This window comes from Melospiza melodia, chromosome 5, assembly GCF_035770615.1.
Source record: "Melospiza melodia melodia isolate bMelMel2 chromosome 5, bMelMel2.pri, whole genome shotgun sequence".
Lineage (NCBI taxonomy): Eukaryota > Metazoa > Chordata > Aves > Passeriformes > Passerellidae > Melospiza > Melospiza melodia.
The window spans coordinates 80,705,722-80,777,810 of record NC_086198.1 but is presented as its reverse complement, the minus strand read 5'-3'; the positions used below and the strand labels follow the sequence as shown (position 1 = coordinate 80,777,810).

Here is a 72,089-nt window from a genome sequence, read left to right as displayed (position 1 = left end):
CTATGCTGCACTTGCAGATATTTTTCTTCAGATGGGGAAAGGGAGTGCTCGGGTTTAGTTAAATGAGCTAATTCATAAATACTAATTTTCGAGCAATCACAAAAAATATACTTCATTTTTAAGGATGTTAGAGTTTCATGGGGCACTGGACTTACAAACAAGAAGGGGCAAACACAAATTAAAAAATTAAGAACCATTTCTGAGGTACTGACAGGTTTATGTATACTTTATATAGATGTCAAACATGTAACTAGACAGCTCTCCATCCTAGCTTACCCTTGTTTTTTAAACTGTGATCCTTGTGGGTCCCTTCCAACATAGGATATTCTATGATTCCATGACTGATCAGTGGCAGGACTCACCCAGTGTGGGTCTATAATTTTGAATGCTTAACAAAATCCAAAAGAATGGTCATGTGCTAATTTACACCATGACACACATTCTGTAAATACAGAAATGTACTAATCACTGAATGAACTACTATAGTTCCTTCAGCTGGCAGCAAAACACATGGCTGTGGACCTGCCCAGTATAACTTTGGTGGAAAAATCCCATGTGTACAAAGTCACTTAGCATTTATCATATCAGAGTTACAGTCAGTAAAATAATACAAAATAAATGATGCACATGTTTTCTCTCCTGTCATAAGAAAAATAGGAAGATACTCCCAAAACCTCTCAAAACCTTGCTGCAGTCAGTCCTCTGGTACAAAAAGCAAAGACATAACCCATTATTCCTGACATTTTTAATTAAGACAACAAATGAAAATAATATCTCAAGTGAAACTCTCTTTGTACATCATAAAACAACATCAAAGAGCACAAACAACCTTTGTGGTTCACCCTTCCACATGCTCTTGCTCTTGCAGTGCCCTACAGAAATGGGGTTAACACAGGGTTTCTGGAACAGTGCACTCATCCTCCTTTCTGTTTTTTCACTTCATTTTCTCACAAAGCTGACCAGAGGGAAGGAACACAGTGCTGCGATTACTCTCTTCAAGGTCTAATAACAGCCGTGCAATATATCACTTTAAAATACATTTTTTTAAATGAACAAGTTGCCCTCGAGCCTGAAGACTGGTGAAATCTCCCATGTTAGATCAAACCAGCGCTTCTGGTGTCAGCCACAGCCCCTGCTGTGAGTGCTCCTTTGAAGTGCTCACAGGTAGGGGCAGCTCAGCAGAGAATGCCCTGCTGTGCTAAACCAAGGAGCCTGAACCCAGAGATCTTATTTTCTGCTTCTTCTGGAAAAAAATCCTGCTGAGCTGCAGGCATATGAATTCAAATAGGAGGCCTATAGGTACATTAGAAATATTGCAATTGATTAAATGACATTTTGCATGGGAAAGGAGCTCAGATTTAAGCCAGGGTCTTTTTGTCTAAGTATAACAGGGCTATAAACTCAATTTCAACCTGTTTTTAAAGCTGGTGGCTTACTTTTGCTGTGGGAGTGGGTTTTAACTACATCTGAGACTGAAGATGTGGCATCACCTGCCTCTAAAGTAGATACAGAGATGTCTCTAAAGTAGATACAGAGATGTCTCTCTGCATTGAGAAACAACTCTTCAAGTCAAGTTCCAGCTAAGCTACAGCAAATGTAAAGCCAGTGTTTTAAGACAGTGTATTTCTTTGTCTGCAGAGAGGAGCTTCAACCCCAGCTGTGAGTGCTTCAAAGGCATAGATTCCACAGCTGGTACTAGAGCTAGAATTAAGATGCCAGCTTCAACATATGCTAGATTTCATTATCTGAAGTTTTTCATCATCATTTTTATCAATGTATACATTTTAATAAATTGGAAGGCATCTATAACACTAATTTGCAATTTTAAATACAGCTAGACTCAAAAATATTATTTAGATGAAGGAGACATTTTAGAATTTGTGAATTATTTACATTTTTCAGAAGTTATCCTTTTCAAAGGATCAGACATATACCTCCTGTAGTTTGGTAAGGTGCTGAATGTAAGAAAGACTTGCCTTTATTAGCTCATCTAGCTAGAACTTTCCTATGATCAGTCAAGGCTCTGAAATATTTATGCCATATACTGAGGAATGATTCATATCCTAGCCAAGTACAATGTTCAAGCTGCAAAAAGGCCAGTGCTACTATACAGAAAGATGGCATTATTTCCCAGAATTTGTTCTGAAATAACTAAAACACTTCAAGCACACAGCTTGGCATGTGAAGGGAGAGCCAAGAGTGAGAGTGCAGCTTTTGCCACCCTGTAAGAGTGGCAAAGCAGGTGAGAACAGGCTCCTCATCACAGTCACTGTATCCAGGGGAAGCTTGGCTCACGCTGGGCTAGAGCACAGATTTCAGAATATTGCTTAATAGAAATCCCACTGATACATACTTCAATAATATCTCCTAGATTAATCCACAGACACACCCCCCCTCCCCTTATCCCTGACCCACAGATAATGTGGTTCTGTCGTTCTCCATCTCCTGAGTGTGGAGCCTAAACAAAGGATGTAGAGGTAGGCAAGGGACAGAATAGGAAAACTCCTGCTGGTCCATTGTCTACAGTGTGTATTGAGCCAATAGGACTGGAAAAATATGTTAAGAACTGGCTTTTTGGAGGCTATCAATTCCATTTTTAGTCATGGCGTTCGTTTCATCTGAATTGAAGCGTACTTCAGAGTTTGCCCTTTTATTTTTAATGAAAAATCTAAGTCAATAATTTACAGCCTTACTGGCAAAAAGATATCTTAAAAAAATCCTTAAGATTTTCTTGGTGAAATAGCTTTATTTTGCCTTGTCTGAATTATTTCATACACAAAGCATTCTTGTGCATTTGGTTTTGTTTATGTGTTTCCTGTCCTTCAAAATGAAATGAAAAGGGACAAAAATGTAGAGAATGAGATGAAATCAGGAACAAGTGTGAAATTAAACTGGAGGCAGCTCGAAGCTTCCTGAGAATCCTTTCTGCATACTCATTACACCTCCCATTTCCTCCCTCCTTCTCTAGGCAAGAGGGAACATTCCATTTTATTAGCCCACGATGAGAAGCAATACAATGTTTGCTATCTGGCCAGGCTGGAATTACTGTCAATTCTGCTGCTCTGTGCAAGAGACATTAAAGAGCATCTCTTGTTCCATACTGGGGTTTACATTTTGTCTGCAGCTATGAAGCTTTTCCAGTCTTTTTAACAAGGGCAGTACAATGTCTTTGGAGGGATTATATGGTTGCCCTTTTCTTACTGCAACTTAAAGTATAATGGAGAAGCATGGAGTAACTATAGTGCTGTAATTAACTGGAGTGGCTCTGCTGATGTTATTAACCATGAGCATATAATTCAAGTGACTTCTGAATAGCCATAAAGCCCCAGGAGTGACATACAGCTCCATATTCACTTCATAACCATCTGTTATTATCAAAATATGTTGGATTTTCCAGTTTATGGTGAAAGTTTTAAAGTAATGCTCTCTGTGAGATGTTGGAAAATGCCAGACCATTTTCTAGATGGTCAGTGACTGGGGAATTAGGCAAAAATTATAATACATTTGTACGAAATATTAGTTTTTATTTTACTCTATCAAAGCAAATACATGCTTGTAATTCTTATTATCCTTTTTTCTCTCTCCAATGCAATATTCTTTTTCATTCTAATTCTTCATTCTGGGCAATTTACGTACATCTGACATAGCTGTAGCCTGCATTAGGGAGAAGTGGAAAACATACAGTTCAAAGCCATTATGACTCTGCCTGCCCTGTGGTGCAGAGCTCAGCTTGTGAGAGTTGTCATGGCTCTATTAAGGTCAACATTCCAACAACTGGTAGAGCATCTGATGCTCCTATGGTTTTGATCTGACACATTCATTATTTCCTTCCCATCTGCTTTCCTTTACATGCTAAACATTTCTATTTCAATAACTGTGTGCCTAGAATTTTACCTTTTAATTCACACAAGCACTTAAAAGTGGGACACAATCAGATCTAGGACTGGAGTTTGAGCCTAAAGTAACCAGAACTGGTTTATTACAGGTGTCTGAAGGGTGTTTGAGGTTAAGTGAATGCTGCTGCTGCTATGGACAAAGAACCTGTGTTGGTTTGAGGCTGTATTATAATTATTACCAGAATCAGAGTTAGTGTAAAATTCTCAGAGAGTAAGCAGTAAGATGGTTGATGAATGACAGTGAGACCCATAGGGATGACAAATGTGACTCTACAAATGGATATGGTTTGTTGAGACACAGTAGTGTCTGGGGCAGAGGTAAGGAATTAAATGAGCATGAAGTGAATTAAATATCATGGTAAATTTTATTGGACTGGTAGAGCTTGGATAAAAACTGTCCCAAGGGATGCAGAATCAGGAGTCAAGGGAATTGATAGAACTGCCAGAGCAAGGGCTTTGCCAAGCAGTGACAGCCAGATTCAGGGTCCAGATCAGACAAATTCATGGCAGTGAGGCAGGGGCAGGGTTAACATGGGGGGTCAGTTTTCTGGTCAGGGTTCTGACCTTGTCTGATGGGGGTAGGAAAGGTCAGATACAGCACCGTGGTTATTGGGCAGGATCAAAATCATGCTGGGAAGTCCTTTGTAGGATGGGGTGTCAATCAACAGGGTCCATGAGCAGACATTGGCATGGCCTTGGCTGAGCTGGAGCCTGGAATTTCTGTGAATTCATTGTGCAGGGCCTGACAGCCCCCTTGGACTGAAATGGGATCCTGGGCCAGGGTGGTGGGCTGGTCAGAGCTTTAAAGGACTATCAGTGTGCTCAGGGTCCTGCAGCAAAAGATGAGTGGTGACAAGAGCCTCTGACAAGAACCACCTTTTGGCTTCAGAATTGGGGTTGAGGCTAAAGGCATAGATTTATGAGATAGCTTTAAACTGTGTCAGATAAACCCCCAGAATTAGGATGTGGGCTGACAACAGTAGCATGGTGGTTAGGTCTATGAAAGGCTTCACTCAAACACAGTTAAGGCTAAGTTTCACTCAGGGAATAAATAAATATAATAAAAGGCACAGATTATTTCTAAATCAGTATACACTAGGATGAGAGCTGTGAATTAATTTAGCTGCCTGTTGGGTTGCACAACAATGGCAAAAAAGAAAAATGAAGATAGATTTCTTGAGTTTTTTACTTCTGGGCATGAACAGGAATAAGTTGCAGATTGATCTAAAGCAAGGATGAAGGGCTTACCTAATCTTCTTCCTTCAGAAAAATAGATGGGGTTTTGTGTTTGTCAATTTAGCATGGGCAAATACTGAACGTGGATCCCCCTTCCAAAGAGGTTTTGGTTGTAATTGACATTATTGAGTGTTAGATATTAGTAATACTATGTTTGAAGCTGACACCAACGTGTCAGCTTTAGCAAATCTGTTGAACTAGATGGAAAATTATCCAGTCTTTCACAGGACTTTTCTGAAGCCACCCCTTTGGGCACACAATCACAGTAAGGCCAGCTGGGTACAGGAGCAGAGATCTTGGCCTCGAGAGTAAATCAGCTGGTTTCATTTGGAGCAGCCTCAGGGACAAGCAGCAGAGGCTGCACTTTTACTGTGCCAGTGGGTTAGCTGAAAGTAGGACAGTGACACATTACACAGACAGTGAAGAACCTCTGAGTCTGGTGTGGTAATAGGCAAGGCAGAAGAGGATAAATGGTGCCTTCCTTTTGACTCTCCCAGATGTCTTTCCCTAGGTTTGGTCCCATATTTTAATGGGAGAAAGAATACCAACAATATTAATTTTGGACGTATATTGAATGAAACTTTCAATTTTTTGTAAATGGATTAAGTTTGACTCCAAAACAGAGCATAACTCTTTTCAGCTTTCAACAAAGACACTGGTGAAGTATCTTTTTTCCTGCAGTGAAGCCTATCAGTTCTCATTTGACCAACTTTCCCAGCATAAGTTTCTATTTACAGATATTTTTCACACACTTGTTTGACATTGCATGGATGAAGTCCCAGGAAGCCAGGAGCTGGGGTAGCCAGCAGCATGAGCAGCCGTGACTGCTGCAGCATTTACACCTCCAGAGTGGGTCACAAATGTGGCCAAAAGTGAGGAGAGGCTTAGTCTGGGATTAGTCAGGAGCAGATGCCGCTTGCAATGCAGGACAGGTCAGGAACATGAGCTTTTATGACAAGATGGATAATTGAGAGGGAGGAAGGGAGAATTGTTCTGAAGAGGAGTTTTGTGGGTTTTTTATTTTCAGAGGCACCTTGCTACAGCCAGAGAAAAGCTACTCTTCTCAAACATGAGTGCTGACACTGAGTCAATAGCAGGTTAATTCAGCCATGTAATTTATATTTTAAGACCCCCAGCCTGAGTGATATGAATGTTTAAATAAGTAAATATAATCTATTCAGCAAAGTCTCTTCACTTTCTCCCCAATTAAGCCTTTCTCATATTTGATTTTTCAGTGTGAGTTCTACAGATTGCTAGATCAAGACATCAAAACACTATGAAATTTACATATAATTAATAAACACAGTTTTCCAGTCAGAAATCCCCTGCAGAAACCTCTGGCTTATGATTTGTTGTTCTCCCCAAAGAAATTTGTGTTTAGGAAATGCCAGCAGCTGTTTTCCTAAAAAAAATACAATGAGATAATTTAAAAAATGAAAAATAATAAAATTAATTATTTTTGTTTGTGTTTTGCTGATGATCCAAAAACTCCATCAATATGCTTATAAAAAAAAAATGAAACAGCTTTGAAGGTACTTTCTTGCTTTCATTTCTACTTGGAAGAATTCCCGCTATACTTACCTGTAATACAGCATGGGAGCCATTCCTGTGATAACACTTGAAGCAATCATTTTCATCCTCCCTTAAACTGGATTTCATTGGCAACCTGTAAATACAGTGTGACGCTGTTGGACACACAGATACTAAGGATGTGGATATAGGTTTAGGGGACAGTAGCTGTGCCCAGTGTACCCTGCTCTTTTCACTAGGCACATATTTCTCCCCAACCTTGGGCAGGGTAATTTTATTCTCCCTGGACACTAAGAGTCACATTCTAGGCTGTGTTCTGTGTCTGTGAGGGAGGGATCAAGGACTTACATTATTACATTTATATGCAGATTAGTCCACCTCGACTCAGAGTGAAATTAAATTAAAAGCTGCTTACCTGCTAGCTCCTTCCTGACAGCAGGTAGCAAGGAAGAACAGACATGGCATTTTCTTCAAGTTCTGCCTTGTTACTTGCCTGTCATATGCAGTAGGTAGGCTCAGGTTGTTTCATGATTTGCTGTGGTAGAGAAGCAGTAAGCCATCGACATGATGGGAACAAGGAGGGAGTGTTGATCCAGGCACTTAACTCTAAGCCAGTGTCTGCGGAAACAGTAGGTTTGCCTGGGGCTGTGGGGCAGATTGCCAGACTCTGGCCTCTGGTATGTGCTAGAAAGATCTATACATGTAATGACAGCACCCCTGAGGTTCCCTGGCACCCATCCCCTGAGACACAGTCTCATCTGCTGACTTCTTGTTTGCTCCCAGGATGTCGCTCATCCATGGAAGAGGGAGATAATAAACTCCTCTGACTACTGAGGCTGGGATTCCTGGGTATTCCTTAGGTGGGTGAAAATAGTAGAAAACTAGAAGGCTTCAACTTCTATTTTCACATGAAGCAGTCCCCAAAATGTCTGCCAGGTCGTAACTCCAAGATTTCAAGGACTAGTGAGAGATTTAAGAAGTTAAATATTTTTCCCTCTGATTTCCCCAGGTCATTTGGGGATTTGCACCCTCCATTACAAGATGCAGGGACAGGGATCAGTGATATACTCTACTGTACAAAATTCAGGAGTAAAAATAACTTGGCAGGTTAGAAACAGAAAAAGTCTGAAAACTGTATGAGAGGGACAAAACAAAAAATAATTTAAAATACATATATGACCATTCAGAAAGACATACACTGTAGGTAGAATTATCTTTAGATAGCATGTTTTCAAATTTTTTTTGTGTCTTCTGAGACTGCTTTTTTTACAAGGACCGTCATGAAAATTAAAACACATTTGTTGCCCATTCACATCTTTTCTCTTCATTCCAGAAGAAATCCTCTATGATTTAGATGTGAAATATCTCAAGGGTTTGCACAGAAGCCAGGGAAGGCAAAAATTAGTGTAGTCATAGTGATGCAACCCTGAACCTCTACAAAGTGTTAATATCATCCCAGGAACAAATTCAGATGAAGCATTGTAATTCAGTGACTTCCATCTCTATGATCATAAGCCACCAGTTCTTCAAAAGCATCTTTTTTTTTGTTTTTACTGTTATTATGTTACTATAAACCACTTTACATGCATAAAGAATTCCCTCAGTCATGTCCACTCAGTTTAGTATTTACCTGCTTGGACTGGAAAATGTGAAAACATTGTCCATATGATAGATTTGGTTCTTTTGTAGTCTTACTCATCTTCTCATAGAATACATGATTTCCAATGAGTTTAGCAAAACTTACTGAGAGGTAATTTTTATTCATTCTTAATAAACATTTTTATTTCAATCCACTGTTTGCCTAATCTCTCTGCTCTATGCTGTGCCATGGCAGAGCTGTTATTTTAGATAAGAAAGTGCTTGGCATAAGAAGCACAGTAGTACAAACAGTAATTACAGGTACCCAGGCCTCCCAGCAGCATTCTCCCAAGTGCCAAATATCTGTGGTTACCTTTCAGGTACCCACAGTCCCTGTCTTGCCTGACATCCCTTCAGCCAGCCAGTCACTGCCTGACAATCTACCAGTAGTTCAGACCTTTGCAATAAAGCAGCTGAGACTCAGTTTATTCTTGCAGAAAAGTCCCTTTCTTTATTCACAAATCTCCTATTTATAGGAAATATCAGAAAGCACTGTTAGACCCAACTGGTTAGCAATGACACTCAGTTCATTGGTTGGTGAATGGCCAGGGTGTACCTCTGTCAAATCTCTCTATATTTTGTTAGTTTGTAGGGGGATACAGTATGGGTAAATGAAGGTGGTATAGAATGTAAATCTTATCCCCCAACAAGTTGCAACTGGACCAGTTACTAAAGATTAGGAGCAGGCCTGATCTTAACAGGCCACACCTGTAGCCAATAAGAACAGTGGTATAAAAGAGTGGGTTGGTGGGATCCAGAGTCAGATGGTGGTTACTGTAAGGGCCAGGAACAGTTGGTGCTTAGAGGAGCTGACTGTGAGAAACGTTGAGGAGGTATGAAACTCTGGTGATATGGAATCCTTGTACTATAATGATAGTAGAACTCTTGATATATAAGACAACATAGTTTATGTGTTTTGTTCACTGATTCCCATGGAATAGATTTCTTGTTTATTACAGGTGCAAACAGTTTTCTTACCAGAATAGCTTGTTGTATTAACTGCTTTCATTCTTATGATTTTTCATGTGGGAAGTTAGCTAGCTGCACTTAGAAGAAGTAACAGGCCAGCTGGTAATTCAGCAGAGTAAGGCCTGATTGTATAAGACCTTTCTTTCTATTTGTATGCAACATCAGACTATAGGAACCTGGCTAAATTTGGGTTGTCCTGTGGTCCAGGAGTTTAACTGGATCATTCTTGTTAGTCTCTTCCAATATGCTGTGGATCCTTTAAAAGCAGGTTAGTCTCAAATGTATGGACTTGAGGTGAGAGATGCTGTCATTAAGCAAGTACATATTATGAATTAAGCAATAACACTGTCTTGTGCAATGCATACCATTAGGGAAACACACAGGAAGAGTAAAGCAAGGAGGGGGCAGGCTCATTGTTCTAACCACTTTATTCAGAGGCAAAGTTTTCATGACGCACCTCCCCAAGAAATCTGTGCCATGTGGTTCAGATTATATTGCAGCATTTGGCTTGAAATGACCCATACTATTCCACCACTGTGTGAATATGTTTTATCTTAATCAGTACAAAAGTCGTGGGAAGAAAACCATGCCAAACACTGAATCTTTTCCTGGCATTTCTTTGCAAGGTGTGGTGTCATGCACAACAACAAAACCAAATATCGGTTTCAGAGGAGCAATGGCCTAAAGTGACATTTTTCTGTCAGAATTTGCAATTGAGACTGAGTGAAATATTTTCCCCTCCTGGAGGATTTCAGGCTTTTGGCTTGAAGCATACCTTGTAGAGAGTCAACCTTTACTTCAGCCACGATGGCTTACCATTTGTTCTCTTTTTCTCTCATCCAGTGCAAAGTCACCTGTCTAGGATTCATTACAACACTTCCACGTGAGATGATGCTGTATTACAAAAAAAGTGTAGTCTGTGCATCCTACCTGTCAGCCTGAATACCTGTATCTGGTCAGCCTGAATACTGTCCTAACCAGTAGTAGAGAAGTGGCATTCATAACATTCACCAGGCACTTGACTCCCTGATAAAGCTAGTTTCCATGTCTTCTACAGTTGTGTATGTGGAACTAGAGTTCTGCACCCAGTTCTGGAGTCCCCAGCACAGGAAGGACATGGACCTGCTGGAGTGAGCCCAGGGGAGGCCTCCAAGATGAGCAGAAGGATGGAGAACCTCTCCCATAAGGAAAGGCTGAGAGATTGGGATTGCTCAGCCTGGAGAAGAGAAGGCTTTGGAGTGGCCTAATTGCAGCCTGATGGAGCCTACAAGGAAAATGGAGAGAGATTCTTTACAAGGGCATGTAGGAACGGGATGAGGGAAAATGAAATGGCTTCAAAGTGAAGAGAAGAGGTTTGGATCTGAGATTAGGAAGAAATTTTTTAGTGTGAGTGTAGTGAGGCACTGAAATACATTAAGTATTTGTGGATGCCCAATCCTGGAAGTGTTCAAGGTCAGGCTGGATGGGGTCCTGGGCACCCTGGTCTAGGGGAAGCTGTCCCTGCCCACAGCAGGTTGGCTGGCACTAGATAATCTTAAGATCTCTTCCAATCCAAGTGAGTCTGATTATATGATTCTTGCAAGGAGTTGCCACTTTGCAGTTTGGTACTACAGTATCTTGTTTCTACTTGACATTTCTAAAATCTAAATTTAACCATTACAACAATTAATTGCTGTTCAAAATGTTTGTGTTTCTGTGGGGTTATCTGAACTGAGGGCATGCAGATTGGTTTCTGTATTTACATATAGCATTGTAAAGGTTGCCAGGGAAACCAGAGCACTCTTTTAGGAAGAAGAGAGTAGAAATTAATTGTGCCAATCATGAATTCTAATTAGTTTTGCAAGTGGTCAGTTACATAATTTTGCTAACATAATAGAGCCTTTAATATTTATTATTGTGTTCCTAGCATTTACTTTAGGTAAAAAGAACAGCACAAGTGTCCTCCAACATGGCACACTTAGAGGTCTGTAGTAGTTTAAGTGTGGTAATCAGAAGAGCATCTGTTTTACAGAGTACTTATTGTAAGTCCCAATAGTGAGTACAATGTTGCCATGGATGATCTTATTACTGATTCATAGAACTGACCTTTAAAAATTAAAAGAACAGAAAAAGCTCCATTTTAAGGCAGTAGTTGGGATTATATAAAAGTGGTCAGGCCTTTGTCTTGTACCTGGATGATATTTTTATGCCAGTGTCAAAACTGTGATCCTGAACCCCCTGTGATCGGCTGAAAGGTCAAATGGCTCTTTCCCTTCTTTCCTGTAATCCCTACCTGCTGCTGTGCCTGCAGCAGGCTGCCCCTGGCTGGGGAAAGATGGAAAGCAAATAAGGAAGCTTGTGGGCTGAGATAGACATGGTTTAGTAAGTGAAGGAAAGAAAAAGAAAGAAAGCCTGAAACAAAACAAGCGGTGTGAAGGCAATAGCTGAGCAGTGGCTGTCTTCCAAAAAGAAAAAAAAAACACTTGTTGTTTTGTTGTTTTTTGGGGGGTTTTTGGTGGTTTTTTTTTTTTTTTTTTTTTTTCTGAGTACATGCTGTGCAGTGCGGGATATCCCTGCAGACTACAGCCAAAAGAGAGTCTGTTGTCAACACTGCTCTGGTCACAGATCCACAGTACAGCACCCAACACACTGCTCTCAGCACCATTAACTCCATCCCAGCCAGAGCTTGTACAGCAAAAAACATCTGACGTACCTGGGGAGGTAACTGTGCCTCTCCAAAACTCTCCTGTTGTCCTCCTGCATTCAGTTGCAGCATTCAGGAACAGGAATATTTGGGCTCACCTTTTGGGAGCTCCAAGCCAGAGGATGAGGACTGCAGGGTATTCTGGTGAGAAGCCTTCATCACCTGCCCAGGCACTGTGCAGGAAACCTCCCCTCCTCCATCAGCACATTAGCAAACTGTAAGGGAAGATCCAAGGGGTGCAGGAGCCCATACTGGGTTCCTGCACCTCTTTCTTTTCAGTGGAGACCAATTATCTAAGCAAGACATAGTAACAGTCACAGTACAAAAGCTAAATACCTTCTCTGACTACTAGATTATTTCATATAAAAGATGGTGGATAGCTGTCCTTCATTTTTCCTCAGAGGAAAGTGTTTCCAATGCTCCCAGCTGTGTACTGCAGGCACTGGCTGCACCTCCTCTGCAGCCTGAGCAGCCACCAAGGCTCATTTCAGGCAGCTGCTCTGTGCTGACTGGAGGCAGGTCCCTGTTCAGCAAGCTTGAGATTTCAGACCCTGCTTTGAGGTGTCCAAATTGACAGGCACCAGCCAAAGAAGTTCAATCCAAGATCTGGAAAAGACCTACAGCCCTCTTGAGCAGCATCTCAGGCCAGGCAGCATACACCAGGAGCCCAAAACAGAGAGGCACACCTGTGTTCAGCCAACTTTGAAATCCAAGCTCATCAAGAGTGACCTAGCCCAGTCAAGCCAGGTTCCTAATCTCTCTTACTTGCAGGTATAATTTTCAAAAATGAACCTTCTTCTATGCACTTCCTTAGAAGTTCTTGACTACGTTAACTGTTGTTAGATTTAAACTATGTCAAAGTTAATTCTTCCCTCCTGATTGCAGTTTTGCTTAACCTGGTCCACAGCAGAGGTGGCTAAACCTCCTCCCAACCCAAACCCTGCTATGAAGTAAAAGCATCTATAGACATAGATGCGACCAGAAGACAAAATGAACAGTACAATGCACTTTCAAACCAACTGAAGGACCTTGTGATTGCCAAGTGGCCCACAGTCCAATCACACCAACACATATGGTACACATATCACCTTCAGTAGCTGTTTCAGCAAACAGAATGGTTTCTGAATGAGAGCATCCCTTACTAGCCACCCTGGTAAAATTTATTTAGAAAATAGCTATAAGCAATGGATTGATATAATCAGAGTGCTAAATAGTATGATCCTTTTGTTGTTTTAAGTAGCCCATAAAATATAATGTTGATCTCTTTCAACAGTAGTAATGGAAATGCAAATATGAAATACAAATGTGGTTATCTCTCCACAGACCTGAGAGGTGCCCGTTTTTCAAAGTGGGGACTGACCCCCTTTAGATGTCCACAGTCAGCACAGAGATGCATACTCCTTGTTTTATTCCTTTCCTTCTAGAAAAACTCCTTTTACCTTCAGCTTGTTGTTTTATCTCCATTTTTCAGTTGCATCCACCTATTTTCCCTTGGTTTCTGCATCATTTGAACGGGGACTAATTTTACAATTGTGCCTCATCTGTCACAGTAGGACTGTTCTATGATAGGAGCACTCAAATATATCTGCAAAACCAAATAAATATGCAAATAACTGTAAAAATAAGTAACAATAAAACCAAATAACCAAAATTATGTTTAAGCAATTCTGGCTATTTTGGGCCAGATTAGGCAATTTAAAGTCTGTCATGAAGAAGGATTTGACATGAATACAGCAGAGCCTTTGCAATGTAGCAACTGATTGAACAAAACATCTGGCAATATTTCAGTGTTTCATGCAAAGTATTGCAGTCAGAGGAGAGCTAGTAAATATGATCACTACTTTTCTTCTTGTTGTTTCACTGTTGAAACAGAAGAGAGACAATCAAAATAAGAGGAAGTGGACTTTTGTCTCTTTTTATCATCTGTACTTAGCCAACTTTTATTCCTAACAAGTCAAATTTACTCTGGTAACAATCCCCTTAAATGCTGTGAAATAAGTAAACTTTCAAATTGAGTATCTTAAAATTTACCTAATAACTTAATGGTTCTTGGAAATTATAAGATCTTTGAAACAGACACTTTTATGCAATCAATTCATCATAAATTAAGCATAACATTGCAACAGAACAATAAAGATAAATTCAGTTGACTTTAATGTAAATGTTATTTCTGTTTCTCTAGGTGCTCCATAACAATTGGTCAGCATTTAAATATGAGTCAATCTTGGCCTAAAATGAAGTCTGTCCTCACTTTTTTGCTCCGATATTTCTTCTGGCCATATATAATGTAATTGAATCTTGAGAGGAATGGGTGTTGTTGCTCTGTCTATGCCTCTAGTGCGCACTATCACAAACACACAGCTTAGAATTTTGTATCTGGTCAGTCTGGTATGAGTGTCATAAATGGAAAAACTTATAGAACGTACCCAGCTAAATGAAGTTCTACATTTTAAGTAAAAAGAGAGGAAAGTGTTCTAAATTGCATTAAAGAAAATCCCACATTTTTGCAGGAGGAAACAATGTTGCTGTGGTGTTGACCAGAGAATGAAGAAAATTCCATGAAGGAAAGATGCTTTGACCCTATAATTAGGGGATTTAAAAAATGGCATAACAATATTCCAAATAAAAATGGTGAAAAATACTTCTTTGAAAGCAAGGTCAGGATTTTATTAACGTAGAACATGCAGAAGGTCCTAAATGTCCTCATGGCCTTAGCCATTGGAAGTTTTTGATAAATCCTGAGCCATTTATGTTACTGGTCACCAGTAACATGTGTGTATTTCTGATAGACTCACAGAGATATCAGTAAAATCTCAGTGCTGCATCTCACAAAAGGCAAAAACTACGAAACAGACCAAAGGAGCTCCCTGCTGCAGGCAAAGGAGAACCTGCAGAAGGTCACTCTGCAGGCTCATGTTGGGAAATTTGCCATAGGAAGGGGCAGGGAGGAATGAAGTCAATTCAAACACGCAAAAATTATGTTCACCATATGTATAATGCTCATGCAACGGCCTTTTGCAATTGTAATACAGACTGCCTTGGGGGAGCTGCAGGAAGTGTTTTGCAAGGAATGAAACTGTTCTTTTAAAAGACAAAAATTATACATGAATGATAAAGAGCACTGAGATGACAGAAATCAGTTACCTGTTCATATTCGACATGCTCCAGAGGCATATCACTGCAGTACAGATTTAACCACTAATCCAAAATTCTCTATAGCTATAGCAACTGCTCAGGCACACCTCTCCTGCTAAATCCACAGCTGAAAATAAACATATCTTGTATTTCATGTAAAATTTGCATCTTTGCATTTAAGCCCTTTAGTATTTCCATAACAAACTGTCTAACATGTCAGTTAAAAAAATTCATTAGCAATGTGTGCATTTAAATATTGATTAAATTGTGTGTGTGTGGGTGGTTTTTGTTTGGTTGTTTGTTTCAAATAGGTTTTGGAGCATGTTTGGAAAGAAAAACTGAAATCTGACTTGACAGCACTGATTATGGGATCTATGAATTTAAATGGGTTTGGGTAGGTCCAAAAGGACATGACCACCTTTTCATTTGTAGGAATAATTTGCTGGATAATCCTAACTCTTTTTGCTGAAAAGACTCAAATGTCCAGTAGTCAAAAGGTAAAAGCAGAAATCATCTCAGTTTTTGTTTCAAGGATTTATAAATCAGTATTATTTCATCTGAGTAACATGAGGAGTTCTGTTTCTAAGAGAGGCTCAAGGGCAATCAGAACCAGAGAGGCCAAGAGAACTGAGCTCTGTTGTTTTTGTATCTACACCGCTGGTGTTTAGCAACTATTTTACCAGCAATAGAGATCTTGGATAGGTGCCCCTGGGTTTTAATTCCTATTCAGTTGAATTCAATAAGTTCCCTATTCTAATGTAACAAAAACAGTGGATGCAGGAATTCAGTTTCCAGCTTTTCATTCCCTCAGCAGGAAATCATTGCTCTTTTTTCCAAATCACTGAAAAGAAAAAAAAAAATCAGGAAAATATTCAGGGAATGAAAATGTTTGAGATAGAGAAGAAGGAAATAATTTACATATGTGCATTGAAAAGTTTTGAAACTTAGTTTTGGAGCTCTGCTTGCAGTTGCATTTCTTTCCTACTTACTGTTGCTAACAGCAAACTTTGTTCAATTCTGTCAGAGTCAACAGGAAAACAGTAGAATATCACCCAGCAGATTCAAACAGCAGGAAAACAGCTTTGCCAAAAAATAAGTAAGTAAACAAATTATTTTTTAAATCACTGATAAGTAATATAAATAAAATTTTATTATTGATGTGTCCATGCTATTATCACACACTCTAGTACACTCTTGTGTGGTTTAAAGCTTGTTCACTGAGCAGGAAACCATTCAGCTTCACCCTGAGCTCAAAAGCTGCTGCTAATCTAAGTTATTTTGTAATTGTAAGAGTGGGCTAGTTGAAACTCTGAGATTTGTGGTGGTATTTCCCAAACTTTAGGCAATTCCAAGGGTGGATGCTTAGCTATAGCTAAAATGAGTGTGCATTAATGCAGTCTTAATGCGATCCCTGGCCAAATCTTCGTTGCAAAATAGCTTTTGATGTTGCTTCTGAATACTAAGTACTGCTACTGCAGTGATCCACAAATATTGCTGGGAAGGCTGATACAGAGCTACAGTCTGGGTAAATTCTAGGGGCAGTCTAGCTACAGTCCAGTGGGTAAAGAGGGTCATGGTGAGAGAACCAGCACCAGAGTAGGGCTTATGTGGTTCTTCCACACCCAGTATATCTCATATATTCTCCATAGCAGAGGAATAAGAGGATGCAAGAATACCACATCAGGTCTAGGGAAAGTGTTATACTTATTTGGCAGAATGGGAAGGGAGCCATGTGGAGTGGCACAGCTGCACATGGAAAGAGAGTTTTAGCTCCTATCTCCCTAAGGAAATTCATCCCTCCAATAATACACAGAATATGTAAAGCATCAATAAGGCTGTTACAATATTTATATCTACAATGAATGTTTGCAAAATGAGTAGATCTCTCTGCAACAAACTTGGAGCTGTAAGTGAACATAAAATGTAAGGTTTGACCCAAGATTGTTGAATTTCCAAATCTGCAAAATCATTTCTCAAATGCACTCTTTATCCTTGCAACTTTCACTCATTAATTTAAACTGGATTCTTTAGAAGTTTCATAGAACAATGGAAATTTCTAGTATTTAAGGGGATTTTTTTTTCTGTTTTTCTGTATTTAGATCTTGGCCAAACATACATGAAGTAATGAATCCAAATAGACATCGGAAAGGTAAAATTCGTTCACTGCTGAAAAAGGAAGTACTGTAGCCTGTTTCTTACTCAGAGCCAGTAAAAGTCTGTGATAGATCTGAACATTTTAATATCATAAAAATTAAAATGAATTGGTAGAAAAAATGAAAAGTAATGGATATCCACTAAGGGAATACCCACTAATGCAGACAACTAAAACATGTTTGCTTCCACTGTGCACCAAAAAATGTTTGGCTTCATGATGGTATACACTGCAAAAAACTAGGAATAAGTTATTCTCTTGATGCAGACTGAAAACATTAGCTTGGCTTCTAGAAAGAAACTGAGGGAACTTTCTCTTTTCCCTCTGCTGCTACCTTTGAAGGTCTCTCCTCATTTTGCTGTTTGCTGTTCCAAAACAACAAGACAATGACATAGGATCTCTAAACCTGTTTCCATGACAGATTATCGTCAGTAGCAAGCATGTGTTTAAACTACATTAATTTCAAAAGCAAATCACTTCATTTACTTAAATTCTTTGTAAATGATACTGCAGTTCACAACTGTAGCTGAGCTGAAACATTTAATGCAAAGCATATAATATTATCTAACTAAAAAGTTAGCACAGCTAGCCGGATAAATTTATTTGATGTACCATATCTTTATAGTGCTAGGTTGCTTAAATGCATTCAATATCCATACAATATAGAAGATTTAGGTTTATGGCTGGAAAAAGGAGTTCTTGGAAAAATAAAACCCAGCAATCAATCATCTAACTGTAAATCTTTTATTGTTGTGGATAGCTGGCCTTAGCCCAAATGCCCACCATAACTGGTATTTATTCACACGCCTTTTTCATGTCTCTGAAGTGAAACCTGCCTAATCTTTTACTTGGTACTCCAATTAAACCTGTATTATTCAAGAGGCTTGTTTGTCTAGCCCCTCTTTATGCTTTAGGAAGATGCCTGCATACCTGAGCAGGACAAGGCTTTGCATCATAATTTTGGGCAAGACAGTAAAAAAAGTCACTCTGAAAACATCTACACAGCTCTTCCTTGCAGCATTTCCAGCTTCACGGTTTTTTCTACTGAAGTGGTTAGGATACACCCTTGCAGGATCACAGAGTTTATTAAATCACAGCCCACAATTCTTTATCCCTTTCTGTCACTGACTGAAACACCACAGGGACTAAAAAAAACTGTGCACTCATAGATTCAGAGAAGCCAATGGGAACAGATTTACCTTCTGCTTTCCCACTTAAAGGGTCATATTTTTGATGTTGGATTTTTGTTTTATTCCTAACCTGCCACCCTTTTAAACAAAACTTTTTTAGGTTACCATGAAACGTTAATGTTCCCACAAAATGCACACACTGTTTTATTACATTGCAAATTAAAGGGAAGATAATTTTTTTACATTTTGTCCTTTGACTTCAGGCATTCTCTGTCAACTGGCAGAAACACACCCACATGTATGCCTCAGAAATATAACATCTTACTATTATTATAAGTGATAGTCTCTATTTATCAATTTCCCAGGCAAAGCAGCAAAGCAATGAAAAATTTCCAGACTGGATAAAAACATGAGTCCCCTATAACTTGAGGAGACTCTAGCCTGTGCCAGCTTTAAATATTTAGCTTGCAGTGAAAAAAATTATGCCAGAACGTCCAGCTGATTGCAGCTACCATCTTCATTATGAAAATTATATTCTTAAATAACAGGAAGAGTGGTTTGTCACTGGTTTGCACTCCTCAGCTAGCACACAGCAAATCTTTGGGCAGTTACCTTATGTAGAGGGCAGACCCATGGAAAAGCAGCACCAGGGCTGCTCCCTTCACTGACCCAGTGCAAAGCAGGCTTAAGAAGAAAGAAGGCGGATGGAGGTCATCCCATCTCCAGTGATTCATGCAGAACAGAAGAGATGATAAACTGACCTGGACATCAAATTGTAAACTGATATTGGATAGCAATACATCACCCCACAGGCTTGTGTTGAACAGTCCCTTTTTAGCATTAAGCCATGAAATGCATGGGCAATAGCATTGATGTTTATCACTGTAACTCATTTTTTATTGTTGAGGATAAATCAGCCACGCTTGTTTTATGAACAGAAGTACAAAGGCTACAAATTAAGACACTGCCTTTTTATTATTATACTGGTATCACCTTTAACTGGGTTTACATCTGATTAGCACCAGTATAACTGAACAGAAAATCAGACAAGTAGCTTGCATGAATAAGTCTCCTTCCCCGTCACCCAGAAATGATCCTGCAAGCAGAGATTAAAGTACTGCCTATAAATGAGCATTCAATGCCATCTGCTGGGGTACACAAAAATATGCAGTACCAGGCTCACAGGACCAGAGTGACAAATGCAAAAAGGGTGTTTAGGCAGAAACTTGCTTCTTCAAAAACACAGCTGTAAGGGAGGGTTGTGGGATGCTGGCTGTCCTTAATACCCTTCAGCTATGGGGTACAACCCCTGGACAAGAAGTAATTCTGATTTTAACTCTCTCCTTAGCATAAAAGTGTTTCAGTGCACAATTATCCCTTTTTTCCTAAGCATTACAACACGCGGTAATTATTTGTTATTGGTTGATCGTGATAGAAAGACTTTCATGCTCTGCTTTTGAAATCAGGTCATTATGTAGCCAGAGATTCAAGATTTGTGAGGTTACAGGCAGGCTAAGGATTGAAACAGTCCAGAATGAGAGCACATACTGGGCAAGGTCATACTCATGGCTGTTTTGCATTAAAGAGTCACTGGGTTAAATGTGTAAATCAGGTGAAGTGCAGAAGTTGGGAGTCTTTGTTGAGCAGCTCTTTGGCCCTGTAGCTCGTGCTCTCCTGGTTGTACCTTGGGACAGCTTCATGGGCAGACAAACACCACTGAGAACAGTTTGTAGCCTGAGAGCTGGAGCGTTCCCAGATTTGGGATTTTCTTCTGCTACGAAGAGAACAAAACACGTTTCTATTCACAGAGGGATTTCCAGACCAGGGGTCCCAGAGATCTCAAAGTTCTGCACCAAGAAGCAAAACTCAGGAGAGAGACAGGAGTTCAAGCACATCCTTTTTTGGGGGTTTTTGGGGGGGCGGGCTTAGATGTGCTCATGATTGTGAATCCCATTTCCACGCAGCTACTTCCTCATGCATTGTACAGGTCCACAAGCCCCTGGGTGGACCTGCTTCATGTCCTTTTCTCCATATCTCTAAAATATTGTAAATTAATACTCTAAAAACTGCAGTTGGCAGACTTTATTCCTTTATATAAGTTACTAGCTACTGTTATAATTTACAACAGAATGGGACCTGCTGACAGCTTTTCTCCATTTTATACAGAAAAGAGAACTATTCCTGCTAACACCTTTAATTCTGTAAGTACCACATGTTTGTCCTAAAATTTTACTTTTTTTCACTTCCTGATATATGTTAATATCATCTTGGCTATAATACTAACAAAAAATGCAATCATCACTGGTTTTTAATGCAAAATAAGGCATAAGAATTGTAAATTATAGATGAGAACTTTTACCTTTTTTTAGTGGAATCTAGACTGGTGAAGTGACTCACCAATTCTCCATTTATGGGCTGAATCTAAAATACACCTTTATCATAAGATCAGGTAAAAATAACAGGAGTCAGGCTGAACAAGGATGTAAGTCATAAATCTCAAGATTAAATATGTAAGCAATACAAATGAAAGGTGAAAAGCAAACAGAGGACATTTCAATATCTTTCCATTTGTATTTGAAATCTGGGTTTGAGTTTCAGTTCAGGCACATAAGAAAAGACTGAAAATACCTTTTAAATCACAAAAATATGAAAATAAAGCACTGTAATTTCTGTGTTTTCATAAGGAAGTTGGACAAACAAAGGATGACTAAAGAAGTTTGATGCAATCAATACTTATCTTCAGATTTCACAGAATGATTAATAACAATCAGATGCTCTATGGCATTAATTCCGAATAGAATGCAAAAACAGCACAGAGCAGAATTAGGACAGAATGGTCAGGAAATTATTTACTTATGCTAAGACACTTAAAGAATTATTTAAGAAATTTCTGAGATATTAATTTATTCTCTTTGGGAATTCTCCAGAGTCCCGAGTTTCTAAAATTATGGAAAAGAACAGTGGTAACCACAATTTCTTCCAAGAAAGAAAGCAAATGCTGAGGATTTATTTGGACCTGGAAAGATTATTAAACAAAGTCAATCTGAAAGCATATTTTGGAAATAATAGGTCTGATTATGTAAAGAATTGTCAGTGTGACATGAAGAACATCTCATCAATTCCTCAAACTAAAAGTAATTTCCTTTCCAGCAGAAATACGACTACAATAATGAGAAAGAAAACAGTAAATATTATATATATTGCTTTTTATTAGGCCTCTGAAATTTCCCAGAAGACATTCTCACAAGTACATGCCTGGTCTAGATGAAAATGATTTCATCTAGATGAAAGTGCTTGCACAACTGATTGAAAAAATAGCCACTCTCAGCCTAGCTGACAATATTGATATTGAACTGGAAAGAGTGGTGCAGAGAAGAATCTGAAAACCCAGGTACCTGCAGGGTCTGTCCAGGGTGTTGGGGACATTTTTGTGTACTGTGATAAAGACAAACCTCACCCTGCAATGTACTGTAAAGAACACTTCTGGAAGGTCTGCCTCATGTTGTAACAAAGATGTTTACAACATAGAGTGTGCTCACAGGAAAGTAACACTGGGGATATGAGATTCAAAGTCTTTTAAGTTGGTTGACAGTCCAGGAAAGATTTAAAGTATATTTGCTTAGTGAGGATAATAAAAAAGTATATAATTATAGGCATTAGTATAATAAAATTTGAAATAAAGGTGGATAGTAATCAATTTATTTCGTGTCCTTGGAGAGTAAAACAAATTGGCTTCAATTCTAGCACTCAAGAGAAAAAGCATGAGCTGAAAGGGAAGTTAACTGAAGGGTAGAAGGTACATTAGGAAGATATTGATTCTCCATTATTAATGAGAATAAAACAAACATCAGGGAATAAATTTGAGAATCAAATAAATTTGAGAATAGAAGAAACATCAAAGAAGACCCAAGTGCATGGATGGACCTACGCTGTTGGTAACAAAATGTGACTTGTAGAGGCATGGGGTACCCTCAGTTGAGATTCCTCAGCAGCAGCATTGGCTCTGTGCTGAAGGAAGGCAGCAGTTGTGTTTCAGTGAGTGAACAGTGAAGATGAAGGATGCAGCAGCACTCCATAACACAACCTTGAACAAACCTACACAAGTGTAAAGACACATCCAGAGACATCCTGAGTCACTCTCAGCACCATATTTCCATGGACTCCACTCTTCAATACATAACTCACTATCACTATCACTTGGACTGCACATTTGTTAGCACAAATTCCCCAAAACACTGAATGTTTTTATTTTGAAGTGTGACATTTATTATGAGCTAGTTAAGATATTCTTGCAAGTAACATATGTAAACAGTCAGTACAATACAAATACCACATGGATAATATTATAATAAAAGATACAGTTTCAAATGTCTGCAATGATCATAAATTAAACACTCTCATTATATTTTCAAGAGCAGAGAGGCAAAATTCAGAGAAACATTTAAGCTGTCTCCCAAATGGCTACTTCATGAATCTAAATTAAAAATTGAGGCACTCAAACCACTTCCTCAACCACTTTCCAACCTTTCAGTTTCTGTCAGAAAATTTCCCATGCACCAAAATGTCTGGTTATGGCAATCATGTATTTCCACACTGAAATCAATGTTGAACTTAGATTTATTTGTATTATCTGTATTTCTCCTCTTCTCTCCAGAGTGAATACTTAACAATGAAGGGCAAGAGTGACTTCCAGCTTTCCTCTGAGCTATCTGAGGAGGAAGACAATATGTATGAGACTGTAAATTCTTCAGTGCTGGAGGCTGTTCACTCTTTGAGAATTCTTCCTGCCAAACCTCTACAAGAATCTGAATATGCAGGTAACATTTTCTGTCCGGGGAAACTGAGCAAAACCTAGAGTTGAAGAGGAGCAGTACAGACCTGGAGTTTTCTGTCCAGATTTTTTTTTTTTAATTAAATGGTTCAACTGGAAAATAACACTGGTAGGTGGAAACATGGGAAGAGCTTTGTCTGCTTCTTCATATTCGAGTTACCCTGATCTTCATTAGATTATGCTAAATTAATAATTACACATTGCTCTTTAATTTTAATATTACCTTCACCAGATAAATTCTATTGTCCCATTCCACACAGAATGTGCAAAAAACTGGCTGATCAGACCCACAGCCATTTCACAAAATCTCACTGCTATTTAAGCCTGGAAACCTTTAAGATTGAAGGCATATTAAAGAACACACTAAATTTTCCTCCAGATGATAATGTAGTATCCTTTCTAAAGGAGTTCTCTGATGCTTTAAATAGCAGTAATAAGCAATTACTGTGAGTGTATTTCTCAAGCATTCTTAACTTTGTAAGGTAGCTGCTTTAATCACCTTCTGGTTTACTGAAGATTTTCTAAGTCACATTTAATGCCTAAACATACAGAGGCAATTTAAATCCCATTTATGGAAGTGAAATGTCATCCTAGCTGTGCATTGCTCCAATCCAATATAAACACTCTAAAGGTTTTAAACAGATTTAGAAAATGGGGGGGAGTCCTAGATGAGAAGGACTGGAAACCATAAACCAGACAGCTTGCTCCAGTTCACATCAAACTCAGCAAACACCTTTTCTACTCATTTTTGTGGGAGTTTGTTTGATGTCTAAACAAATAGATGTCTTTTAAAGTGAGTAAATTCATCAGTGTGTGAAAGGACCACAATCAGTCTGAATAACAGATATTCTACATTATGTTCCAAGACTAATTTGTCCATTTTATTTGGAAACTTGAAGTAAATTCCAAATACAGTTTTTATCTTAGTTAGTAGTAAAAACCTTCATTTAGCAGTCAGCATCTTATGTTGTTTATGTAAGATTGCCCTGAACTGGCCAAAAAGCATAGTTCTTGTTTTGTGATTTAAGGTAAAACACACTAAACAAAAAGCTACTTTTTGCCTATGTATTATGCCCAGTAACTATAATGTGGCAAGATACAGGAGCGAAGAAAGGACTGAAAATATTTTTCAAAAGGGTAAAATTCAATGGTCAAATTTTTGCCATCTTTAGATAAATACAAGTGCCCTTGAGATATAAAATTAATGACTGAAAAACACATGTTAGCATACAACCTGAGCATTTCTTTTTGATGGCCAGGGATGCAGTTTTTTATTAAAAGCTAAAGTAAAACTTGAAATACTACCTAGAGAATAAAACCCCTACAACCCTCACAAAACCAGAACATCATGACAGCATTGCCAAGAGCAAAGGTTCAAATGAAAAACAAATTCAGTAATCTAACCACAGTTAAGGTCAAATGTCTGCCTTAACTGTTTACCAGCTTATGAAGGCTTTTATTTATAACCACAGTGGGGACATTAACCATAAAGCTATTACCAGGATCACGCTCATGTTCTCAATATAGCTGCTATAATGGTTGTTAAGTTCTGAAAAAAAAAAAAAGGCTATATAAATGATGAGACCTGACCTGAAAAACACATTTTGAACATTGAAACCTCTCCTTCTTCAAACATTATATTACTGAATTACTCAGGCTTGATTTTTCTTCCTCTTTTGCAGATACACGGTGCTTAAGGCCTTCAGGTACCACTTCCCCAGCGAGTGAGAACCCATCTCAGCCCCCTCAACACTCAGCTGTAAGCAAAGATACTAAAATTTTTCCACAAACAGATTTCCCCTTTTCTGTAATACCCCCCAAAGTGCAGTCTATTTAAAGTCCTGGCCACATCACGTTCATGTGCAGCAGGCAGCCCCAGTTCCTGTGAGCTGTTCCTGTTTCGCTTTGCACAGATGCCCCTGTCTCCTCCTTTCACTCCTTGGCTGCTGGGCTAACACTCAGAGGCATCCCAGCCAGGAGCAGCACCCTTTCCACTGGCCACAGCTTCTGGAATGATGGCTAACATCACACCTTTCTTTTGGTTTATTAACAGATTCACACATCTGATCCGGAGGGGAGAACAGTGCCAAATGTAAGAGGTATAATTAAAAAAAAAATCCCACCCATTTCTGCGAACAGAAATAGTAATTTCTACTTCTATAATTAACTTTTGTGCATAGGCAGAGATTACAGGTGACAGAATGGACACGGTTTTCAGAACAGCAGCTGTTTTCCAAAATAATCATCCTGCAAATTTTGCAGTACTCTTTCAACTATCTAACACTGAAGTAATTATTTACAGAAGGAGATCTATTTTATTTCAGGAGTTGTCTGCTCCTATGAGGGGAGGAAAAAAGGCCCTTCAGTTTAAAATCAGATTTTCCTTTTTGCTATGTTGTAAGGACATAAGGGGCAGGGAGAAGCCAATGTCTCCTGAACTCTTTCACCAAAAGCCTGCAAGATGTCCGCTGGGTTTTACTTCTAATAACATAATTATTTTTCACTCCCCATCCTTCTCAGGGTTTTTCCATTAATATACTGTAAAACATAATCTAATAACCATTTTTAACCAGTAATACCAAGTTTACCAGTTCCCACTAGGGATTTACATCCTAGGGTGACTATTTACAAAGGCTTTTGGACAACGTTCTGACCTACTCAGAATATGCCAATGGTGGGGTACATCACCTAGCTTTTTTTTTTCTGTGCTGTTTAACCTTCAACCCTAAATTTGCTTCAAAATTCTTTAATTTACAGTCAAAAATGTACCTTTAATTTTTGTTCTGTTTCTTGAGGTGAAATCAGAGAAAGGCAATCTTATTCTTCAAGAACTCCATGAAGTCTCCAAATATAAAATCCTCTGATTGACAATTTCACACAATTGTAGGATTGTTTTAAAAGTAGGTTTCCATACACTTTTTTGCATTTCATTTACTTTGGCTATAGCAGTACCTCATGAAGTGAGCTACTGAAGGATTAAATATATTATTATCTTTGAAAAGAAATTGTATTTTTTATCTTGCCATTTTCAAATCTTTGAACACAAGGTAATATGGTTCAAAAATTGCAATTGCCAAGCCAAGAAAATGTGACCCTTTTGTGTTTGCTGTAACAGCTGATTTTTAGAAAGTATTATAATTTGACCAGCCAGAAAAATAACTCAATGTAAAACAGCATTTGCTTCCCCCCCCCCTTATTTCACACTGTAATGCAAAATGTAGAGAGAAGTAATTCCTACAGATGATGAGAAAGCACTTTATAGGTTGAAAATGAAAGGTTAGATTGATTCTTGTGAGCAAATCCCCATGTAGCCTGGAAAAAAGCTGAATTGAGATAAATTCAAGTAAGCAAGCTTCAAAATCTGCAGAAATCAGTAGGCAAGGACAGTTTGCCAGTTTATCTAAAGCTCTGAATTCCACCAGGATTTAGTAGGTTGGATTTACATGTCTCCATGTGATGTGTGCTGGTGTTAAGATGAGCCAAAGCCAGTACAGGAAGGTAAATTAAACTCTGGTGTTTGAGAATGCAACTGATACATATTTTTAGTACTTCTTGAGTGAACAGTGCTTATAGAGATCACTGTTATTTTTACATAATAGTTACACTGTTTTTAAATATATCCAAACATTTTTTCATATGCCCAGTGCTATTAAGTGGCCTTGCCACAAGATGGCATAAATAGCACAGAAGACTTTTTTCAACAGTATTTTCTAGAAATGTTAAACATTTAAGGTATCATTATTTTATTCAGAAAAATTTGTTATGGTTTATTTGAAGAAGAGCTCGAGATCTGTTGCATGTGCCTTGCATTATTTAGGATTTCAGCATGTAGAACTTAGAAAAATAATTTCAATATAGCAAAAATTAAGATTTTTTTTTAGTAGTAAGATGCTAATTAAATAATAAGTCATATTTTGATATATTTGAAAAAATAGAACTGATTTCATTGGTTTTCAGTATTTTTATACATTTCTATACAAAAATAAAAACAGACAAAAAATGCATCCCCAACTCAATAAGCATATATATACATATGCATATAAAGTCTCTGGAAAATATTTAAATTTACAATAACTGAATAAATATCACCCTCAAATGTTTAATTCTGAAAGCAAGAGCAGAGTTCTAGAGGTAGAGCCAGGGGAAGGCAAGGAATGGGGTTGGACTGCCCATAATAATTACAACAATACCAGAATAAAGCTGCAACTTCATTTGTGAATTATTGGGTAGCACTCTACTAAGAATTATTTGCAATTATTCTTAGGAGGAAGAATGAAACTACATGGATACCAGGTAAGCAGAATCTCTCATCAATTCAATTTTTTACTGGTTATTTTGCCATTTAATAGATTTTTAAAAGCAGGCTGCCATTTTGCTAGCACTAGGCAAAGGAAAAGAGAACTTCTGTCTACATTACCTCACTTGCATGCGCATGAGGATGTCTTTTACTCCTCAGTGATTTTAAAATGCCATGTTACAGAATGATGTTTTGTGCTGTAGAGCACATAAACCCTTTGACTCTTGACACAGGCATGCCTACTTAATCTAAATTCCCCACATTTCTCTCAGGTAAACGAAGTGGGGGTGAAAAAGCTTACAGAGATTTTTGTTTCCTCTCTTTTCCAGGAGCCAACACCTCCCCCACGGTAAGATCACATCAGAGATCACTTACCTGTGCTCCCCGGGGAACTCAGTGCTAATGAAAGCTCACATCCATCTGTGCTGCTCATGGTAATGAGGTGGCTGGAAGTGAGCCAGCATCCTTCCACTGCTGGCTGTCTTTGGACTTAATAGGTTCTGATGTGGAATTAGGGAGAACAAAACACGAGCTCTGAGCATTCATAGCAGGAGCTCAGGCCTGCATCTTCAAAACCAACCTGGCTGTGCCTGCAGACAAGTCAAAAGCCTAGAAATATTGAATCTGGTTCAACCCAGGTATAAATTGCTGCGGAAAAAAAATATTCCACCAATTGAATTCGTGCCTTAGGCTCTGTTCACTGTGATAATATTGACTTCATTCTCACTTAAATCAATTTGCCTCTTTTTTTTTGCTACACATCTAAATCATGTATGGAAAGCAACTGGAATATTTCCATTACTCCCACAGAAGACAGATCAAGCCCCATTCCACAAATATATTTTTCTATATATATTTGTGGAATATGCCCACAAATAAAAAATTAATTACTTCTTGATTTGGTCAAACTCAAATAATAACTGCTATAATTAAAAAATCCTTTCAAAAGGTCATCTAGGAATGGCAAGTTTATTCCTCCATGCCCACACTGACTGCCCTAAAACATAAAAAGAATTTTAAAACATTATTAGCATTACATATTTATATTTGACTCTAAAAAGTATGAAATAGCATAAAAGGGCAGTAATTTTTCACAAATTCAAAACCGTATTAATGCAGGAACAAGAGCATTCTCAATCTATTATTCTATAAAATTTCAAAAATTTGTTTCTGTTTGTATTACAGTGGCCAGAATGGTTCTTAATTCTCTCACTTGACTTAATTTGGGTAGGTACTGTGCAGGCACACAAGGCTCCCTCCCCAGGAGCCCACCACTGAAGGCAGCTCTGCCAGGCGCTTTGGATGCACCTCCAGTTCTGTCCAGCCAACCTCTCCATGCTGCAGCTTCCAGCTGGAGCTGGGCTGTGGCTGCCTGGTCTCAGAGCACAGACAGGGCATGTCCACATCCCTCAGAAAACACCAGGCCCATGGCACCTTTGAGTTTTCTGGGATAAGAACATTTTTTCCTCTGTGTCTGAAACTGGATTGTGTTCCGTGGACCATACACAGAGCCATACCCACCTGGAAATATCCACACTGCAGAGCTGTACTTGGCACACAAGAGCACTCTTTAGTGGCACACACACAGTGCAGTAATGTCTTGCAAATGTAGAATATTATCCAACATTACTTTTGCTGTTGAAGCGCCCTGAAGAGCTCCTGGATCTGAGCTTGGCTCAGCACAAAGACATGGAAATACTCTCAGAAAATTCCAGTCTCTTACTTCCAGAACTTGCACTTAAAACACAGTCCCTGCACCTCCTTTTTTCCCTAGTAGCTCTTCAAGGTCTCTTTTTGACTTCTCTAGGCCTCTGAAGATGCTGCCAAAGCAGTATCAGCCCCTTCCTCCAGAGCCAAGAATAAGCAGCCAGGTCTTACCCAAGAGGAACACGCTCAGCCGAGACCCCACCTTTCCAATATCAGCAGAAGTCACAAGGTACAGTGCATTCCTCACTTTGTTCCCTGAGAATCAAAACACTCTCGCTGCTCAAACCACAAAATTTTACTTCTGTCATACCTCTGCTTTGCTTAAGAAAGTTATTCTTTAGACAGCTGTGAATAATTGAGAGAAGTGGTATTTAGTGTAATGTGACACAGGCATTTTTTTTAAAAAAAAGAAATTACAAAATAATGGTAAAGGAGTAGAAAAGCAGACAGAATTTTCATGAACACTTCGTTTAAGATTTTTTTCCTTAATACTATTTAGAGGTCTTGCAACCACTTTTAAGTACAAAAATGCTATTTACTTAGCACAGTTAGTGAATCAAGTGCTGGGGAAGCACACTGACTGCTCCAGAGATACAGAAACTCACTCCACATCCCAAAGACATTACATGCAGCAAAAGAAATGACTCATCTGTAGGCAGAAGTCTGGCTTCAGCCCATGGGACCAATGAGTCCAAGCTACAAATCACTTCTTGCCCTTTGCATTTTGCACTCCTCAGCCACACAACACCCGTGGGCATCCTTGCACTTGCCTATTTTTTTATAAAGACCTGGCAGTGAGGATGAGCCACCTGAGGCACAAACACGCGTGCCCAGCTGTATGACCCAGCACATGCTCATGCCAGGCTAGGAGTCCGGTTGCTTTTTCCACACAACACACATCTGGCCAGATGAGCAGGAACACACTCTGCTCCCTGCCACACAAGCAGATGTGTGCCTGCTGTGTGACCAAAATTCACATTCATAACGGGGGACAGTGTTGGACATGCAGGGAACAGGAATGACACAAATCCAGGGGTTATGATGCTCAAATGACTCCTATAGCAGCCAGAAGCTGTGTCAATCTTGTCCATCCTCCCTTAAATGATTTCAATTTCAGCTCATCAGGATGGAATTTTGCTTCATTTTACAAAGGTCACTTCAAATCCTTTGGGGGGAAAATAAGCTTAGAAATCAAGAAAATAATCTTTGGCTTAAAGTATGTATTTAATGAGTGAGCTCTAATTATGGGTTATTGGGTTGTATTTTTTTCCTGAATGGTGCTTAAATTTTTTCATGGCTTAGGTTCCAAAATATCTTGTTTGCTAAGACATTTTATTAATATGAAGTAGCTTCATATTCAGATGCAAGACCTGACATAGAGCTGCAAAGTTCCAAATCCCACAACTGATCCCCTCCCTTGGTAGGGCAGCACAGATTGAAAGCTTTTTGAGAAATGTTATAATCCATGCTGCCAGCAGATATCAGTATGCAGAGCACTTGGATTTAAAAGGTCCTATTATAAAGCCAAATTCTGTAATATAAATACATGTCATGGCTGTTGTACTAGGGAGTTTTATTACATGAGTAAAACAGAAGTGGAACAGAATAAGACAACACAATATCTGGGGAAGGCACTTGACAAATTTCCTACAAGCACTTCACTCAAAATATTTCTCACCCATCCTCAGTCCAGTTACAGCTTTGTAAGGAGAAAACAGACCCATGAGCTGCAGAGGGAAGGACAATGGCACCAAAGCTTACAGCCCTTTGCTAGACTGAAAGCAAAGCTGTCCCACCAAATATGTGATTTAGGAGTGCAAGTCTTGTTTTCCAACAAAAATTGGAAGACTTATAAGATTTAACACATCATTATTTATACACTCTAAAAAATAGCTTTATAAAAAAATAGGCAAGTGCAAGGTCCTGGAATGTATGTTAGAAGCTCTGATGTGATTGAAACTTGGATATGCCTGTGGCAAGCAAGCCATGCAAGGGCCATGTCCCTTTGAGGTGGAGGCCAGCCCTGCAAGCACATCTTTAATGTCATGGAACTTTACCACACACCCAGAGTCCCGAATATGAGCTTTCACACACTGAGGAATGGCCCTGGAGACCACACTAACAAATTGAAGAAACTAACGCAAAAACAACTACCAAAGCAAAACAGTTCCTCTCCTTTCTCCTGCCTTCTTGAATAGTACTGATAATCTCCAAATTTCTTGCCTCAGGCCTCCATGTTGGTTGATGTTTTCAACACAGACATGAGGAAGAGAGCCCTTGTCCCTGTTGAAAAATAGCTCCCAGGGTTTCCTATACCAGATCTTCCTTTTGTCTTCTGACTGATTTAGCAAAATATCTCACTGTCATATTTTTTCAGTCCAGGAGACAGGCTAAACAGGGACTAAATCTCAGAGCCTTCCAAAAACTACTAGACGCTTATTCACACCTTATGTTGCTAAATAGCTTGTAAAATCTGGTACCCTGCCTCTTTCATTAGGAGATACAAGCTACTAAAAGCTGCCATAAGCTTTCATCATAACCAAAACATCTAACAGAATTTGTCAGACTCAATACCTCATCCATTTTTTTTTTTGAAGGAGAATATTTCCTTCCCAGGAAAGGATACTTCTGTTGATCAGGCATATCAGGAGAAGGCAGAAAAATACCTTAACACCTATTTAACCAGGGCCATGAGGAACATTCTCCACTCATCTTTCCCTGTTTTGCACCTCCTTTCCTCTACACTTTCCATTTCAGCTCTGTAAATGTTTCACTTTTTAAATTCTTCAGTCTTTAAGGAACTTACTTCCATTTATAGCTGACTCTAACATGTGTAATAAGACTTTTTGGCATGAGATGAGAAGTGCTGAAGTTGATACTCCTCTTTTTCCCTTCCTTCCAGTATAAATCCTTAACAAAGTTGTCTTTTACCATAATGAATTCAGTGGATGCTACTCTTTTTTTAGGGAGGTCCAAGATAATTCTCCTGAAAATAATTCATGTAAAAAATAACCAGCCTCTGAACTTCTCTAGCAATAGCAAAATCCTTCCCTTGTCAAGACATAATCATCACTGATGATGTACTCAAAGTGATTTTTATCATAATTAAATATTTTGTTTATTATTCTTTCTTTTCCAGACATTGTTCTGTTAGGAAATCAAATACAGTAAGTATTCATCTTTGTATGTATTAGGACCATAAAATCCAGACACATTCCATGGCTATGTATGTATATGTAATAGTATTTTAGCCTATCAGGTTAAAAAACCTGTAAGAGTCACATTAGCTTTGTGTCATAAAAGTGTCCATCTTTAATGTGTGTTGCAATTTGAATACTGCTACTTCCTGAATGGATGGGGTCAGTTTCTGAATTTGTTTGCAGAAATAAAAACAAAGGTACAGTGCAAAGCTCCCTGTCCAACTATCCACATAAAGCATCTCTTGTAACTGCCTGATGGGGATGCCTGTGAAGAGGGAGACACTCTCCTTCAGACAAACAGAATCCACATACATTTTTACAAGCAGAAAACTGAAATTATAAGGTCAATAGAGGAGTCTAATAGCATTAATGTAATATAAATACTTGAAATATAAGATGACCCATTTCAATATGAAACAAGAACAGACAAATTTTAAATCCAGTTTTAACAGTGCCTGCTATCCCCCAGCTCCCTTTGGCCTCTCCTTCCCCACTCACTTTCTACTCAGACCAATGAAGTAAAGCAGAGGTTTTTTAGCAATAAAGGAGTTTAGTTATGACAAGTGGTTTCCTATAAAACTTACTAAGAAATACAGTCCCTACAACCATGCAGAGTGTTAAAGAATGTTTGTAAAATTTGGAAAGAGGTTATCATTTATAGCATTTTGTGCTTCTTACTGAATGTTTTAGTTCCTGCACTAATGTGTTCCTACTGAATTGGTTTTATTTTTCTCTCATTAAAGGGAACAGAAGAAAAGAATCTAGGGTAGTTAATCCCAACTGTTTCCTTCTACAGCAGGTTGAAGCACAAATCTGCAGACTTGTCTAAATTTTAAATCCATTGAGTTTTCCTTCCCCACAGCTCTGACTGGGATGCTGCCCCAAACCTCACTCCTCTTGGTTAGAAGATTTAGTTTGAAAGATGGTGACAAAAACATGGTTTGATAGCAATATTGTAATCAACACTTACTGCTTAAAAAAATGATATATTGGCAAGAAAGACACCATTAAAAAAAAAAAAAAGAAAGGTTCTTCTCCTGGATACTGACTCATTACAAACCAAATACGAAAACACTCCCAAGAAAAATAAATATCTTACATCTGTAATTAATATTTCTGGCTGAACACTGTACAGCTGCACAAATACTTCAGCTCTTAACAAGACTCTTAGTTTGGTTACATCTTAAGGAGAAATGTTGTGTGTCTCGTGAAATGGAAAAGATAAAATTTAATTTTGGTCACTTCCCATTCCTATAGATATGAAGGCCTAGACAGTTTCAGTGTGACCTGGAGAAGAGAGTGTGCCCTTGTTAGGGTTTCAAACAGCAAAGAGCAGGTTTGAGAGAAGGACTGCCCCTCAGCACAACCCAGCCAGGCTGCAGGAAAGGGTACTGAGGGACCTCTTGAAATTGGAAAGAACAAAGGCAAAATGCTAAGAATGAACTAAACCTTCTGCTCAGCTCAGAAGGACCTGGGGACCAAAAGCTGAACACAAGCCCATGGTGTATCCTGGATAAAGGCCAAGAGCATACCAAGCTGTGTCAACAGAGGCACTGCCAAGAGAACAAGGGAAGGGACAATTCCCTTTTTACTTTACTCACCACTCACTGGACAGCACCTGCAGAACTGCTCAGAGAGGGTCAGCACAGGGTCTCCAGGACATGCAGTGCCTGTGAAATGAGTCTGGTGGGCCTGGGCTGCCCCTGCCTGGAGGGACAGCCCTGGGGGAGCCCAACAGCTGCCAGCCGGTGTCTGAGGGGTGTTTGTCCAAGGCAGAGCGTGGTGCACCACCGAGTGCACAGGGGAAGTACAAGCGGCAACAGTCTTGAAATGATGAAGGTTTCAATCAGAAATAGGGGAAAAAATAATTATGAGGGTATTGAAAGAGGTTTCCCAGAGAGGTTTGCAAGACCTGGTTAAAGCTCTGAGGTCCCAGGTCTCATCTCACAGTTCTCCCTGCTTTAAGCAGGTCCTTGGGCTAGGACCTGCCCAGGTCTTGTTCAGCCTGAATAAGACTTAAAATTTCTAAGTAATCAGCAAACATTATTGGGGAAGTAACTTATAAGGAAAGTTCAAAATGCAGTACCTACCAAAAAAACTTTTTTTTTCCCTTTAATATTTATGCATTATAGTCTTAGATGCATCAAATTAACAAACAAAATAATTTATATTACCATTATTTTTATCTGTGAATCAAAATAAAAAAGAAATACAGTGAAAGTTTAGGAGCCAAACTCCAATCTTTAGAAACCTATCATTCTTAATTTTAACATAATGTGTTGGATTAAGACTCTCCACACAGTGATTTTGAATGAAATATCTGCCATGACAGTAAAATAATTGTGCTGTCAGTTAAGGAGCCTAAAAAGAAGTGACTGATTTTAATCTTTGGGTCTCTCCAGTCAGCCATAATCAATCTCAATGTAATACAAGATCAAGGAAGGAAAACCATATTTTAAGTTAAATTGATACACAGTAGCCATCATGAAATGGTGATCTTTGCAGTAAACCACATGTTCACTTACACCCCTAAAAAGCATAATTCTCATTGTTGCTAGCAGACTGAGATCAGCATTCAGCCCAGGTTTTTGACAAAGTGATCAGTTATTAATGATTGAATGTCTATAAATGACTTAAAACTGGTGGATAGTTGGATCTGTAGTTGGGGTAAATTCAAGTTACAAATCCAAAGAAAAATATTTACTATGTTATCATTTTATACAGGTACCTGGAAGACAGCAAGGTCAGTATTCAATATTATTATAATAATTTGTTGTCTTTCCTTTATATTCCAAAGCTAAAATATTATATCATTAAAATTCTAACTGAAACAAGAGACATTCCCCAGATATACATTTGCTACGCATGGAGAGAGTTAGAAACCTCAACAGTTGCTGACAAGCAGCAGAAAAAAGGAAACTTAACTTGGCCTTAGCTACAGCTATTTGGGGAGCCAGGGTAACACATTTTTCCTAAGCAAATGTCTTATGGTTTTGGGGAAAATAAGAGTGTTGGTGCCTTAAAAAATCTCCAAAAGAGATCTGCACAGAGGACATCACCCTTCTGATAATCTTGCTGCTCTACCATTATTTGAGGGTGAGAATTTTGGAATAAAGTTTTTTAAAAGCTTTAGGCTTTTAAAGCTATTTTTTTCTTTTAAAATTTGAAACCTCCAATGTTTTAAAAACATGTCAATTCTTTAAATGTACATACAGGTTTGAAAAAAGGGCTCAAACCACTCACTGTGTCCACGTGCACAAAGGTCCAGGACAAATAACATTACTCCAAAATACTTTGAAGATAAATACAGGTTACATGGCTTTCATGCTGTTTATACTTTGTGTTAATTTAATAAGTTCATCATTTCCTCTGGCTTTTCCTTTTGTGGATTAAGGAACCATTTCCTGATTTTCAGCAAGAAATAGAATCGACTGCTTTAATAAATTCAATGCCTATCCTGTCCTATAAAAAGGATTTATGAACTCTCCACATACTTCTTGTTCAACATTCTACATTATTTACTATTATGTGAAGCCATATTTGGCATCAGCAAACCCTGTAATGTCCCCCATGTAACATTCAGTCCTAGTCCAAATGTGTCCCACTGAAATCATTAGCTGACTCATTCAAGCCAGACTGATTACAGCCCTTTAAGGTTTTCTATTGAACTGCCTCACCCTGATGTACCCTGAATTTACTTAATCCATTTCACAGGAGTTGCTAGATGCTCTCAGTTAGACCAAAGAGGAAATACTAAGTTCTTATCCTTTTTACTAACAGTTACAAGTTTGGGGAAGAAACCTGAAGTACCTTTTCAAGCACAACATCATCCTCCTGAAGCCAGGTAGGAATAGAAGAATTTAATGAGTTTGTACTGGATGCTTCAAAGACTAAACATTCTGCCCTAGAAAATTGCACTTCACTGTGCAACAACAGCAAAATGATACCACTTTCTGATGCCAGGCAGTGATATCTTTTGCCCTGATGTATGTCAAGAACATCTTTGGGAATTTCTTTCAAGCCTTTGTAATTGCACAGCCAATTTTTATCTTTAATAGCATGCTGCTGTATTACATTTCTGCTGCTATTTCTGTGATAGTTTGTTAAATATATTGTATAAAGAAGTTCTGCTATCTCCAGCCTCAGAATTTCCTCTCCCCCTCATTTTCTATTTTTATTTACAAAGGATACACACCTGGCTCTCCAAAGGCTGATTATTCTTCCACAGAAATCTTCCATAGTTAGACCTACTTTGTTTTTCTAACCTATACAAATCTTTCCTTTCTAAATGTCTGTAATCTCTATTCCACTGAAATATGCAACAAAACTCAAAAATATAGGAGACAGCATAGGAAGTATATGAATGATTTAACATCCTCCCTAGACAAATACAGTATCTCTCATGCAACATTGTTTACAATAAAGGCATTTCACTGGGATAAAATTACTGTATGGAGCAAACATGACCATATTTGTGACCCCTAGCATTCTCTTTCTTCTTATGCTTCTGTTGTGAGAAGTTATTTGGTCAGTATTCCTCCCGGTGTAACACAACAAAATACTACCTGGCCAGCCACTCAGGAGTGGTCTAGAAAATCAGAAGAGGCAGGGAGGAACTGCTCCCTGGGCCTTCCTATAGAGGCACTGGGAACATCACCTGAAATTAGCAGTGCTTTACTACACATGCAGTGTATCCTTTTATGAAGACTAAAAACCCCCAAAACTCTATGCAATTTGAAAAAGTGGCTCAGAAAATAAGGGAAATCTGTCAAAAGACACTAAATACAAAATTACCACCCAAAACCTGGGAAGGCCCAAAGCTGCCATCAGTAAGAGAAAGGGGTATTCTGGGGAAGCACAGCTATGCATTGCTCTCTAATTTGACTCTTACACTGCCACTATAAGAAATATTTTTCTGACATTATTTTATTCATTGCTTTTTCCTAGCCCTCAATATACACGGAGCTCTAAAAACATTTGCAGATCAGGTAAGAATCAGAGATTGCTTTGAAAGCCAAACTAAACATGGAAAAATCAGAATAAGAAAGAGATTCAGGTTGTTAAGCTTGTATGTCTGCACTGAGGATTTTCAATGCACTTCCTTACTGTCCTTGACTACACAGCATACTTTTACTCTCCTGTAACTGTCTCTGCAAATGTCCTTTTTGATCAAAAAAATAAACCCCTAAGCTGTGCCAAGAACCTATGAGCGCTTAACATGAACTTATGGTAAAAGCAAATACCACCAGGAAGAACATATGGACTGCATTATGTGTTCAGGTCAAGTAGGATTCAAATTAACTGTGGTCACTGCCAGGCAAACCAAGCCCACCTCCCCCAGCTTTGCTTCACAGGCCCCAGCTGCCACATTCTGGGGGGCTCCCTCCATTGAGCCTCTTCCTTCTTGTGCCGGGGTGCAAACACACTCTCCTCTGGACACCTACTAAAAAACCTTCTCTACAGAATCCATAAAGCTCATCTAGGTCTCTGTTTGCTGCTGCCACTGCAGACACTTCCTACCGTCCTTACCAGGGCTTTTGCTCCTTTAGGCTCTCTGGGACAGCAGAGTATCTTTTTTCCTCTGTCAATTCCTTGCCCTCCTGAAGCAACAGGGGGAGAACAAATAAGTAGCCTTTCCCCTGCTACTCTATAATTGCCTTTAAAGTCTATATTTGGCTTAAAGAATATTGTAAGAACAAATATTAATTTTATTAAATCTTATTTCTTGACAAGGCGTCGTTAGCTCCCTCTCAGCCAGACTTGGTACATAAGCATTGCAAGAGAATTTTAATTTTACCCTTCTTATCCCACACCTTAAGACACACCAGGAAAAAGATCTGCAAAAAATACACAGCACAGGTCCAAAGCAACTATGGCCCTAGCAGAGGGGTCTCTTTAAAATAAATCTGGGGATGCCAGCCACAAAAATGCAATGCAAACAAAAATGCAAAAATCGTGATCCAATAAGCTGAACAGTAAGAATATATCACATTTTGACAAGTCAAAGTGATTGCAGAAACAAAAGGTTGATGTCTGGTGCCAGGCCCTTTGAACAGTGGTTTCATTACTGAACAGACTGACTGCCTGCTAAAGATCATGGCTCTTTGTCTACTACTATCTTGTTTTAAAAGCAAAAGTAACACAGTTATAAATCAGAACAGGGAACAAATATGAACAAATATGAATGGAACGGTGAAAGGCAGTGAAAACCACTCCCCCTCTTAAAAGAAAGTCATCCTAGTAAAATTTAATATTGCTATATGCTACACACCAGCATAACAATAATAAACTGATAAAGCATGAGCAGATAAAGCACAATGAAATAGCACCCTGACAAACAGCACTGTCTCTGGTGAGAGTACCAGAAGGAAAAGATGGAAGCCATTGATAAACACATTTTTCTCATTTACTTTCAAAATAGACACTGGATCATTTCTCCCACAAGCATTGCATGAAAAACACAAAACGGTTCTCCGTTATACAGCAGAATATGGTGGGTTTTATCTTCAATTAACAATTTTTCCTCATGTCACATATCTGAAAATTACATTTGATCTTTACATTGAAAGGAAGCCCTTGCTTTTCTGAGGCTGTTTCTGCATCCTCACAGTCAGCCCAAGCCTCCTGTATTACATGACTTCTTGTGCTCCTGACCCAACCCCTGCATTTCCTTAGCTCCACAGAGACCTGGGTAGCTGGGTCCAGCTGGTAAAGACAGCAAATCACATTTGCTGTGGGAGAAGGATTTCAGCTACTCCAGGCCCCTGTGCCAGCAGCACTGCATGGAGAGGCACACTCAGCCAAAGACCAACAGCTTCTCCTTAATGTGAGAGCAACCTCAGCACTTGGTACTGAATTTGTTAACTCAAACAAGTCACAGAGAAAACTGAAACTCAGCAGCATGGCAGAGCTTCTGAATCATCTGAGGTTTCAACAGCTTGGTAGAAACAATCCTAGTTGGCAATGGAATAATGAGAGGCTTTCATATGATCCAATGTAACAGCAACTGGGATCCAACACAAATAAAAGGGCTCAAAGGTGAAAGTAGAACAGAATGAACCACTATCCTTGTCCTACATTTAGTATTTTATTTAGCATTTGCTGTTTCATTTACAGTTTATTATTTTGCTATGTCCACGATAGCCTGTCAGATTGAAGTCAATTAAAAACCATCAGGAATCTTATGTGTTAAATCTCTGGGGGCATTAATCTGAAATCATTGATGCGGCATTAGCATAAGACCACTCTTAACAGACAGCTCTAAATTTTAAAGGTTAATATCAAAATACTCTAAATTAAAAGTAGTATGCTCAAAAATACTAAGTAAAACATAGTGTAAAATTAAATTATAGCTTTTAAGAATGCAACCTTTTTCCTTCTGAATTTACTTTTACAGGTTCCACATTAAGTGTAGATAATTTGACAGTGAAGAAGCCACCACCTCCTACATCATACGCAGCATGCAAAAACAAATCAAAACATTTGCTTGTAGAACAGGAAATGCAATCTCTTACCAAACCCACTGAAAAGGTAAAGAGCAGCTTTGCTACATAAAAATACAAGTCTTTAGGAAACAAGATTAACACTATATGGCAACACCCCTGATCCCCTCTTAAAGCTGTGGGTGTTCAGCACCATTGAGAAAGTCCAATATGAGCTCTTGAAACCATGGATAAGAATGTAAATGTCTAATTTAATTAACAATTCCTAACAGGACTTCTCAATATAGATGCATTACCATTATATACTGTGCTGCATGTGCTTTAAATGCAGATTAGAGAGAATCTGGTTTTTATTCTGCTTGCTGTTAATTTCTATACACTGATTATGCTATCTTAAAATTAAGGATTTAAACAAATGTGAGTGGTATGTTGGAGAATATGATCGCCATAAAGCAGAGAAGATCCTGTTACAGAAAAACACTGTAAGTACCATTTATGTCAAAACATGGGATGTGAACTCCTGGGGGAAAATTTCTGTAAGCTGTCCACAATGGCATACAAGTTTTGTTGTGAACTAACCATACAATCTATAATTTAAATCTCTATCATTCAGGATGAGACATTCTTGGTTAGAGATTGTTCAAAGAAATCAAAGGCTGAACCATACGTGTTGGTTGTTTATTATGGAAGAAGAGTATACAACATTAAAGTACGGTTCCTGGAAGAGAGCCAACAATACGCCTTGGGAACAGGGCTCAGAGGAGAGTGTGTAAGTAAAATCCCATCTGCTGTTACAGCCCATGGCTTTTATGTTAGACTTCACAAGTTCTTAATACTAAATATTAGTTACAAACTCTCCCACATAACAAACTTGCTGTTTCATTAAAGTTTCTTTTACAATACCCAAATTTTAAGTGTCTCAAAATTCAAGCAGCTTCAACATAATTTAATACCAAATTTTGCATACAATGCTGAAATTCATATTTTCATCAATTTTAAAATCTTCTAAGTACTTACAATACTTCTATCTATTGTAAGTAACACCTGCAAACTAAAAAGGAAAGAGAAGTTCTATCTTTTCTGGTATACATATTATTTTAGCATATTTTTAAACTTGTGATAATTTAAGCAGGCATTTTCAAATATATACAGCTCCACATAATCTGACAGCAGGACCCAGTGCTATGAAGCAATAGGATAACAGTTGTTATGGATATTCAGAAGCAATTAAATCATGTGGGTCCCTAGCAATCAGTCTTTCAGATATGATAAATTTCAATTAGAAAATCCCTTTAGATGAGCAAAGCTTCTTTACATAATTAAATTCAATTATAGTCATGATAAAAGTCTAATTCTTATTCTACATATATGGTTAAATGATAAACACTGCATCTGCACGTCTTTCACACAAGAAAAAATTCATTAAAACTGAAAGTCAACTCTATAAAAATGTGATACTTGCAAAACAAAACAAAAGAACCAAACAAAGATTTTAAAAAAGACAAACACAATGTAAAATTTAAAGAATGCTCAACTACAGAACAAAACAGCAAGGCAACACACTCCTATGGGTCATTAGCTATGTAAATCACTAACAGAAATCCAACTCAGGTGAACCAGCAAAAACTCTGCAGCTGAATCTTCAATTATACCCTTTTCACGCATGTAAACACTTTTCAGAACTTACCTTTTGTATAGTTAGACTTTAAAAAGCCTGAAATCACAAGTGACCCGAGATGATTTAAGGCATTTGATGGGTCCAAAGTTTATATTAGAATTTTTATTAGAAAACATGGGATAGGATCCATAAGCTTTCACAAGAGGAACAATGTTTACTGGCAAGTTGTTCTTCGGGGACATTTGCTTAATGATAAAGGGGGAAAAATCCTTCATTAGGCAAGCACAGTGAAACAGTTTGGAAGCTGGAAGGTTGCACAAATCAAGACCTGTACTGCATCATCCTGGTGCTGCTGTAGTGACCATCAGTATTCTGTAAAGCACTGGCTTCATTACTCAACTGAAACTCCCAGATGATTTCCTGGAATTTTAGTATGACTTAGGAGAAAGCAAGTTTAGTTTTCCATGGTTCTGACATTGTTTAGTCTTCCTGTAATGGCTCTAATACAAACAGGCTCAGAACAGACACAATGACACAAATAAGGCATGCTACAGCATAATGTAGTATATGTGTATTCTCAGTAGAGAACAAAAATCCAGAACTAAATTTTCATTAGGTTAACAGTTTTAACGATTAAGGTAAGTGGAAAATTACTTGAACAGTACATGAACAATTTTTACTGAACTAAAAGGAAAGAGAACACAATCCCTCCCATCTCAGGAAATACCAAAATATATGGCTTTGTTGTTTGTTCCAACTTCTGCACAGACAGTACATATCTTAAACAGTGGGTCGGGACTGACTAGTCAAATTGCAAAGTACAGCTCCAAAATAAGAATTCCAAGCATCCAGTTAACAACACACAGAACATCCAAGACTTGGCTCTACCAGGCCAAATCTGTAATCATGACTGCCTACCTTATGCCTTCTTCTTGGAGGATTCTTTCTCTTTAACTCAAATCTTCCCCTGGATCAAGCACAACAGAAAAAATCAGAACTGCTTTGCTGGTCAACCAAGTGTTGCACCAGGGAATCACAAACATGGCAATCTTCCACTCCTATGTATTATTTTCAGCAGTAGACATGAAAATAGAACAGGGCACAAAGCACATATGCAGTAATGAACAACCAGTGGCACCAACATTGCTCAGAAGAGCTTCTTCCTTCTCAGGCATTCTCATAGGGTTCTTCAAAAGGGTTCTTTCTTGAAAATTCTCACCTCAATTTTTGCAGCTTATCTAAGGGGTTTTTTCCAAAGAAAGTAACAACATTTTGTAAGGCTGTGAATTACAGAAAATTGCTGTTTATAATTTTTAGTACCCACTAAAAAGCTTTCCGGAGCATTCTGCTTTGCCCCTCTGCAGGGATATCCTTTGTTACACCACATTTTGCAGTGCAGCCAGACCTTGCTGCTCCATCTAGATTAGCTGAATATTCCCTCTTCAAGCCAATGAGAAAGAAAACTAAACACCAACCAACATGTGCAGACCTATTACATTTTTCCACAATTGGTGATTATATTCAGAGGTTTGGTCTTGCACTGTGTTTTCACTTTTGAATTAGTCTATTTTCATCCATTAAAAACACATTTTTCCTCACACATAAATATAATTATTCAAAGTTTCTGTATCTTATTGCAACTTCTGATTTTTACTATACAGCCTACAAGTTGTTAACATATTGTATCACCAAATAAGATTTTAAATTAACAGTTATTTTTCAAAATGTATTTCATTTAACTCTCATGAGTGCTTTTATTATTAGTTCCCATGTAGCCCTCTAAGGTCATAAGGAGTGAAAAAAAGGATTGATCATCAGATTTTTATGGTAAAAGTAACTGAAGTTCTATGCAGCCAAATTAGTATCAAACTCAAATATAAGAAATTGAAGGTTAAAAAAAAGAAAATAATTTACTCTCTTAGTGGAGCTACATTTTTGCTAGCTATTTAGCCACAGATGTTCACACCTACATATTTAATTTACCATATTGAGCTTTCTAAAGGCCAAATTACATAAAGCTATAAAGTTCAGATCCCCAAATGACACATACATGGAATTTAGGAACTTATATTCAAAACTGAGCACCCTTTACTTGGCTGTTGCTTTCCTCTACTCCAGACAATGTCACTATTAAAGACCCAGAGATCCCTGTAACACTGGCTTTTTTCATCTGCATAGTTCTTTTGAAAATTATGAAATACAAACCTTGCTCATATTTAAAGCTGATCATGACACAGAGTTTACATATTTTTCTTATCTCCTTTTCAAAAGTAGATCTGCCACATGTAAAATACATGGTTTTAGCATCTCTGTAGTATCAGTCTCAACTCCCAGTGCAGTGAAAAATGTGTAAAAATGAAAGACAGAAGTAGGCTTCTCTTTATCTTGGTGCCTGCTTTACACAGAAGATTAGAGCAGAGCCTGATGTGTATCTCTGGATCTCCCTATTCCAGCCACAGATACTTTCACCATCCTCACCACTGCATTTGCAGCGACCTTTCATCTTCAAACTGTAAGTCATAACAGTCACATAATTTCACTCAATTAATTTCCATGTGAGCCAAAAGGATTAGCTGCACCCACCTTCAGCAGCCACCAAACTGGCCTGGCCCATTCCAGCAGATCAGGGAGCATTCCCACATTGCCTCCCAGTGACAGTGTTATGTCAACAGTTACTGCAGGAAAAGGGGCACAACAAACAGCCAGGACCTTCAGCTCAGTGAGGTTTACAAGATAAGCATCTTGTCCACAGCTTAAATGACAACTCAGGGATGAAAGGTCTCCTTCAGGATGTGCAACATAGCCCAGAGTTACACCACCCCCCCAACACAACTGAGAGCTACACCTTTCACAAGCAACCCTTGAGACCCTACTCCCATCTCCCCAGAACAGTCTGGAGACCTGCAGATAGGAAATTCCTACAGCAGCAGAGATGGGCTGAGTCTCTTCACACAGCGAAGGGAAACCAATCAAATACTGAATTTTCTTCATCTTTATGTCTTTAGGTGTCTTTACACCTAAGAAAATGTGGAGTTCCATTAAAAGAGCTGAGAACATCAAATTCTGAGACATTTTTCACCCATTACCAAAGAGCTAGAAAAATTAACAATGTGGCATTAACCTAGTGAAGCCTAATTAAATTTCCAAAGCAGATGAACAATCATTGTAGACTTTCTGACTTCCCAACCAGAAAACATTCAAACACAGGAAAAGAACAGGCACTGGAAGTGTTAATTTAGAATAAAAAAAGTAATGAGTACTTTCATAAGGCATGAAATACAGACCACAGTTTTGCGTAGCAACAGTGACTCTGAACATAAGCAAAGACAAAACAAATGCATACGTGTAAAAATTATCAAAACAAAATTTGATAAAATTACCATACTAGCTTTGAGATCAAACATTTTTCATCTTAATACAGGAACAGTTTGCCCAAATCACATCCTTAATCAGATTCTGATGTTATAAACTAGGTGTCAATCAGGTGGGGGTGATAGACGCTACCATGAGACACCACCAAGTGTAGAATGAAGAGCCATGCTTACAGCAAATGTTATATAAATAGGTGATAAGTATTAATGGTCAAAGTAAGCTTTCATTACTGTGTGCAGTTCTGGTGGTTTAATACAATGAGTAATACAAAGGCTAGCTCAAGAGGAAAATACTGATATGATGAGAGCTTTGTGGTGTGATGAAAGCTTAGAAGGTACACACAGGGAACAGAACTCTTAAACTGAAGGACTGCTAATCATTGGAATGGGATTCTTCCACTAGGGCAGATGAGAATAAACACCTTGTGTAGCTTTCTCTTGCTGTTTGACCAGGTCAGCAACCTTGAACCAGACCTTTATCACTTCAGGAGTTGCCTGGAGAATGTCATTATTTGAGCATGAGAGAACATGATGCTTCTTGTTCCATACTTCAAAGGGATTCTATAGCAACTGTCTCAATAAACTGAATGGGAAAACAAAGTGTAATTTAATAAGGTACATTGAAGCTTGCAGTGTAAAATATCATGTACTGCTAATTAAGTGTAATTGGGGCAGGAAAAAAAACTAATAACAATTTATAGTTGCTTCATCATTTCAATATCTATTCTCACATCTGCCATCACAACCTTTTATATGTGATACTGCACTACCAGGGCTTAGAAATGCTTCCTTTCCCTAAGGAGCTAGTTGCTTTGTCCTGCATATGATAGAGACACAAAAAAGAAATATGAGGATCAAAATATGGTGCTTTTTCTTTTAGAATTGCTTTCATCTAATCATAATTCCATGCAAAATGTTACCTATTTTAATACTATCATTTGCAAGTCTTTTACTGTTATAGATTAAACCATCTAGCAACTTCACTTTCAGTCACTGATTACTATCTTTCCCCCCACAGAAATTTAATTCCGTGGAAGAGATCATTGACTTCTACAGATCCGTTCCCATAACGCTCATTGACGGAAAGGATCAGTCAGGAAACCACAGAGAACAATGCTACCTCACACATCCATTCAAGGCAAGCTGATATGGACAACGCTACCTCACACATCCATTCAAGGCAGGCTGACCTTTGCCGCCTCATTGTCGCTGATTCATCTGTACAGATATAAACAGAACACTTGAAACGTCTCAAAAATCAGATTCGCCTCTTGAGCAAGGAGCTCCCCATAATATAATGAAGCATTCTACAGATCTACTCCATTTTTTGTTTGTTGCACTTTCACTTTGAGGGTACAAGTAAAGAATATGTCGACATATTAATTCACAGGAAGGCGTTGAGACCGACTCCTGATATCTTGACAATGACTGAGCAATTTGCTTATCTTGCACTCTATCTTCTTATTTTCAGATGAAAATGAAACTTGCCCCTGCTTACCTAAATGTCACTTAAACTCTGCTAAGTAGCAAAACCTAATAAAGTATACCACAGTCATTAAATAAATATTCTTGCTTTTAAAAATACACATGAAACACTGTGTGTCACAGTTCTCACTGTCTAACAATTTCATGTGGTGTGCATATGTTTGCTCAACAACAAGCTGTGCTCAGCTGCCACTGAAGTTAGTGTCAGTTGATGCTTACAGGCACTGGAGATTTTAAAGCTAGCTGTAATTATGTAAATTCTATTATTCAATGAGCACTTACTCTCCAACTTAAGCAGCAGATACTTGTGTGCCATACCTGAGCCTTCAAACACTTACATGGTAGGACCATTATGCAGTCACTCTGAATTCATACCATATGCAAATGTAGAGATAAGAATCTTAAGTAGAAAGAGTAGATGTACTTCAAACCCAGCAAGAAAACATGCTTTAGTATGTATGAGCAAAGAACATGAGAATGTGATTATTTTTTCCAGAAAAAAATACAGAAATATTTATTCATACAATTCTGAGTTTTGGAAGCCTACCTAAATTCTGTATGTATATGAAGGCAAACTACAGTTCCATATGTACATGAAGGGGTTTTTCTGTACAGCATTGATAACCTGCCTAACCACATTAGAAGTTTGACTAGGTTATTGTAATATACCAAAAAAGGTATATTACAATAACCTAGTTACTTTAGAACCTCAGTTACTCTATCCTTTTAGAATAGGAACAAGAAGAACAAAACCACTCAAGCCCAAAACCACAACATTCCAACCCAATTTATGACATAATATGTAGTGGTACAAACTAGCTCTAAAAAAATTCAGCAGTTGATTATTATTTTCTTTGAATCTTTTTATTTCTCAATGCTGAGTCAAAAGGGAAGAAAACATCCACTTTAAATTATTTCTCTCAAACTGATGACACTGTTAAACTTGAAGGAAATTATTCTGACATATTTTTATCTAATAAAAGTAAAAAAACAGAAGCTGCTAAAATGGAGTTTAGCAGAGTTCATAACAAAAAGCATGACATAATCTGCTTTAAGAATTTCATAACCACAATACAATTTAACTTACAAAAGGTTTTCATGTTGAAACAAAAAAAAAAAATCTACATTAAAAACCATAAAAACCCCAAGGTTTAACAATTTAGATAACAGATTATGGCAGTGACATACAGAGCTTTGCAGATGTCTACTAAAGTAAACTTGCTTACAGAAGACAAGCATTACTAGTGTACTTAAACCACCCAGGATCCACAAAGCTGAGCAGCAACACTTTCTCCATTTCCCCCAGTACAGCTTTCATGAGCAATGTTCTGATTTTGCCAGTGATAACTCTTACAAAGCAAATTCAAAACTATTTATTTGGTAGCTTCTACAGAAACAAAGTTAATTCAACCAGTAACCTGTATTGAAGGAATTAACACAAAAGAGGAATGCTAACCATGGGGGTTTTTGTGTTAACCATTTCAGTATTCATTTTATATGTTATGCTATAATTTTAAAATTGCAACTATTTTCACCATTGAAAGTGCAAATAGCACTGTTAGGTTTGGCATCAAAGCGTATGAAGTGGGGAAAAAAAACCCTCAAGTGTACCCATCTAAAAAAATATAATTCCATTTGAATACAAAATGAGAACTGTCATTTCCTTATTATTGATGAAACAGGAAAAACAAAGTTTGTTCTGTGGAATAGTTTAGTCTGATACAAATGATACAAAAATTTTCCATGCGTACACGATGAAAAGATCTGACTTAAAGCACCAGCTATCGGAAGGATTTTAACACTGTATTGCAAAATTATGGGAAAGCAATAAGTGGTTTTGAAAGTAAACTTCAGTCAGATGTAGTTTTAAAATATTTACATTCTAATGTAGATATGATAAATATTTTATCAAAACAATGTATAATCTGCTGGAGTATATAAAAAAATATTCCCAGCTAAACTGTTTACAAAAATGCACCATCAGTGAAAAGATTTAGGGACTACCAGTTTACCAGAGAAGTCCCAGTTCAAACATAGAACACACATCCAGCATTAGAGTCAGTATTGATTTTCATATTTTTAAAACTGTAACACATTATTTTAATTGTAAGTATGTGCTTCAATATACTTCATTCTATATGATTCTAAAATGATTTAAAATTGACAAGATGAAGAGAAACATCCACAGCTCACATACAGAAACAGTAACTTCAGTGTCATCCATCCCTCTTTTTTACTAAAAAGCTGTCATTTGGCCCTGATTTAGAGAAGTGTTTAAGCAATTGAGCAATGTTTTACACTGCACTGAAGTCAGTACGCATCAGACATAATCTGTAACTAGGCACATGCTTGTATGAATTTGAGGCCTACAAAAAATAAATTGTAACAACATCTAAATTCTTAAATACGATGAAAGATTGCACTGAAAATCTGGTTCAACACTGTCATGTAAAAGCTGTGCAACGTGGCTTTTCAGTTTGAAAAGTCTTCAACAAGCTCCCTAGTAAATCAGCTCACCAACTAGAATTCTAACCAAAAACTGAGTCTGTAAATGCTTCTATCACACACAAGGTGGTACAGAGTTTATGTCTGGCTAATACTATTTTAGAACAGCCTTGAGGCCATTTAGAGAAGTGCTTTTCACTATCAGCCCAAGCCTGAAGGTATCTCTGGCTTGATGGCACAGAATCCTCCCGGTGTTCTGCTCCCTCTCATCTACACAACACAGTCTAGGTAAAGACTCAGTACTAAACAAAAGTAAATTTTTTGTGCTATCTGACCTAGCAGGAGTAACTGATTCCATAGATTTTTTCATTTACACCCTTGTACCTCCTCTGAAGTCAGCAGAAGTGTTTTTATTCCACTGAAACACAGCATTTGCATTTAAATTTTACTTTTTATGTGTAATGCTTAATTTGCCACTAAAACCTATGACTTACACTTGCTGTCCATGGAGGACCAAAAGTGCATTTCCATACAGATGTGCTCGATCTTTGAAACACCATGCTGTAATAAAGCAAACTAATCCTGTTAAATTTACACAGATCTCATCATCTAACATTTTAATCCATACAGACCTAGCACAAACCACATACAGCATAGTATCCTAAGGTAACTAGAAAGATGTTTGCATAGCAAATCTTCTTCAAATTTTTCCTATGGAACAGATGAAGCTGGTCTCCAATACAAATTTCAATCACAAGAGTGCAAAGTGGTGCTTAATCCTCACTATCAGCTTCTCTATCTCTCTGTACCTCTACTCTCTTCTTCACTTTGCTAACAGCAGAGGACTTTTGGCAAAATAAAGCAGTTATTTCCATCCTCCATTTTAGGCAAGTTAGTGTCACTCATTAAAAGCAAGAGGGGAAACCTCCCCTAGGCTCTAACTTAACGTTTTCTTGCTTGAAGAGAAAGAACATCCCAGCCCTTGGTTGCCTCTATTAAGTGTCTCTGTCCATGACTTATCCATTCTTCTTGGTCCATATATACTCTCCCACAAAACCAACACTTAAAGAGACACCTAAGTGCTTCAGCTGGTGAAGTTTCCACCACTTGATAGTTGTTTTTGTGGGTCTTTTTTAGCTTCATTTTTAGCATACTCCGCTTTTTTGCTTGGTTTCCTGTCTCACCATCCTGAAGAGTAAGACGCTTTCGATAACGTTTGACACCAAGACAACTACTTGTCCTTTCTGACAGAACTACTTTCAGGACTTGACCTTTATACTTGTTGATAGTCTTCATGACATTAATTATCTCTGGTGAATCAACATCAGGATGGTTTAGTACCACAACTGGCTGATTACGACGAGGGCATTTTATCAACTGATTCGTTTTCAGAGGAAGAAGTCGAAGACGCCTTGCTGTCAACAGATAGGACATATCAGAACTTGAAGTGGTTTCTGACTGAGCTCTTGTTTTCCTCTTAGGAAGTTCTCTGAATCTTGTTTGTCTTGCCTTATTTTTGGGACTTTTTGAATAGGGCTTGCTTTGCTTGCTCACATCACTGCTTTTCTGAAATGCTACACTAGTTTGCTTGCTGTTATTTTTAGCACTTGCCTCTCGCTTTGGTCTTTGCCTGAGTGATATAGTTTGGGACTCAGCACTTGGTTCACTCTGATTAGGCAAACATGGGAAATTACTGCTGAGTGCCTCAGAAACACTGATGGGGACTGGGCGAGGCAGGAACATTTCATTGTGATGCACAGGAGCTGATGTTTCACCCCTGTTTTCTATTCCACATGAGCTTTGATTGCTGGTAGCATTCAGCACTCTCAGCATTGTCCCTTTGGGGATGAACACCGGGGTAGCAACATGGGAATTTTTAGTTACCCTGTTTTTAGAAGTTCTTGCAAATGTAAAGAGCTGATCTTCACTGTGTTCTTCACTCATCACACTTCTTCCACCATGTGCCTCAGACAAAGTTGCAGGCTGTTCCACTTCAGTGGCACAAACAGCTGCCTCACAGCTTCCTGAACTTTCTTGAGGCAAAAGTAACTTTTTGCTAGAAGCCTGACATCTCAAGGGCGCAGATTTCATGTTAGGTTCAGCAGCAGACATGAGCTGAGCAATCTTTCTACACAGCAACGTTGCTGATTTCTTCCTGCGTATTGTGTCATCCCATCTGACATCCTCTGGAACATTTTCAGTCCCAGAGCTAAGAGAAAATACAGATGAAATAACAGGTCCTTCAAAAGGACTGCCTTTATTTTCCATCTTCTGTAGTTCAAGTGATTCCAGAAGATGACTACTCTTTTGGCTTATGGTTTCAGTTCTCTTTACTTTGCTCAAGCCACATGTTATATCCTCAAAAGCTGCAGTTTTAGTAATGTGGAAGTTTTTCCCTTCTTCAGAGGATGCAATAAATTTTTTATCAAAACCCTTTCCAGCTATATGTGCTTCAGTAGAGCTGACTGGTAGATTCCTATGTTCTTTGTCAACCCTCTTCACAGACAATGTATCCTTTTCTTTATGGACAGCAGAAAAATTTTTGCCCTCCTGAGCAGCTTCTACTGAAACAATCTTGGAATTTTTACCTTCAGAAACGGAAGCGTATTTTGGACGGCATATATCTTTGCCTTCTTCATAACAGTACAGATCACTATGCAAGTTATTTTTTCCATCTACTTGCCCCCTTGAGGATTTAAGATCACTTTTTTTTTCAGCACTGTTCTTCACCAGAGATTGAGAACAAAGTTCTATAACACCTGAATGGACATCAATACCTTTCACCAAATGAAAGCATAATTTTGATGTATCTTCCCTCTGTACAGATATAGAGCTATAGCCTGAGAGCTGAGAATCAGAAGAACAAAAACATTCAGAATTCTTGTCATGTGTACTATCCAAATTAGGCTGGTTACTAACACTGGATAATTTGTTTACATTCACTTCCATAGTTAGTAACTCATTTTGACAGACACAAGATGTTTTCTTTACTTCTTCAGATTGTTCTATACTTTGATTCTCAAGTTCCTCTTCTGCACAGTTCACAGATTTGTAAGTTGCTTCTTTCATAGGAATTAGTTTAAGAACCAGCTGTTGTGCTCCATTCACTATTTTTAGCTCTACTATCTGAGCTAAACAGTTGGAAGGAACTACAAGTTCAGATGGTGCAATTACTGTTAAAGGCATCCCAGGTTGTAAAGGCTCTGTTTTTGGAGAATAAACCTCAACCTCCACACTTTGATTCTCACATACACTCAGTTCAGATGGCTCCAATATTGTCTCATCCTGGACGGATGATGTGTTTATGCTACATTCTACATTTTGAGATGAGCAGACTGTTTTAGTTGCTTTACTTGGAATCTCACAAACCATATTTGAAGACAAATTTGAAAGTTCATTTTGGAAAGGAATTTTATTGTATTTCTGCTTTTTACATAAAGTGCTTTGACTCTGCTTCTTTTGCTTGTGGTTCATGAGAGTACTTGACAGGCGTTTTCTGGGTGTTTCATGTACTCTTCTCGTATGTTTAACTATATAGTCATGTCTAACAGCACCATATTCACAGTACTCACACTGATATGGAAAGGTTCCAGTGTGCTTCACCAAATGTCTCTGGAATTCTCCTTTGGTGTAGGATACATAACTACAGTGGGAACAAAGAAATTTAATTTCTTCATGTTGCCCTACATGCTTTTTATACTGTAAAGGATCCTTTGTTGAAAATCTGCATTTATCACAGTAGTATTTGCCTGGCAGAAAATTTTTTACTTTAAACGTTTTCTGGGTTTTACTTGGGGTTTTTCTTTCACGTTTTTCGTAGTCTGCAGCATTGGCACCTTCAGGAACAAAATCGAAAGCTGGTGGTTCAATATGACTGCATTTCTTGCAGATGAAATTTCTGTCTTCAGTCCACTCAAGCTTCTTATGCTTCTCCATATCTTGCATTGAAATTTTCTGAACATTTCTGCACTTTATACAGCTTATCAGTGACAACTTACTGTTCTCAGCCTCAGTTCCTTGGTAACAGCAGTTCTGGTCATCTGCCCCTTTTGATAGATTTATTTTATCATCAGATTGCTTTGGGGATGTAGTTAAAGAATTATTTTTATCATTAATTTGGCCAGAGTACAATCTTGGTAAAATTTCCCTCATTTTTTTCAACTGCATTTCAGATGAAGCAACTCGGCCTCATTTTCATTAAACACAACATCAGCACACTGAATGTTTCCTTGGTATTAGTCCTGTGTATAATTTCTTATCAATCAATGATTCAGGCTACCAATCTGCAGAATACAAGCTTTGGAAGAAATTATGTTCAAGCAACTGCATCCATATTATATTCCATGTTCTTCGTCGATCAGCTTGCAGCGCTAAAGAATAAAAAGCAGAACGTTAAGTCAATTAAGATTCAATGATCACTGAAATACAATGAACTAATAATTGAACTATTAGTGGACTACAATTGAATTACAGAGTGCAAGTTTACTCTCAATATACCACTGATTATATTCTGTATATACAACCAATAACTCTAAAACATACCAAATCAAATAATCCTTTAACATTTGCTCTCATTCAAAACATTCCCAAATTTGTGTAATTACCTGCTATCAAAACCTGAAGAGTTTATGGTATTTCTCCCATGTCATGAAAAATCTTACACTTAAGAAACATATTTATAAGCCAAACAAGATACTTGATAACAGAACTGAGCAGCAGAGTATGATTTCAGTTCATATATAGCCCTCAACTCAGGACAAGATATCAAGAAACATGCAACTTCCATTTTTATGTGAATTGCAGGGAAAGAGAATGTGACTAGGATGGTTACTAGAAACACAGAACTACTAGTCTGTTTTTAAATAAAAGAATTTTTAAGCTAGCATGGAATTTCCCGACATACAGAAGGAAGTTCTTTTCTAATCAGTGCCAATGTTTCAGATACCAACAGTCTTGAACACTAATTTGTAACAAGATGTGATTTATGCTTCACATGTTCTCAAAGCAATGAAGTCAAAACAATCTGTGGCTGCAAAATTAATCACTTTTTCTTCTATTAATATTACAGTGTAATCACATCTATATATGTGGACAAGCATATAAATAATTCACTTCATCCTGATAAAACAGAACGTCAATCAAGCAAAATAAACAATGCAACATAAGGCAGAGGGAGATCAGTAATATCACTGTAAAACACCAAATTAACACATGCAATATGTTTGGCCCACAGGTTCCAGCACTCTGTCTCTCTACTATATTTAGCAGGAAGAAGATCTCAGCCTTTAGGCTTTTGGCAAGACTAAGAAACTACTATTTTTAGAAAATAAACAATCAAATTAAGCTTTTGAGACATACATGAAGTCCAACCAACACCTTTCTTATTTAACCCCATTAGCTATACTGTTGCACACAGACTCAATTGCATGAGGTTACTTCTGTTTTCCAATACACCCTACTGGCTTCTGCTCCTGAAGTCCAGACCCCCACCAAGTGTACCTACAGAGATCAGGGCCTGACTGGACTCCAAAAGCACAGTGCTGAGTTCACTTAAAGCAGCTTCCCATCACAATAATCATATGGCAATCAAGAAATTAAGCCACAATACTGGAAAGACATTGAGGTGCCTGAGCGAGTCCAGAGAAGGGCAACAGAGGTGGTGAAAGGTCTAGAGAGTAAATCTTACAAGGGGTGGCTGAAGGAGCTCGGGGTATTGAAAAAGGGCTCAGGGGAGACCTCACTGTAGCTACCTGAAAGGAGGCTGTGGCCAGGTGGGTGTCAGCCTCTTCTCCCAAGTAAAAAGTGACAGGAAGAGAGGAAATTGCCTCAAGTTGCACCAGAGCACATTTAGATAGAATATTAAGAAAATTTTTTCATTGAAAGGGTTGTCAATAATTGGAACAGGTTATCTATGGAAGCGGTGGAGTTACCTTCTGGGGATGGAGTTAACATCCCTGGGGATATTAAAGACATGTAAAGTGGCACTCAAGGATATGGTTTAGTGGTTAGCTTGGCAGTGCTGGGTTAAAGACTGGACTTGATGATCTTGTAGGTCTTTTCCAGCCTAAATAATTCTGTGATCTCCCCAGCGGCTTGACAGGAGTAAATATCTGATCCAAGAAGGTTTTCCTGCATCTTATTTGCTCACAACCCAGAAAGCAATCATACTATGGCATCAAAAGCAGCCTAACCAGCACATTGAGGGAGGCAATTGTCCCACTCTGTTCTCATGAGACCACACCTGAACTGCAGCTGCATCCAGCTTTGGGGCCCCCAACACAAGGAAGATGTTCAGTGCCTCTCCTCTGGACCCATTCAAAGCTTATCACAGAGCTGAAGCACTTCTCTCACGAGGACAGGCTGAGAGAGTTGGGGTTGTTTAGCCCAAAGAGGTGGCTTCACAGAGACCTTATAGCACCTTCAAGCACTGAAAGGAGGCTTCCAAGAAGGCTGGAGAGGGACTTTTCACAAGGGCATGCAGTGATAGGAGAAGGGGAAATGGCTTCAAGTTGAAGAAAGGTAGATTTAAATTTGATATTAGGAAGAAATTCATTACTGTGAGGGTGGTGAGGCACTGGAACAGGCTGCGCAGAGAAGCTGTGCAGAGACGCTCCATCCCTGGCAGTGTTCAAGACCAGGCTGGATGGAGCCCTGAGCAATCTGGTCTAGTGGAAAGCATTTTTTCTCATGGCAGGAGGTCTCTTCCAACACAAACCACTCAGTGATTCCATGATCTTCCTTATACTTCATCAATAACTGCTGTTATCAGTGCTGCCCTAAATACAGGGCTCTTCAAAGTGTTCTGATGTAGTCACAAACATCAGCAAAAGCAAGTTAGAAAACTGGTTAGGGACAACATAACAAGCTTTTCACTCTTAAGCAGATGGATGGGTGTACACTAAAACTCCTTAGTGGGTAGTTCCAGAACTGTAGTAATCGTGTCTCATTGCAATGCAGACAGCTGTGAAATGCACACAATTTGAAAAACAAATCAATGGCAGCCTTGCAGGAAGGAGGAAAGTATACCTGATTGCTGTATCATGATCTGGAGAATTTTCTTCAAGCAATTCTAGCGTGGACAACATTATGTTCTCTATTACCCTGATTCTAAAGAAGACTGAAAAGCAAAATGTTTGTGGTAGTTCAGATGGAACATCCTTCCCTGGCTAGTAACATTTTCTAGACTTAAGACTAAACTGCTGACACACAAGTGTGGTGGTAGGCCTATGTTCAGGACATCCACTGTTTTGTTTCAGGAGAAAGATGATAAGAGGGTCTTGATAAGCTCAAGATCCAGACCAAAGATGCTTTATGCATTTCTATACAGCTGTAAGAAAGAAGTAACATGGCATTTGAAAGGAAATGGAGAAGCTATATCAGTATTTGCCTTTTTCTGCTGTTAACATCTGTCCATTAATACTGAAACTGCCCTCCATGTGAACTAACTGAAAGCAAAGTATAGGAAATTTGTGCCATCAGAGAATTTTCTTGTATTTTTTAAACTCAGTAGATTTCACTTTATGGGAGAACATGAAAAAGAACCCACAACCTTTAAAGGGCAAGAAAGTACAAGAAACAAGGTCCAACATTTTCAGAAGACTTCAATTTAACAGTTCTGGGCTTCTCAATCCAAGACTATGCCAGAAAAATTTAACAGAGGCAATTCAAAGAACAGCTTTGTGCCCTCCCAATTTCTTGCCCACTCCATGGCTAGTCAATACAATGGGGGAGAGAAGAAAACCTTGACATTGTGCAAACATTGTTCAGCCAAAACACCAGTGTGTTATCAAGACTGTTTTAGCCACAGCACTGTACAGGCTGCTTTCAAGAAATTTAACTCCATCCCAGCCAGACCCAGTAAAAGGTAAAAAAAAAAAGAACTGAATAACCAGTTGATGTCAAAGTAACATTTCTGCTGTCTTCCTAGCTAGTTTTTCACCATGTACCCTGAACACCAACCTGTCAATAACAAAGGTTTTGATACAAACAGCTCCAATTTATATTTATTTTGGATAAAACAAGCCCAAAATTATATTGTAATTTCATGCCTGTATTAAAAAAAAAAATTCAGAAAGCCAAGATCGTAAATGTACACAGGGAGGTGAACATTACATACATTCACTCCATACCACTGGGGAAGGGGGGGGGGGGGGGGGGGGGAAGGAGGAATTCCCCTAAAGATTTGTTTTGGTATTTGAAGGATTGGCAGAAACATGCTTCAGAAGATTTAATTAAAAGATAATCGATTTTTGAGTTATAATCATAAGCAGTGCACATAGACCAACCCAAAAATATCATTAGAGGAAGACCTCAAAGTCTACAAAGAGTCTCAATAGAAAACAAGGGAATGGGATGGATGAAAAATTAAATAAGAGACACTAAGACTGACAAAGTCAATTCCAGTTAATGTCTTCACAGGAATGAATTCAGAAAAAGAAAAAAATGTATTAAGAAATACAACAAAGTACCCAAATTAGGAAACATTAAAAAAAAGAGAATCCAGTTTGGAGAGGAAAAAAAAAAAGCACATGGAAAAAAGACATCACAAGAAAGATCAACCAAATTTTCCCATTCACTCCTACCGAACACCTGCAATTCAGTGACATTAAAAGGTCAGACATTCAACAAAACAAACATTTCCACCTTTCACACGACAGTATCATATCTTGAACTTTGCTGCTCAAGACACAAGAGACTAACAGATGCACAGAAATTAAAAGGCATTCTAAACTCTCGATATCCCAGCTACATAAAGGTTAAAAAATAAGGATGCATTGAAACAAAGGAAAATAGGACGAAACATCCTCTGCAGCCTGACTAAGCCAAATTCAACCAGTACAAGGGGTTTTGCACTGCAGTAGGTTAAAAACCACTGATGTGGCCATGGTCAGACTGGAAATTTCTATTTACTTCAAATACATCAAAAATTTGTTCATCATTTCAAAGAAGAATAGGTCCATTCCAAGGCTTTAGGTTCCTTTAGTTCAAACTACATGCTGCTATCAATGAAAAGGGTGCGATGAGCAGGATGTATTTAGCCTATGTGAACAAATAAATGAGCCCTTACTTCAGCAAAGCACACACCTCTCATGCACAAAGATCACAGACTGCAGCCAATAATCAGGGTGTGCTTTGGTACTGAAAAGCCATCCCCAAGAAAAACAAGTTTAAACAGAATTGGAGGACACTGTGCATCACTGCATCAGGAGGATGCAGTGTATAAAATTTGAGCCACTGTGAAAAATGTCAATCTCTATGCATGCATGCTTAAAATTACCTTGCCTGCATTTTGCAATTTTATATATATATATATATATATATATATATATATATACACACTCACATATACACTGACTGTTTAACATCAACTATCTCCGTTCAGCAGAGTTAACTGTTCTACTGACCCAACTACACAGCTGCCAATTACCAGTCACTAATTTTAGGCCTAATGACTGGGAGAGAGCCAGAGTGCTTCACTCAAGTATTACATATTGCATTAATTAAAATAATTAATTTTGTATCAAAAACAAACAATTCAAATGCACCAAAGAAATTTCGCCTACAAGTATTTCTTCTTAAAAAGCCATTTTGTCTCACAATAACAGCTCATCACACAGTCGCAACAGTTCTTGGTTTTCAGCTGAAATTCACATGAGGTTTTTCAAAGCAAAATGAATGAAGAGTGACAATGCAGACAATTAAGAAGAGCAATGACCATGCACCAAGTTTTTAGAGCTCATTTTTATTAAAAAATATACAGTTCTTTCACTCTACAGAAAAAATCAATTACACTTAAAATGTTTATTGCTTACAAAGTCATGCAAAACACCGATTGAAAGGAAATCACTATTTTTTGAATGCATAAGTGAAAATTTGTGCAATCTACTAACATTTTTGGCATTGTATGGATGCAGGTACATGTATGTACCATGCAGCATTCTACTGAAATGGAGGTTGCTTCCCTGCGGCTCAAGGAACAAGGCCTAGCTTTATTTGTATCTGAAAGAGACACATTTCTGTCACATCATTCAACTGCTTGGTGGTCTTCCTGCAAAAAGCTAAACAAGGCACTACCAAATAACTACCGTATCAAAAGCAGTATTCTAGAGTGCCCAGAGACGTTTGTAGAGTTGTTTATCATTACACGTATGACCAATTTTTTTAAATCTGTGCTGTTCATTGCATCATTTCACACAATTTACAATGATTTTCAAAGTCTTGCTGCATATCCAGAGCATACTGACTAGTATAAAGCATTGCCCTACTCTTGAGCTCTAAGGCCTGTAGGAAATACAGCAAGGAAGTATGGCACTGAAGAAAATGGGAGAAGAGGGGGAAGAGTGCCATTAAAAGCACATATCCCTCCATACCCTCGTCTCAAAGCACTCATGTAGATGTTAAAATTGATTTCCACAGATTTCATTCCTGATAAAATCAGCCACATACGGTTTGTACGTGCAAGAAAAGAGCCTTGACTGCAACCACCTACTGCAGTAACAATGCACAACAGACTGCTAGAAAAATCCTGTAAAGCACCACTAGTCTTCTTAACTGTAAAGCAGACTTTTTAAATTAAATGTACATTGCAGGACATTCTGGCTACATATACGATAACACTAGATTATTTTTTAGAAGAAAAATCTGTTTATATACCTAAATTACTTCAAGTGTCCAATGTAACACTTTTCAATGATAGACTGTCTTGCAACAAAATTCAATATGGGATTCAATTAAGCCAATCTTATGCCCAAACACTCAAAAGAACCTTATCTGCACACAAAACACAGGACGTTCTATTTAGTTCATGAATACATTTACTAACCCGAGTGTTCCTTTTCTTCAGGATGACCAAGACGACAAACCTGGACAACAGCTTTAGTCCAGACGAGTCCAAAGCGGCCTGATGGCGTCCACGAGACAGCGAGCACCAAAACCCTCCTTTTCTTGGGCATCCAGCCCACGCACGCACCGGCTCCCCGCGGAAGGGCGGCCTGCCCCGGCCGCGGGCAGTGCGAGGCGGCCCGAGGAGCGCGGCGCCGCGGGGGATGCGGAGCGGGGCGGGCGCTGCGCGGGCCCGGGCGCAACCTCCGCCCGCCGCCGCCGCCGCCGCGCACTGCCGCGGCCGGCCCGCAGGGGGCAGCACCGCGCGCCGCGCCCGCTCCGGCCCCGCGGCCCCGCGCAGGGAGGGCGGCGGCAGCCGCGGGCCCGGGGCCTTACCTGGCTCGGAGCGGGACGAGGGGGATGGAGGAAGGGCAGCGTCCCTGGGCGCTGACCCCGCCAGCCGCCACCGCCGCTGCCGCCGCCGCTGCCGTTGTCTCCGGACACAGGAGGAGCGCAGCGCCGCCCCGCGTCCTGCGCGGCCGCTGCCGCCCCGCCCTGCGGCGCTCATTCCGGCAGGGAGGGCGAGGGAGCCCCCCGCCGCCGGCCCGGCCCGGCCCCCGCCCGCGCGGCGGCGGAACTGACCTCAGCGCGCCCCGCCCGCCGCGCGTAGAGCTCTACCGAGCGGGCACCTGCCCGCGGCCCGGCCCGGCGGCACCGGCCCTGCCCCGCGAGAGCACAGCCCGGGAACCCTGTGAGGGGTGCCGGCTCCGCTTGGTGCCCGCGGGCCGCGCTGACACAGCAGGCCAAAGGATACGCTGTGTTCCCAATGTAACCTCCCTACATCCCTTCGATCCAGTTGGGTTTCGCTAGGGTATGGTGTGGGCACACACTTCACGGGCATCACTCAGTAAAGTGCTGCAGTGACGTGGTTGTGTATTTTCATGTCCTTTCTATGGAATCCAGAGGATTTAACTGACTGTGTGTTGCCCTATAAAGTACCTTTGACGTCACTGCATTATCAAATCACCGCATGTTAAAAACAAACCATGCCTGACTCAGGGCCCGAAATCTTGCCAGAAGAGGTCTTTGGAATGAAGCTTTTTCGTCTTCAAAGCCGAACACTGTTGCTGTGACACATTTTCCAATCTGTTCTCTACTGGAATGATTTGAGAGTGCTTAATCTTGTCCAGGCATGGACATACATCCTCAGGGATCTGGGATTTTGGCATAGGCTCTTCAGAAAGGGAAAGTCTGGGGGGAAAGAATCCTCTTAATTATATTTGTTTTAGTTCTAAAATGAGATCTTGCCTTCAAGAGTCTGTTACATCTTTTGATTAGCCATGTAAGAAAGCGTTCTCAATGCCAGTTTGGAATACTGTAGTTTACTGGATATCTTTAAACTTGTGAAGAAAGTTTTCTGGCTGATAGAGCCTGTTGGGATTTCTAAAAGGTTTTTGACAAAAACTGTCAAAGAAACAAAACTGTAATGGGCTAAGACCAAGTGTCTTGCCATGAGTAGCTGTTTAAAAGTGGAGTGATTGTGTGGTCCTTGTAGCATAGAGATGAGGGGTGCACTGCTGGATCAATCTCTGCTTGGACCTGCTCAACATACAAGTGACTTGAAAAGGTAGATGGAAACTCAGGTGACAGCCTTCTGATCATACCAAGCTATTGAGGGACCTGAGGACAAAAACCCACTAAAGATCTGGGAAGGACATTGCTCAGATGAATAACTAGAGAGTAAAATAGCAGATTAGATTTTGGATAGATTATGGTGTTGCACAATGAAGAAAACCATCCTGACTTCAAATAAAAAATCAACTCTAAGATGACTAGTACTGTACAGGAGCAAAATCTTGGCCTTAGAAAAAGATTCTGTGAAAATCTCACTTCAGTGCTTAATCAAGTTGATAAAAATAAGCCTTATGCTGAGATTTGAAAGAAAGCAGAGAACAAAGCAGATTAAACTCATGGTTAAACACATTTTAAAAGCTCTTTGAGTTTTTAAGTTCCCTCAGCTCAGGAAAGACAGAGTAGTCGTGGAAAAGGTTCAGTGAAAGGTAAAAAGGATGATCAAAGGTACTTCACTCTCAAGTTCATGAAAGGAACAGCTAAGGAAGCTTCTACCTGAAAAAAAAAAAGAAAAGAAAAAGAAAAGATTACTATTGATAAAGGGCTAAAAATCATGAGTGATCACTGAAATTTTGAGCAGTTACAGAGTTACAGTTGGAAGTTGTGTGTATGGATCCCATGAAAGCCACCAGGGACAATTTGCAATTACTGACTGGTGTCAGCTATCCTGCAGAGGTGATTATGTAGTGTTATGAAAGTTTACTTCCCTGTTAAATCAATCAGTCTTTGTAATATGAACATGTATTCAATTTGTTACCATGTATTAGTTCACAAAGTACAGTGAAGTGGAATGAGATGGTGGAATTTTACTGGAGACTTTGAGTTTGTTCATACTCAAGTAAAACAAAATAAAGGACAGCCCAGCCCTGAAAATAAGGACTTTGCTTCTTGGAAGCATAGAACTGTCCATGAAAGATAAAGGACACCCATACACAACCCAGATAAAGCCAGAATTCTAGTCACTGTAATATGTCTTTGAAACCCTTCCAGTGTCATCTGGCAAAACTGACCCCAGGGAGATCTGGATCAATAGACAAGCAGCCAGAATGCTGCAGAAATACATTTACCTGGCAAAATCTTACAATTATTAGAAATCAGTAGTGTGGGTCTTAGTCATTAGTCAAATCATGTTCTACTGGAGTGTTGAAGGGTATAGGAATCTTGTGTAAAACCACACTCAGGGTGACCCAGTTTGGCTGGGATACCTCACGCACATGAACAAATATTTACTCTTGTAATTCTATACTTTGTTTCCTGGTCTCTCTTGGTCAGCACCGATTGTTGCAAATTTTCATAAAAGTGACCTACTCTTAGCAGATAGGTTTTTTCAAAAACAGATAAATTAGGAATGTTCCTAAAATACAATGTTATAATATTTTACACAATATTTCAAGAAATAGTTTGCTGGCCAGCAGGTTTTCTCACCTCATCTATCTGTATCTGAGAAAGTCCAGACTGCAGTAAATATACTTCATATCAGTAAAATGGAATCAGTTATCTGTTACTCAACACTGATTAAGCACTTTCACCTCTCTTCTTAGATACGTGTAGCTACCTAGCTCTGAGGTTAGAATGACAATTTCCTCTAACAAATGCAAATAGAGTATTCAGTATTTAAATAAGGCCAAACAATGTCATCCAGAAAAAAGCCTTGTTATGGAATGCTTGAGAGACAATTTGCATCTTCCTCAGTGTTTTACAGCTATATAAATTCAGTCCCTCTCCTGCAGCTTTCTAACCTCTAATTGTTCAAAGTGACTCGATTTCCTGTGAATGCTCTCTTCTTTGCAGACACAAGTTGGACCCTATCAGATCAGATCCGATCAGAGCTCCTCTTTCCTACTTAGGCTCCAGCCCTGAACTGAATTAGAGCACCAAGCAGGGAGTTTCCACCTTATCTGCCCCCTTTGGTTTGCCATGTCCGAGCCAACTTTGGTGACCTCTGAATTCCCAGATCTTGCCTGGTCTTTTGTTCCTTCTCAATTTGTCCTGTGATTCAGCCACACACAGTGCTGGTTAGGTGTTCTTGAGCCATCCTGCTGGGGCTCCAAAGGGAGGGCTTGTTACCCAAGGCTTGTTACCCAAGTAGGAAATGCTGATGGCAGTGCTGCTAATTGGCAAACAGAAGCAGCATCCAAGCAAGAAGCCTCCTGAACTTCCTGCATCCTTTTGCAGCATTCCTGTCCATGAAATTGGTCCTGTCACCAGGAATTCATCACAGCTCCTCAGCTGACTCTGCTTGTCCTGTTGCCATCCTGCATTCCTTTCCATCCCCTAACAAAATTATCTGATATGAAGTGCTGATTGTTGCTTGTGGATCCATAAGAACCACAGGGAGACACAATCACAGAATCACAGAATGGGAGGGACCACACTAGGTCATCTGGTCCAATCTCTGTGCTCAAGCAGAGCCATCCCAGAGCACATGGCACAGGGTCACATCCAGATGGTTCTTGAATATCTCCAGTGAGGGACGCTTCACAACATCTGTTCCAGAATCTGTTCCACTGCTCAGTCCTCTGCACAGAAAAGAAGTTCTTCCTCAATACTCCTGTGCATTGATTTCGTTCCATTGCCTCTTGTCCTGTTGCTTGGCACCACTGGGAAGAGCCTGTTTCCATCCTCTTCATGAAGCCTCCCTTCAGATACTTACAGATATTGGTGAGGACTCAGTTGTCTCTTCTTGAGACTGAACAAGCCCAGTTCCTTCAGCTTTGAAGCTCAACAACAAAACCATAAAACAGCTGTGTTTAGAGAAGGTTAGCAAAAAAAGAAAATAAAGAGGATGAGTAAATGAGCTACAAGATGAATCAGGTGCTCTAGGTGCTTCTCTTGGAACAGTTTTGCTTTGTGTGTTACTAAATTGACAAGCTCTTCTGTCGCTGAAAATGTTGGCATAAATCAAACTCTCTAACACAATTATTAGTACTAGATTGCAGGCATTATTTTATTACAGCGCTGGAGGCATGCCAGCTCTTTCCCTGAACATGTATAGCACTTTCAAGACTTTTCACTATTTGAACATTTTAGCAAACAAAGAAATTAATGTTCATTGGCTGTAATTTATATAGTTCCCTTCATTACTTATTATTCTGTCTTCTCTTGGTTGTTGATTGATTTGCTTCTCCTCATGCTGATTCGCCCATATTTTCAGGTTTTTTATTATCTTTTTTCCAGGTAAAGAGAGTTTCAGTACAATTGCTGAATTGTCTTTGTTAGTTTCGTCTTTATCTCAGGGTTCTGCAAAATGTCCTCGTGGTTCATCAATTCTGCATTCCTAGTGCCCAGTTTCAGCAATGTATCTCTTGCCCAGGTCTGAGATCACTGAAGCATATCAAGGTTGATTACAGTTCTTTTAGCAAAACTTAAGGTTTCAGTAATTTTCCCCAGCCATGTCCCCACCAGAGCAGCTAGTGGCAAACCTTGTTGTGTGAATCAGTGCATAGAGGTAACCAGGGTGATCACTAAGCTGAAGTGCAAAGAGTGGATTTATTTCACTGAAAACACTGGGTGGCAGAGAAACAAGCTCTGTCAGGCTGAGCTCATCCTAGGAAAGAGAGGCACATGGGGACAGTGCTCTGTCAAGCTTAGTTCATCCTCAGAAAGAGAGGCACATGGGGACAGGGGCTCTGTCAGCCTCAGTTCAGCCTTGCAGCCCATGAGGATGGGCAGGAGCTCAGTGCCTGCCCTGGTGTATCAAAGGGCTTCACACATACACAGCTTATCCCAAGGCTGTGCTTCCATTATCTCCCTCTCCCAGCAGGAGGCTCAAGTATGTGTATGAGTGCGTTATCCCTACACAGCACTCCTACTTCCTCAAAACAGGTAAACAACACCAGGCATAATAAATGGAGTTTTCCCACACTGACATCCTGAGCAGAACTATTCCCTCCTCACCAAGTCTTCCAGTTTTAACCCCTTCCTCCCAGCATTTGCTAAATGCTGGCTACAATGGCATATGACAGAGTGGAAAATTAGACTTCTTATGATTAATTGAATCAATCAATTATAAAAATCAGTTAAAACAATTGGAAAAGTTATTAGGAAAGTTATATAATTTCCAACACTCCTCCCAGAAAAGTAAAAAAACAATGTGCTGGAAAACCAGTGGTGATAACTCAAGTTGAAAATTAAGGGCACTTTTTTGAGACCGAGTTTCTCTCAGAGCCAATGCAGTACCTTCACATAATAGTTTCTCCTGTCCCCTTTCAGGACACTGATAAAACTATAGCCAAGTGAATATGGGGGTTTTTTCACTCTGTAGGCTGCAATAATGCAATAGTACAGTCTACTAAACTCAGGGAATGCACTTTGTACGGCTAAACTTTTTTGAGTGGAACATTTTGACTTCCAGGTTAGAAATATACTACCTGGTAAGCATTCAGAGCACTTAAAGAGAAATACAATCTTTGTTTTCCATAACGTGCACACAATGGCAGTAGTCAGGATTTCAAACAGCAAGAGCAGAAGTTTCAGCTCTTGAGTTTCATATTGCATGCTTGGACTTTGAAGGTACCAGCTGAGTCGATGCTTTGCGTTTCTGCGGCTGCTGTTGGTGCAGTTTGATGCGTTCCCTCTTCAAGTGGCGGAGCAACGTGCGTACAGCATATGGCGCATTCTGGAGGTTTCTTTAGGCACAGCTCGCTGCTGCAGAGCGGATCTCTCGCTCCTACCCCGTGCCGGGCACTACGGCCGTGCGGAGGCTCCGAGCAGCTTTCGTGTTTGGCGCCGCCGTCCGCGGGCTCGGCTCGCGGGGCTCTGCTGCCCTCCAGCGGCCGCCGCCGCGCAGCGCGCCCGGGCCCGGCCGGCCCGAGGGAATGGATCCCGCCTGGAGCGCCGCGGGGCGGGAACCGCGCGTCCCTGGCGCTGCTCGCTCCGCTCGTGCCGCGACATTCCTGGGCTTTCCACCCGTTCGTGGTGCCCTCACCGCCGCACCGACGGCATCTCCTCTCCCCCCGAGCGCGCACGCCGGCACAGCCTCGGCCCCGTGCTCCTGAGCTACGTGGCAGCGCCGCTGCTGCCTCTAGCCGGGCAGAACACGCTGGCATGGCATGGCGTGGCGTGGCATGGCATGGCATGGCATGGCATGGCATGGCACGGCACGGCACGGCACGGCATGGCACGGCACGGCACGGCATGGGCCGCTTGCCAGCGCTGCGGGGCGGCTGCTTGGACTGAGTCATGGCCACTCCAGCGAGCAGCCTGGTTTTACAGTCTTACAGGAAACGCTCATGTAGACCTCAGCTCGTTTATTAAATTGTTTGATTTGAGAAATAGATTTAAGCATAGGGGTGAAGGCTGTGGGCTGTGCAGTCACATAAGCCTAGTATGGAAGGGCTTGACAGCTGGCCTGCAAGCAAAGCTGAATTAATAGAAGAAATAACAATTGATGATTTTTGAGTGTATCCATAGCAAGGAAAACGACAAGGCCGTCAGCATGGAAATAGATTAGAAAAGATACATGAAAATTTTTGTCAGTAGACTACATGCATAAGTAGATGTGTATACCTGCCTTATTAAATTTCTGTAAAACTTTTGCCAATTATATTGACCCTAATTGCTTTGCAACAATGAACATAATAAATTATTGTGATGTGGGGTTAATGACTTAAGATCATGCTTTGTTAAGAGTATATAAGCTGGAGAACATGCAGAATAAAAAACTTTTCTTCTTGGACCCTGATCACGTGTATGTCACATCTGGCCTAACAGTGACATTCTTGATCCTTTGGGAACTCAGCAGATGAAAGTCGAGCTGGAGAAGGAAGAGCCAGCTCAGAGTGTGGTCAGGGCAGGAACTGGGATGAGGTTCTGAACTATTGGACACTGGAACTCCTGCAGTGGCTTTGCTGCAGACAGGCTGTGGGCAAACAATTTGGGGGTAGCTTGGACACTTTTTGAAGGACAGTAAGCAATGCTTACCTGAAAGAAAGAGACCCAAGGTGAGCTAGAGACCCTCCTGGCACCATGTTCCCTGCCGGTGGCTGAGCTAACAAAAGCCCTTGGGTAAGGGCCTGGGGACTGCAGCCATCAGCCAGACATCTCCAGGGGCAGCCCCCAGGAAGGAGGACAATGGGCAGTGATGAGCATTCCTTACTGCTGCCTCAAAGAGAACGGGGAGTGAGCAAAAAAAAATTAATATTCAATCAGTTAGATTAAAAACACACCCAGTTACAAGTCAACAGTTCTGCCTCATCAGTTATTTTTGTGATTCACAGCTATTCCTTAAAAAATATTTGAAACTACCTAGGCATAGGGTAACAGTCTTAAGCATGCAGTAAAATGTGTTCATGCTATGATGTGTCCTGTAAACCAATACAGCAGGAGAAATCTGAAATAGAGTCTGCATTTTACACAGAAATTGGAAAACTAGTGCTCAGCCAAATACCATTAGAAACTCATAATACACTTTTCAGACCTTTCAGATTTCAAATTTCATTGCCTTAGATTTCTCTATTGCAACTATTATAAGAGTATTTTCAGATAACTGCCCATTCTGTGAAGTTTTGTTTTGCCATCTATGATGAAATTAGAGACAGGCAGAATATTATCCCTCTTAAATCTCTACATAGCTAAACCCTGTTAAAGCTGTAGAGGTCATAAATGACATTCTATTTAAAAGAAATTTACTATGTGACTTTTAGAAAAAGTATCTTAGTTAAATACTAAAAAAAAAAAAAAAAACAAAAGAAAAACAGTAATGATGTAAATCCAGACTGCTCAATGAGTGCCTTTTTCTTTAGAATAATGAGGAAGAGCAAAATACAATTTGGGGGCCATTTTTAGTTTTGTTTTTCTCCAATAACTCAGAAATCCGAGACATCATTATCACTTGTGTTTTACTTTTGTATCTATGGATTTTAATTCCTGAAGAAGTAAAGGTGAAGAATTAGTAGAAGCAAATGTTTTTTAATCATTGTTAAGGTTCTAAAATTAGCAAATATATGTTTCAGTCAAGCCTGAGAACAGCATTTGCTTTTGGCTGCTCGACATCCCAAAGCACTGGAGCTGCTCTGCCAGCACAAAGCACCATGAATAGCATGAGACATACTTTAAGAAATGTGAGCCTTCAGTACAACCCTGTGTCATGATGTGGTATCAAAAATGCCTCATTTTGGATCAAAATCACATTTAAGGGACATCTTTTAATTTTTTTTATTAATTTTCTTCAATTTGTCTTAAAAAGAGATGAGAAGGTTAACATTTTTATAGCTTCTGGCTTACATTTTTTCTTGCACCTGTAGATGCTGTAAAATGTTTCTGACATCTGATAGTTAAGGGTGCCAATGGTATACCTGTTCAATTCAAGAGAACAATGGAGTTTTTAGGACAGTCTTCCAGCAAGACTATTACTATGAAAGTTATTTCCCAGTTTATCATTTGAAGCAAAAGAACCTAAATTTTAGAAAATTCTGCAGAGTCACAAATTTTCCATACTTAAGATTGGTTTTTAAGTTTCCTGCTGCTATGGCAGCCTTAGCAATAAATGCATTTTAAATATCCCTTTGATGAGTCACAAGTGTCTATTGAACTCTCTTTGTGGTGAACTACCATTTCATTTCCATTTAAAGACTCCCATTGCTTTTTTTACATCAGTCATTCTCTCTCCAATCTAATATTAAGGGAGAAAGAGGTAATGTTTCATATTTGTACAATCACAAAAGAAATCTTACCAAATTCCTTGATCTTCTGACACAGTCATAAGCATAGTGAGAGGAAACATTACATCACATTACCAAGCAGCTCCAAAACAGAGCCTCAAAAACCTTGGGTGCTCACATATCTGAAAAACAACTTTGTAAGCATCAGGTACAGCACACTGAATGCTATAAACTCAGGATTATCATCTCTGCTGTTTATCAGAAATGATATCTAATAAAAAGTCACACTTGTTCCCTGTACACTACATCTGTAGATATTTCTATTTTATATCTACCCAGAAGCGAAGGATGATAATAAATTACTAGAGGTGAAGCTTAAAAATAAGTCTCTTTACTATAACCACTTTCAACCCCACATATCCCAAGTTAGCCTCTTTCTTTAGGAGCTTTAAACCTCTTTAGTTCTACACACAATCCCAAAAGGCCAGAGATACCTGGTGGTCTGGGGAGCTTACATGAGTAATTGGGGAGGTCTCTTAGGCTTCGCCATTTAGCTGTGACTGGTTTGATGGCGTCAGTCTGGACAGTTCAGAGAACAGCTCTGGAGAAGAACTGTGCTGGGAGAACTGTGCTGGCTGAATATTAGACACTGGAGGCTTCTTTTTGAGGACTGATCCCTAATTTCTTCTGCAGCTTTTACAAGCCACATTGGAAGGAAGTAGATACAAACAGCTTATGGTGAGGAAAAACATATATATGTATCCTGAAATTTTTTTATATATATACACATGTTCAGTCTTGTAATCACCGCTTAAAAATGTGCACTGTTGTAGAAAGGATTTCTATTTTTAACTAAAAGTCAGTTAATTTACTTTGAACAGATAATGGATGCAGGTAATCTTTTGAATACACCTAATGAGCTTATTTGGCTTTTTGAAGTCAATTTTATGTCTCAACAGGCATTTTTAGTGATATTTTTAGTTGCAGTAAATAATTTCATAAAATAATGAGGTTTTCAAGAGGGAATTTAGTCAAGCTAGAATCCTAAGACTAGAATACATTTCTTAGCAACTGCAGATTGGCATTTTTTTTAAGAGAGTACAGTCTTCATCTCCATTTCTGGAAACTATTCCACGTAAAGGGAATGAATAAAATTCCAATGGAGACGCTCCTTAGGCTGTTACTTTACTGTAGTGCGTTTTAATTTGCATTACTATTGCTAAAACATAGCCTGGAGTTAAAAATTATTAAATTTACTAAGTCCTTAAAATTAACTAATTTTCTGCATAAAATCTTGAGTTTAGATTTGTAGCTTTAAACAGCCATTTTATTCCAGAAGCAAATGAATAGTCTGTTTTCATGTTATTAATGAAGTTTCTGAGAGCCCTGCTTAAATAAATCACCCCAAGACCCCATCTACCTCTTCAAAAGAACTTTAAAGCACTTGCCCAATCCACATCACTGACCTATTTAATAACACAGGATGCTGCATGGATTGCTAGTACCTTTAACTATATTTTGTCATAATTAAAATTAAGAAGTGCAAATGGCTCCACTTTTCCACTGTAATGCAATTTTACCAATATTAAATTTACTTAATTCATGTTCCTAATTTTTTTCTAACAAATGTTTATCCAGACACTTCATAACACAATTAAAAATATCATGAGATCTGTGTTCAATTCTGTGTTTAAAAGTCAGTCATCAACTGACTAAAACAAAATATGGATTTATGATTCATTCTTTTTATGCCCAGAAGTGTTTTAATTTCTCACTGTCATCTTTATTCCAAGTTTCAAAGGCAGGATTCAAAATTCACTACAGCTGATGGAGGTATTTCCATTGATTTTCACTAGGCTTTGGTCAAGCCCCAGATGTCAATGAACAAACTGAAACTCACAGAATCTCCTTGTTTACAGAAGTGATGAAGCAGGTCAAAATCCTCATTTAATCTCACTGTGGGGGATAGGCCACTGATGAAAGAGCACACTAGCAAAAGGCAGATTTTGAAGAGACAGACCTGAAACAACCTGCTGTGCAAGTGCCATTTAATTACCTTCGTTCTCTGATCTTAATTCCTCTTGATACAACCTGCTACAGAGTGAACATTTCAGAATAAACATAAGGCTATTTCTGTTCCCTTTGTTTTCAATTACCTTTGATGCTGGCATAATGGCTGAATGTACACGATGTTGTAGAGTGCAGTGGGAAGCTTGAAGAGAGTTTTACCCCATGGGTGAGACTATGTGGCCCTGTCAGACCACCCAGGGAAATCTTTGACTCCAGCTGTTTCCCTCTGCCCTAAAGCCCAATGTTTTTGTGCTGCCCTTTCCTCTCATGGACATCCTTATAGGTTTGAAATCAGCAGCAATTGAACTGTCTCCACTTTTTCTTTCTACCCCAACATGTACATATCTTTCTTAAAGTGCATAGTCAGGTGGATTATTGCATAGGTTGTGTAAAACTAGGTGACTTTTAAAAGACACCACCAGTGTTGACTCTGCTAGTGGCCACATCCATCAATCATCATTTAATGAATCTGTTCAGAGGGTGAGTCTGAGCCTCCATGCACAGAGGAGGAGACCTCAAACTTCAGGATAAGCACAGCTGACAATATGAATCAGACATTGCATTGCAGGCACACCAGTTCAGAAATGTGGAGTAACAAAGGATGAAAAGTCAAGCTATTACCTTTGCACACTTTTTCTAAGAGAAACCATAATTCTCACAAGTTCACAAACCTAGATGAGACTTCAGGTGAGAGACCTGTGAGAAACCAGCACAGCTTTGTTGTCTCCAGATCAGTGACCATTTACATCAGCTGTCAGTCCAGATAGGTGACCCAAAACTTGGGACAGTCAATTCCTCTGAGGAATTTACTTCTGTACCATAGGTCAGCCTCATGTGGCTCTAGTTGACGTTCATCTCCAGGAATATTATCATAACATTTGCAAGTAGAAAGTGTTGGGTGGTATATTCATAACCCCAGCATGATCTTCAATTAACACTCTCTTTCATGAGGGAAAGACCAAAAGTTCCCAAGGCCTCTTGTTCCTCCTAGCAGCACACACACACACACAAATTCTTCTATTGCAAATATATCTGTCAGCACTAAAGAAGAAACTATTCTTGTCAGTGTCAGTTACCAAATGTATTTCTGTGTTTAGAATTCAGAGTAATTTATTCTAATGATTTTCCTAAGAATCTATACACACTTTAATTTCTGTTTGTTCTCGTATCAGCTGTTATACCAGATAGGGTCTAGACATT

At 39.1% G+C, this 72,089-nt stretch overlaps 2 protein-coding genes across 3 annotated transcripts; one reads left to right on the top strand and one right to left on the bottom strand.

The window, feature by feature from the left end:
- The first annotated feature begins 17,196 nt into the window (after positions 1-17,196).
- CLNK (cytokine dependent hematopoietic cell linker) lies at positions 17,197-46,648 on the top strand. Its single transcript, XM_063157644.1, has 16 exons — positions 17,197-17,236; positions 20,536-20,570; positions 23,024-23,186; positions 24,883-24,959; positions 25,254-25,299; positions 27,465-27,493; positions 27,827-27,846; positions 29,305-29,433; positions 32,344-32,371; positions 35,129-35,147; positions 36,185-36,248; positions 37,352-37,392; positions 39,801-39,934; positions 40,251-40,328; positions 40,460-40,615; positions 45,854-46,648. The coding sequence occupies exons 1-16, from the start codon at positions 17,212-17,214 to the stop codon at positions 45,980-45,982; spliced, it is 1,173 nt and encodes a 390-aa protein (XP_063013714.1). The 5' UTR covers positions 17,197-17,211; the 3' UTR covers positions 45,983-46,648.
- A 520-nt stretch (positions 46,649-47,168) lies between these two features.
- ZNF518B (zinc finger protein 518B) lies at positions 47,169-60,059 on the bottom strand. Of its 2 annotated transcripts, none has more exons than XM_063157643.1 (2): positions 59,983-60,059; positions 47,169-53,135 (listed from the first exon to the last, which is right to left on the bottom strand). In XM_063157643.1, the coding sequence occupies exon 2, from the start codon at positions 52,930-52,932 to the stop codon at positions 49,708-49,710; it is 3,225 nt and encodes a 1,074-aa protein (XP_063013713.1). In that variant the 5' UTR covers positions 52,933-53,135; positions 59,983-60,059; the 3' UTR covers positions 47,169-49,707. The 2 variants fall into 2 exon arrangements, with proteins under 2 accessions (XP_063013713.1, XP_063013712.1); XM_063157642.1 differs by lacking the exon at positions 59,983-60,059 and adding an exon at positions 59,588-59,757.
- Between the last annotated feature and the right edge of the window lie 12,030 nt (positions 60,060-72,089).

What these genes read in the sequence shown, in the direction of transcription:
- CLNK (XM_063157644.1), top strand. Translation starts at nt 17,212, where the DNA reads ATGAATCCAAATAGACATCGGAAAG. An exon ending in CTGCTAACACCTTTAATTCT is followed by an intron (nt 20,571 to 23,023) that starts GTAAGTACCACA and finishes TCTTCTCTCCAG; the next exon opens with AGTGAATACTTAACAATGAA. An exon ending in AACAGTGCCAAATGTAAGAG is followed by an intron (nt 25,300 to 27,464) that starts GTATAATTAAAA and finishes AATTATTCTTAG; the next exon opens with GAGGAAGAATGAAACTACAT.
- ZNF518B (XM_063157643.1), bottom strand. Translation starts at nt 52,932, where the DNA reads ATGCAGTTGAAAAAAATGAGGGAAATTTTACCAAGATTGTACTCTGGC.